The 72,089-nt window shown below is 38.5% G+C and overlaps 1 pseudogene; it reads left to right on the top strand.

The window, feature by feature from the left end:
* Positions 1 to 34,514: 34,514 nt before the first annotated feature.
* On the top strand, positions 34,515 to 62,112 carry LOC148128921 (E3 SUMO-protein ligase KIAA1586-like; annotated as a pseudogene).
* The last annotated feature ends 9,977 nt before the right edge of the window (positions 62,113 to 72,089 follow it).

Raw genomic sequence — 72,089 nt, 5'->3', positions numbered from 1 at the left:
CCATTAGTATTTTCTTTTGTTTTTCTCTCATATTCTTCACTAGAATCTTAGTTTTTCCTTATTTATTTTCAATCCTGCAACCTCTCCATATTCTTCTATCTTTTCTATTAATTTAGGGCCTGTTTCCAACAGTTCTTCCAGTATAAATACTAGATCATCTACAAATGCTTGTAATTTATACTCCTCCTTTTTTATTTTCATTCCATTTATTTCTTCATTTTTCCTAATATTTCTGTTCAATACTTCCAGGGTTAATACAAATAACAATGGCGACAACAGACATCCTTGTCTAGTTCCTTTTTGGATATTAATATTATCTGTCAGCTCCATTTATCTCCACTCTTGCTGTTTGCTTCTTGTATATTGCCTCAACTGCTTTAATGAATCTATCTCCAAATCCCATCTCTTCTAATTGTGACATCATAAATTGCCAATTAACATTGTCAAAAGCTTTCTGTGCATCTAAGAAAACCAATGCCATTTGTTTTTCTGGATGTGCTTCATAGTACTCCAACGTATTCAATACTATTCTCATGTTATTTTTTAATTGTCTCTTAGGTAAGAATCCATTTTGATCTGAATGTATAAAGCGATTCAGATATCTTTTAAGTCTTTCTGCCATTGTTGAAGCAAATTTTTTTTAATCAGCATTTAACAAGGATATTGGGTTATAATTTTTAATTTGTTATAGGTCAGTGTCTTCCTTTGGTATAAGTGCAATTTATGGCTCTGTCCATGAATCAGGAACTTTATTTTTTTGTCAATACTTCATTCATTACTTCAAGCATTGTAATACAAATTGGTTCCTGTAATATCTTATAAAATTCTGCTGGTAGCCCATCTGGACCCAGAGCTTTTCCAATATTTTGCCTATTTATTGCTTCTGTCAATTCCATCATTGTTATTCTATCTTCTAACATTAGTTTCATCAGGTATTTTTGGTAATACTGCTTCTTTCAGGTATTGCTGAATTTTCCCTTCTATGATTATCTCTTGCTCATATAATTTCTCATAGTATTTCTGCACTATTTTTTTCTTTTCTTCATTTCCATAACATAACATTCCATTTTCATCTGTTAATTGTGCTTTTCAATTCTCTCTCTTCTTTCAATTTATATGCTAGCTATCTACCTGGCTTATTGGCATTTTCAAAAAAGTTCTGTTTAGCTCTCTTAATTTTTTGTGCCAATTCTTCTTTTTCCATTAGCCCCATTTTATGTTTAATTATATCCATTTGGTTTTTAAGGTTTTTATGCTATGGATTTCATTGTAGTTACTTTTCCAATTTCTTATAGTTTTCTTCTAAGATCTGTTGTGTTTGTCTTTTTTTTATATTTCTTCTTCTTGTATAAGTTATAATCATGTCTTTGGCATAGGCCTCCATAGTATCCCATACATTTTGTAACGAAGTGTCCTCCTTTTTATTTTCTTTAAAAAAGAATGTCAATTCTTTCCCCATGACATTAATTCTTTTTCCTTCAGAATTGAATTATTCAAAGTCCATCTTAATGTTTTCCTTTGATCTCTCCATTTGACCCATATTGGATTATGGTCCACCCAAGTACTTGTTTCAATATTAACTTTTTGTATGTTTGAGATCAAATCCATTGACATCCAAATCATATCTATTCTTGACCGTGATAAGTGTCTATTGGAGTAAAATGTATATTGTCTATTCTTACTGTTCAATTGTCTCCATATGTCTTTAATGCTCAATTCCTCAGCCATCTGAAAGAAGGATTTCGGCAATGTCTTTGTATTTTTTTAAATTCACTTTCTGTGTGTTATAGTCCAATCCTGTGTCTACAATAGCATTAGTCTCCAAGAATGCATATCTTGTCGTATTCCAGTTCAGTTAACTTGTTATGTAATTTCTTGTAGAATTCATCTTGTTTATTGTTTGGTGCATATATTGCTATTAAGAGCATCATTGAGTTATTATCTGTTATTTCCACCATCAATATTCTCCCTTCTTCATCTGTAAAAATTAGTTCAGCTTTAATTGTATTCTTTATGTATAAAACTATTCCTCTCTTATTCTGTTGTGCCAAAGATGTATATAAATTGCCAATTCTAGGATAGTTTAAAAGACATGCATGGTTTTTTTTTAATATGCACTTTTTGTAAACAAATTATGTCCATCTTTAATTTTTCTAGTTTATGAAATGTCATTTTCCTTTTAATAGCTGAGTTCAATCCATTTATGTTTATGGAGATTAATTTCTTTTCTTCTTCCATTATTTATAATTTATATGTAGGGTTTATTCTTGTTGTTCTTTGTTGTCTTGGTTCTTTCAGTTCCACCCTACCACCTACTGTTCCTCCTTCTTGTCCTTTTTCTTCTCTTATTTCTTTGTCCAGTTCTTTGGCCATTTTTGCTCGTATTTTAAGTTCTCCCTCTCTTGCTCTCTTGTCTTCTTTCCCTCTGAAGGATTCATTATAAAATAATTCTGTTTTCTCAACTGAATCCAACCTATGCCTTTGTTCTTGCCAAATGAACATCAAGCCTTCAGGAATCAACCATCTATAGTTCACTTCTTTCTTGATTAAAATCTTTGTCAAGAATTGAAATTCTCTTCTCAAATCTCTCACTTTCCTTAGTACTTGTTTTAAGACCTTGATCTCCTTCTCCTTATACTTCAAGGGGTCATCTCTTGCTTTCTGTAGTATCTCTGTTCTAATTGTTTTCTTGGTAAATCTTACATGGACTTCTCTTGGTAATTTATTCCTCATAGCATATCTAGTATATACTCGGTATATTTCATCCATTCCATCCATTATCTTTTCTACTTCCAAGGCTCCTGCCAGGACTTCTGTCATAATTTCTGTAAGATTTTCTCCTTTTTCTTCCTCAATATTCTGAAATCTTAAGTAGAAATTAGCCTTGCCCATCTCCCAAGGTATCGTCTCTTTCCCCTTGTCGTGCTCAACTGCTATCAATCTGTTATCTATTTCTCCTACTTTCTTCTTTGTCTGTTCACCTTTTTCTTCCATCTTTTGCATTCTTCATTTTTCATCATCATTTGTTGCATGTTTTCCATTGTATCTTCTATCCTTCCCATCTTCTCTTCCATATTTCCAATTCTATCATCTGTATCCCTTGGTCTTGTATTGCTTGCTGCATTACTTTTATTTCTTGTATTGAGACCTCCTTTTCCTTCTCTCTATCCTGTTGCAACAAGGTTGTTATGGATCGTTGACCAGTTGGGCTCAGCAATGAGGAGGTGGTTGATGATCCAGTGGTAGTTGTCCTTCTCATCTCAGGCTGGTTTTCGCAAAAGATCAAAAATAGAATATTCAGGTTCTTCTCTACCTTAATCCAATGTTAAAAAGGAAGTAGGAATAAAAAAGTTTAAGAGAAAAAAGAAAAATTTAAAAATAAACAGGAAGAGAATATCTAAAAAGAATATAAAATCCAAAAATCCAATATAGCAAAGGAAAGGGGAAAAAGAAAAATAATTCAAAAGTACAAATCCACCAGCTTCAAATAAAAAAGAAAAAGGGAAAAAATAAAAACTTCCAAATATAATCCACTTGTTAATGAGAAATATAAGGGTAATCAGGAAAAATAAAAAAGCAATATTCCCAATTCAAACCAGGTCCAGATCTTTCAGGTTAAAAACAAAATTAAAGTTCTTCTAAAAAGTAACGTTACAAAATCTAGTCCAGTTAAGTAAAAAGAAATAGAGTAAAATAAAATAATCCAAATAAAGTTTGACAGCTAGCCATGTGTTTCACCGCTGTTCTCCACTTTTCTGTCTTCTTTCTTTTAAACAAGCTTTCCCCTTAGGGTACTCTTCTATCTTTTATTAGAAAAAAAAAAAAGAAATTTCTCACTCAAACTGACACACTTTCTCTTCAAGTCTACTTTCCTTCCAGGGCTGTCCCAGCTTCTTAGCAGCATTAATAGCCACTTCTCTCCACTGTCGGGCTTCAGGAGCTTTCCTGGATCAGCCAGGGTGTGCTACCTTCACTTACTGCCTCTCTGGGACAGTTCGGGTCCAATTGGACCGTCTGGCTGCAGGGATTTCAGTGACTTTCCCTGGAGCTCAGGAGATTGCCTCTTCTTGCTGCAATACCAGCCCCACCCTCAATTGTTCATTTTCTGAACTTCCAACCAATTAAAGCCCTTCCAAATAATACCACAATCACAAAATTGGACTTTCCTTTTAAACACAGGCAGTCTCTCTCTCAGCTTAAATTGCAATTAAGTCTTTTTGTGTGTTCTGGGCTAGGCCCATCACCTGTTAAATTTTGCAGCAGAAATTCAAATCCAGAAAGCACACACAGATGACTGATTCAGCAGCATTCATTAACTTCCATATATACATAATAACATTTCAAGTAAAGTTTACAATACCAATAGTAGATTTTTCCAACATGGAAAAATTACAAGTAAAACCACAACCAACAGCTTCAGAGTTCAGAGCAGAGACTAGATCCACACCCAGGCTACTTCTAGTTTCACTTTCCAATTCAGCTCCCATTGACTGGTCTGTTGCCATGACTATTCATTGGCTGACTTTGTTACTAAGCTCTATTCCAGTTCATGAATATACTCTGACACAGTTGTATTTATAAGAGTTTTTCACATGTTTCCTGGTTCATTTGTTGAGAACTGATTCCTTAGCTTTTCAGAGTAGCTTCTTTTTGCTGCTCTGATCTCCCTTGTTAATATGTTTCTGGCCTGATTGTACAGTATTCTGACACCTTTTGTGTAGGCTTCCTTTTTGGTACAAGATATATCAGTCAGCAATAGGGAGCCTGTTATATTTGTCACAGTGGTCCAAACCAGGCATAGATTGTGCAATAAATATCTTAAGTCACTTTACTGCTGCAGCAATGTGAATGGGTATAAAAAGAGTTATCAGTTATTTGAAGGGAACTGTGAATTTGGGTCTCCAAATACAGGTCTCCAAAGAATTAAAATTGAAATGCTATGTTGATAGTGATTATGCAAATGATGTAAAAACCAGAAAGTCTGAGATTGTGATATTGTTTGGAGGGGCTTTAATTAGTTGGAAGTCCTCACCCCTTTCCTAAGAGGTCTGTAGGGGGCGTGCATAAGCACACCAACGTGCCTACCGTTCCTGTCCTATTGTTTCTCTTATTCTTCTTTTATTTTTCTTATATGTACCCATGGAATATGTGCCTACTTCTTAAAAAAGCTATCCACTGCCATAGCCAAACCTCTAAGCATAATCTTTGAAAAATCTTTCAGGACCAGCTCCTTGCCTAACCTATGGTCACAAGCCACAGTCATCCCCATCTTCAAAAAGGGAGACCCAAGCCTAGTTGAAAATTACAGACCAATCTCCTTATGCTGCGTCACCTGTAAAGTCATGGAATCAATTATTAACCAATCCATCATCCTCCACTTAGAGACAAACAACCTACTCTCCAATAAACAATTTGGTTTCAGAAAAAAACTATCCTGTAATCTGCAACTCTTACACTGCAAAAACATATGGACGACACAACTCGACCAGGGCAAAGCAGTAGACGCAATCTACATAGACTTCTGTAAAGCCTTTGATTCAGTGGTACACGACAAACTACTCCTAAAAATAAAATCCTATGGTATCTCTGGACAACTGAATAACTGGATAGAAGCATTCCTGGCAAACAGACAAGAAATGGTCAAAATTGGGAGCGTCCTATCAAATTCTGTACCTGTCAATAGTGGTGTCCCCAAGGCAGTGTTCTAGGACCAACTCTCTTCATACTCTACATAAATGACCTCTGTGATCATATTAAGAGCAATTGCGTTCTTTTCGCTGATGATGTAAAGCTGTTCAATACCACAGATAATACTGCTACCCTACAAAAAGATCTTGACTATGTATCAGAATGGTCAAACAAATGGCAACTTCAAATCTCAACAAATAAATGCTCTGTCTTACATATTGGCAAAAAAATCAGAAAATAAAATACAAGCTGAATAGTCAAGATCTTGTTGATGACCCAAGCTCTGTAAAGGACCTTGGAATACTCACCTCTAATGATCTAAGTGCTAGAGCCCACTGCAACTACATAGCCAAAAAGGCATTAAGAGTTGTTAACCTAATCCTCACGTAGCTTTTTCTCTGGTAATATCACACTACTAACCAGAGCATACAAAACATTTGCTAGACCAATACTCGAATACAGTTCATCAGTCTGGAACCCACATTACATATCTGATATTAGCACAATTGAGAAAGTCCAGAAATATTTCACAAGAAGAGTTCTCCACTCCTCTACTCGTTGTAGAATACCTTATGCCACCAGACTTGAAATTCTAGAACTAGAAAACCTTGAATTACGCCGTCTTCGGTCTGATTTAAGCATGGTATATAAAATCATACATTGCAATGTCCTACCTGTCAATGAATACTTCAGCTTCAACCATAACAACACAAGAGCACACAATAGATACAAACTCAAAGTTAACCGCACCAAACTTGATTGCAGGAAATACGACTTCAGCAATAGAGTGGTCAATGTCTGGAATACTCTACCCGACTCTGTAGTTTCTTCCCCAAACCCCAAAAACTTCAACCTTAGACTGTCTACTATTGACCTCACCCCTTTCCTAAGAGGTCTGTAGGGGGCGTGCATAAGCGCACCAACGTGCCTACCGTCCCTGTCCTATTGTTTCTCTTATTCTTCTTTTATTTTTCTTATATGTACCCATTTCATGTATTCACAACTATGTATACACTTATACTTATTATCTTGTAAACAATTGGCAAATCAAATAAATAAATAAATAAATAAAAGTAAACAACTGTAGCATTTCTATTGTAGAGGCAGAATTTATTGCTTTGTCTGAACTCTGTTCAGAGATAACTTGATATGTACAGCTGTTACAAGATTTAAATGTAAAGGTAAATGAAGCTGTAATTGATTATGAAGATAATGCTGCCTACATTAAAATAGCAACAGGTGACAGTAACAACTAGAAGCAAGCATGTGGACATTACATATTGTAATGTAAGAAAAAACATCAAAGATAAATTGATTAGCTTGCTTCACTATGCGCCAGAAGACAATCTGGCTGACATAATGACCAAGCCAATGGGTGGAGTGCACCATGGGAAGAATATTAAGTTAATTGGATTTATTTCTATTCCAGTTATGAAGGGAGGAATGTCAGAGTATATTCATGAACTGGAATAAAGCTTAGTAACAAAGTCAGCCAATGAATTGGCATGGCAATAGATTTGAATTGGAAAGTGAAACTAGAAGTAGCCTGGGTGTGGATCTAGTCTCTGCTCTGAACTCTGAAGCTTCTGGTTGTGTTTTTGCTTGTAATCTTTACCACGTTGAAAGAATCTACTATTGGTATTGTAAACTTTACTTCAAATGTTATTATGTATATAAAGAAGTTAATGAATCCTGCTAAATCAGTCATCCGTGTGTGCTTTCTGGATTTGAATTTCTGCTTCAAAACCTTGTGCCACTAATCTTGCCTTATATTGGACCTTATTGTTGAGTAATACTTCCTTTTTGTATACCCATTTACATCCTAGGGCTTTGCAATTTTTTGGCAAAATCATAGATATGAACACTTTATGTTCACCCATAGATTTCGTGTCTTTGTCCATAGCTCCTTTCCACTTCACTTGTTCAATGTTAGATAATGCCAATACTTCCTTACAGTTCCTTGGCTCATACCACACATTACACACCTTTACTTCACTAGCAGTATCTGTTCAGGTGGAAGCCCCTTGTTCCATCACTCTGAATTGTGTGGCATTGACTACTCCTGTGTTTCAACCCTCTTTTGCTTCATATCTGAGTCATCATCTTCTCCTAACTTTTGTTCTTTTTTAGCTTCTCCTTCCTGAACACTGATACCATCACTAAGTGAGTTACTGTCACTAAGTGGATCACCATCACTAAGTGGATCATTCCAAAAATTGGCATCAATTCTGTTCCAATTTTGCTCTGCAAAACTAGCAGACTTGGAAATCACTATTCTTTTGCTCCCATTGCTAAAGCGATAGCTCTTTGAGCCAGGCTCATAGCCTGTAAACCTGAGCCTTTGTTTGACCTTTTCTCCTATTGCTTTTGGAATACGCACCCATGCCTTGCTTCCAAAAACCCTTAAATTGCCAGAGATGGCTTTCGCCCATATAACACTGCATATCATTAATAGCATTGATTAAATAATTAGCAGTCAACATGGCTTCACCCCAATATGACCTGTTCAGACCAGAATCCTTCAGCAGTGAATCCTTCATTGTTTGTAAGACTCAAACAATTCAAACCATCAGTTCCCCAGTACCATCAGTGAAGAACATTATTCTTCATGCAGTGAGCTGGGTGGAAGATATCTTTATTATTTCACTCCAGAGAAAGGCTCAAAAACAGGAAAAACTGCTCAAGTGTTTGCAGATAATCTGGTGTATGACTGGTCTGAAGGTATATATGACCCGCCTTTGACATGCAAACTGACTACAGCAGAAAAGAAATTCATTGACAAACCCATGCAAATACCATAATCACCCTGTCATAGCCAATCAATAGAGAGATTTGTGAAACAGGTCATAGAGGTAATAAGCAGAGCATACACACAGAAAAACATAAGGGTTATATCAAAGGCTAAGAAGCAAATCAGTGGCTGATGTCAAAGAATAAATCAAAACAAAGCTTAATGTAACTCGCTTAAAATTTTCGTAACTTAGATAATTGATTTCTGATGTTAGTTTATGATTGCATGGATTATTTTTTGCTTAGCTAGATAAGATTCATGAAGAAAAAAACTTAATTTTTGTAGCCGAAGGTGTAATTTTGAGAAGATAAAGTTAACAGTATTTGGATTACAAGAGACTTTTGTGGGGTATATGATCAGATATAGATTTACCATACCATACCAAGCTAAACATTGTGTAATTGCAAAAATAACAGCAGATTTGAATTCTTGGTGTAAAAACACATAATTTAGAACCCCTTACTGAAAAAAAAATCAAAAATTAATTTTCACCCCATTAAATGACATATTCTACACCCTGTGATTTGAATCTATGTACTACTAAAACTCTCATTGTGTTTACCTTTTTGTTCACTTGTACCCTCGAATTAAATTCCATATATCTACATTACATCACAACAATTTTTAAAGGAAGGTACCTAAAATACATTAATTTAAAGAATGCATCAAAAAATAATAATAATCCAGGACTCATTACTCCTCTGGGATTGAAAATTCCACAATGTTCAGACCAGTTTTATTTGTAAAGTTGCTGCTGTTGAAACATCCACAGAATCATGCAAAGTCAATTGGAAGCTGGCAGAAAGTTGTAAATTGCTCCTGCTTCAAGCACTTTCTTGCCTGCTTTGGATCATTCTGTTTATCTGTTTACTTTTTATCTGTTTCATTTTTTTATTTTTGATATATACTGTTCTTTGATTATCACAGACTTGGTCAGCAAAAACCTTGTCATTAAAACCCATTGCTGGAAAATTCTGAACTGAATATGATGCTGGAATTATGCTAAGTTCAACATCCTATAGTAAGCTTGAAATAAATATTTAGTTGAAAACTGATAATTTCAGATTTCTCTGCATTCTGTTCATACTTTCATTCTAAAAACCTTGAAAATAATTGAAGTAAGTTTAAAACAAAGTATATCTGCTTTGAGAACAAGTTTGAAAATCACTGAAAACAAGAAGAAAGAGCTCTATAGATGTTTCTGTCCTCCTGGCTTTTCATTTCAATACTGTTTACTTGACTGTTTCCTTGTTGATTGAAAGACAAGATTCATATCTTATGTTTTCTCCTGGAAATTAACACAGGAAACAGAATGGTTCCTCCTTTTATTTCCCCAAACAATTAACCCTAATCATTGGGCTGCAATAATGTATCTTGGCCAAAGTCACCCAATGAGTTTATTTTTATTTATTTATTTGTCAAAAACTTACAATACTACAGAAACAAGAACAAACATAAGTTTAAATGCAAGAAATGGGAACTAATAATTGGGGACAATAGGACAGGGACGGTAGTCACAATTGTGCATGCCCCTTACAGACCTCTTAGGAATGGGGTGAGGTCAATAGAGGTTAGTTTGAGGGTAAAGGAGTGGGGGTTAGAGTAGATCACAATGGAATCAGGTAGTGAGTTCCAGACATTGACCACTCTGTTGCTGAAATCGTACTTCCTGCAATCGAGTTTGGAGTGGTTTACATTTAGTTTATATCTGTTGTGTGTTCTTGTGTTGTTGTTGTTAAAGCTGAAATATTCATTAACTGGTAAGATGTTGTAACATATGATTTTATGTACTATACTTAAGTCCAATCGTAGTCGGCATAGTTCAAGGTTGTCTAAGCCTAGAATCTCAAGTCTGATGCTGTAGGGTATTTTGTTGCGAACAGAGGAATGTAGTATTCTTCTGGTAAAATACTTCTGGACTTGCTCAATTGTATTTATGTCTGATATACAGTGTGGATTCCAGAGAGGGATGTCTGCTTGCTCCATTATTATATATCTTATCAGCGGAAGTGTTGTTAACCCAGATAAGGAAAAATCAAAAGACCCAAGGGTTGACTATTAAACAGGAAACATACAAACTGCAAGTGTTCGCTGATGACATGATCTTCATAATGGAGGATCCAAAAGAGTCAAGCAAAAATTTAATGCAAGAGATAGAGGCATTTGGTAAAGTACTGTATATACTCGAGTATAAGCCTAGTTTTTCAGCCCATTTTTTGTGCTGAAAAAATCCCCCTCGGCTTATACTCGAGTCAGATTCCCCTCTGAAAAAAATGGTGTGGAGTCGCGGCCTCCGGCGGCAGCGACTCCCAACAGCCCCAGCCGGGAAGGGAAAGGCAAAAAGCGCTTTGCCTTTCCCTTCCCGAGGCGGCGGGACTGGGGCTGCGCCGGCGGTAGTGACTCCTGACTCAGGGGGCCTCCGAGGGAGGGGAAGAGAGTGACTCCTGCCTCCCGCTGTCATCATCATCTTCTTCTTTTGGGTTAGTGAATCAATTAAACCTTTCATGATAGTGAGATCGTTTCCCAAATTAATTATTTTTATTTTTGAAATTTACCAGTAGCTGCTGCATTTCCCACCCTCGGCTTATACTCGAGTCAATAAGTTTTCCCAGTTTTTTGTGTAAAATTAGGTGCCTCGGCTTATATTCGGGTCGACTTATACTCGAGTATATACGGTACTCAAAATCAACAGAGAAAGAACTCAAAATCAACAGAGAAAAGACTAAGATAATGACGAAAAACTGTACTAAAAAGCAAAATGAGGAACTGACAAAAGAATTAGGGATTCAGACAATGAAAAAAGTAAAATATTTAGGAATTTGGCTTACAGCAAAATGCTCTACAATAAAGGCTGATAATTACGACAAGTTGATAGACCAGATACAAAAAGATCTAGATAGATGGGTAAATTTACAACTCTCTTGGATGGGAAGGATAGCCACCATTAAAACAAATGTACTTCCAAAATTGCTGTATCTCTTTAAATTGTGCCAGTCAAACTAGGGAAAAATTTCTTCGAAGATCTGAACAAAAGAATTAGTAAATTTATTTGGCAAAAGAGAAAAGCTAGAGTAAAATACAAATTAATGCAAGATAGTAGAAGTAACGGAGGATTGGCACTCCCAGACTTTGAGTTATACTATCAAGCCGCAGCGAGTACCTGGATCAAAGATTGGTTTAACCTGGAGAACAAAAGAATACTGACACTAGAAGGCTTTGATTTACAGATTGGTTGGCACACATTTCTCTGGGATGGAAAAAATAAAACCCATAGCTGCTTTCAAAGACACTGGATAAGGGACGCTTTGTTTTATATATATGGGAAAGAATTAAAAGAAACCATTATGTGAAAATACCTATCTGGCTATCTCCAATGGAGGCACTAGTATATCCCAATGTTATGGATCTGAACAAAACAATAAAATACAAAAAATTAATAACAGATGAAGGCAAAATGTACAATTGTTTATTGAAATTCAAAATGGAAGAGGAAACAGTTAAGGAGAGCATGATAACATGGACTAAAAATTGTGTCCACGATATTGAATTAGAACAATGGGGACAAATTTGGCGAACTAACTATAAATTAATGTTATCAGTCTCATATAAAGAAAATATTTATAAAATGTTCTATCACTGGCACCTCCCACCAGCAAGACTTGCTAGGATGTTCCCTAATATGTCACCCAAATGTTGGAAGTGTAACTTTAGCCAGGGAACATATTTTCACATGTGGTGGACATGTCCTAAAGCCCCAAAATACTGGTCTAAGATACAGACATGGTTAGAAGAGATGACAAAACCAAAGATTAAATTCAACCCAGAGACCTTTCTACTTGGACTGACAGAACCAGCATCTGATATCACATATCATCACAGCGGCAAGGATAATCTTTGCCCAAAACTGGAAATCAGCAATGATACCCACGGACCTGGCAATAACTAATAACTAATCCACCAATGTGCAGAAATGGTTAGATTAACCATGTTACTAAAAATAAGGAAGAGGGAGAGTTTTTTACATTTTGGAATATGTGGTATAAATGGTTGTATAAAAAGGAAGTAAAGATGTCTAGTGAAACTGATCAAACAAACAACAAGGGAAGATGGAAATAAAGATAAATGTATACATAGCTATGTATATATGTAAAGTAATATAATTAAATAAATATTGTATTATAATTGTGATAACATAACAAAAAGTAAGGATTTAAGAAATAAGTTATAGATTTACTTGTAACAAATGACTTTAACTGACACTAATATAAATGTACACTACTATGAAAACGTTGCAAAAATGTGAGAACATGTTTCTCCTTTTTTTAATTTTTTCTTTTTTTTCTTTTTTGAAACTTTCAATAAACATTATTTAAAAAAACTTGTATTTATGTCTGATATACAGGGCAGATTCCAGACAGCAGAGCTAAATTCAAGTATTGGTCTAGCAAAGGTTTTGAATGCCCTAGTTTGTAAATCAGTATTACCAGAGGAGAAGCTTCGTAAAATTAAATTTACAACTCTTAAAGCTTTTTTGGCACTTAGGTCATTCGATATGAGAACTCCAAGGTCCTTGACAAAGTGAGGGTTATCAACAAGGTCATATCCACCTAGCTTGTATTTGGTATATAGATTTTTTTTAACCAATGTATAGGACAGAGCATTTGTTGGTAGAGATTTGGAGTTGACAACTGTTAGACCATTCAGACACATAATGAAGGTCTTTTTGAAGGATGGTAGCATTGATGGTGGTGTTGAATAGTTTTACATCATCAGCGAAGAGGACACAGTTGCTAATAAGGTGATTACAAAGGTCATTTATATGGAGTGTGGGTCCTAGAATGCTCCCTTGGGGGACACCGCTGATAACTGGTGCAGGGTTTGATAGGGCATTTCCTATTTTTACCATTTGTTGCCTGTTTGACAGGAAGGTAGTAATCCATTTGTGATGGGATCCGGAAATGCCGTAAGAATTTAATTTTAATAGTAGTGTGTCATGTACCACTGAGTCAAATGCTTTGCAGAAGTAAATGTAAATTACATCTATTGCTTTACCGTGGTCAAGAAGTGCAGTCCAAATGTTTTTGCAGTGTAGAAGTTGCAAATTGCAGGACAATTTTTTTCTGAAACCAAATTGTTTATTGGAGAGTAAGTTGTTTGACTCTAGGTGGAAGGTAATGCATCAATTAATAATTGATTCCATAACTTTGCACATGACATAATACAATGAGATTGGTCTGTAGTTTTCAACCAAGCAGGGGTCACCTTTTTTGAAAATAGGGATGACTGTTGCTAAAGACCATAGGTTAGGTAAGGAGCTGGTATATATATATTATGCTTAGTGGTTCTGCTATGGTAGTGGAGAGGGTTTTTTTTTTAAGAAGAATGCACGTAAGCCATCAGGGCTAATAGATAAGGATGGTTTAAGGTAGCATATTGCATTTTCTACATTATCTTCAGTAAAGTCAATTTGTAGATCATTGCAGTTAGTTATTGTACGATTAGGAAATGTTTAGGCATGAGCCATTACTGTTAACAAAGACTGAACTGAAGAATGTGTTGAAGAGGTTTGCCTGAACAGCTTCATCGCTATAGTCTTTCCCATCAGGACCTTTTAGGCGTGGGATGGTTTTTTAGTCTTTAAGTGTGGTGTTTACAAAGTTATAGAAGGCACGGGTGAATTTTGTGCATAGAAGATTTTCCTCTTACTTGCAGTGGTAATAGGTGCATTCTGCCTTTATCTGTCGGCATTAGGTGTTGTATCAGTTTTTAAAGTTAGTGACGTATTTAGTTTTGTTTTTACGCCATAAGGATTTTTTTTAGATTGAAGTTTTCTTATTACTTTGGATAAATTGGTTTTTTTGTTTTGTTTTTTTGGGTTACTAATGGAACATATAGTTTAATGACTCTTTCGAGTTCAAGCAAGAAAGTGTTATAATGTTCTGTAGTGTCACAGCCAGAAAACAGAATGTGCCAATCAAGAGATGATAAGTCGGCAGCTATGAGTTGGCTTTTATAAAATTGTATTTTGGAGACCCATCCTTATGATCCTCTTTGAGAGGGTGTAAATTTAGACAAAAGTCAATCATGCTATGGTCACTGTTTGAAAATGGTTCCTGTATTTGTAGGCCATAAATTGAGTTTGAGCTGTTGCAAAAGATGAGGTCAAGGCAGTTGTTTAGTCTGGTGTTGTTATATACTAATTTATCCAGTCCCAGTGTGGTAACGGCATTGTACAGGGTTGTATGAATGGGTTCAGATGTACATTCATTTAGTGTCCAATTTATAAGAGATAAGTTGAGGTCACCAAGAAAAGTAAGAAGGTGCAGGCAAGAGGCAGTCCTCATCAGTAGTGAAGTTAGCTTGTTTGCTTGAATTACATCATAGTCAGGGGCTCGATAGCAAAGTAAGAAGCGGATTGAGGTATTTAAGGACAATTCACAGACGATGGTCTCAGGAAGAGCAAGCTCTTGTATCATTTGAATCTTTTTTAGATTTAGAGACTTTTTATAGAATATAGCAACTCCACCTCTTCTACGGATTTTGCTATCAGACCGATAAACTTGATATTCTCTTACAGTGGTACTGGAATCTGGGAAAGATGCATTTAACCACATCTCACAGACAAATAGAATGTCGAATGTGGCTGTGCTTAGAAGGATGAGGAATTCATGCATTTTATTTGCGAGGCTTCTTGCATTGAATAGTTTGCATTTAAGATATGAAGTAGTGGATCTGGAGGTTGTAAGGGGCATGCATCCCTAATGTTGAACGTTTGGGTGATGGTTATTGTGATGTGGGTTGTGGCTCTTACTTTTGATACAATCTGCACGGTAATCAATGTATAGATTAGTATTACCTAATTAATATAGTCTTTTGAGCCCAGAACGTCGTTCCCGGGATTATACATATTGTTGTAAGGTTAGATCAGGGTGAAAATGAAAGTTCTTATGGTTATTGTTGCTCTTTGAGAGTTTAGCCTATTAACTTCTGATATACTTCATTTCTGGTTCTGAAGAAAGCATATACAATAATGCATTTTGATATTCCTACATAGTGGTGAGTTCCTGCCAGTTCGCATCTGTTCTCTTGAACCATATGTTAATTTTCTGAGCAGCTCAGAGAACCAGTTGTTGGAAGAAACCTTTTGCCACTTTACACGGCTAAACCTGCAAAGGTATGCAAGAAGGAAAGAATCTAGTGTGCCTGTATTTCTAGCCTAATCCTTATCTCAATTGCCACTTTAAGTGTTTTCAAAAATTGCCTCTTTGTTACATTGTGACAGCCTTAATGGTTCTTGGCAGTACACCCAGACTTTCTGTCTGTAGCTGAGCTTCTCTTGAGTCCCCGCCCCATGGAGTTTTTTGTGGTACTTTTATTCCTGGGGCTTGAACAGCTACTTACAGAAGGGTTGGCATAGCCATAGAAGAAATGGCTGAAAGGCAGAATGCAAGCTTAACATTCTGTCTGATTTTTTTACTGTCTTTCTGAGGGCATGTAATTTTTCCTTAAATCTGGATGACCTTAGGATATCTTGTGAGGTGAATGAAACCAGCTGGTATCTTTAACTGGTGCAAATGAATTTAATTATTGCTCTGGGTGCTTTATCAGTTCACTGAGCATAGGAGTTTCTTGTCTATGGATATTCTTCAGTCATCCAGGACATGGTTGTCCCAAAGGTGCTTTTTTCAAGAGGCAACTGGACTTTTTTGGTTTCCAGAAAGTCCAGTTGCTTCTTGAAAAAGCATCTTTGGGACAGGAGTCTTTTGCATTGCTTCCCAGTCTCCAAGGCACATGATTGCTCACTGATAATAAGTGAATCCTTCTTCCAAATTGTTATAATTTGCTCTCATGATAATATGGCATAGTAACATGGCACTAATTGTAGAAACTTAGCACCCACCCTTCTCTAGAAGAATGAAATATTTTGAGAAATATTTAAAAGGAAGAATATATTTCCCTGGATTAGAAATGGAGAAACATGTTTTCTAAGAAGAAAGCAGCCTCCATCTTCCTTAATAGCCCACAGTAGATGTCAGCACTTAAGAGATAAAGAGATAGATAGATATATTCATAGGCAAAAATTCCCTGCAGCTAGGTCTGAAAAAGAAAGAATTGGATTAACAATAAAGAAAGAAATATACAAAAATTATCACCATAGAAAAAATGAGATATACAAAAATTATCACCATGTCAGTTAATACTTAGTTGGGTAATCTTTAGCATGAATTACGGCCTTACAACGTCTTTCTATGGAATAAACCAAGTCTTTTAGTTCTGCAGCTGTTATAATGTGAAACCAAGATTGAATAATTGCTTCTATTAACTGGTTTTTATTGCTGGGTCACTCCTGACTAACAAATTTCTTTAGTCAGCTCCATAGATTTTCAATTGGGTTAAGATCTGAGCTATTCCCAGGCCATTTCATCAATGGAATATGATTATCTTGAAACCACTTTTTGCACACAGCAGCAACATGACATGGAGCTGAATCCTGTTGAAACATAAATTGTCTTGAAAAAGATAATGTGTGGAAGGCTTCAGTTTGGGCTTAAGTATTTCATTAATGTATTTTTTGGCCATTTATATTCCCATTGATTACACAAATTCTGCCCACACCTTTTGATGTCATACAAATCCAGATCATAACACTGACTGGGTGTTTCATGGTACATGTAATGTAAAAAGGATGCAAATCTTCTCTGATTCTTCTCCTTATATATTTTATGCCATCACTACCAAACAGGGAGATCTTGGTCTCATCACTCCAAATAACACTGTCCCATTGTTCCTTTGTCCAGGTAACATGGATTTCAGCCCAGTTTAGTCTTTTCAACCTTTGTTTGAGAGATAAAAGTGGTTTTTTTCATGGAATTTTAGGCCAAATTCCTGCAGTCTGTGCCTAACAGTCTTTGCACTCAACTTCATATTGCATTGTGCCATTTCATTTTGTATACACCCAGATGGTTTTCTTCTATCATGTAGGCACAGTCTCTTAATTCTTCTATCATCACTTGCTGTTGTGCACCTTTTCCTGCTTTTACCAGTGTGGTTTTGTAGTGACTGAGTCTCCTTATACCTGTTCAAAAATTTAGAAATGCCACCTTTGATTAAGTTTCTATCCATTTTTCTTCTAATTTATTTATAACTGTAGCCTTGTTCATTTAATAATACTATTTTACATCACTTTCTGGGCAACCAGTTAACTCTTTGCACCATTACTTTAATTTTATTACGTCTTACAAGTTCACTAAATGAAAGAACACAAAAAACCCCAACCAACTTGATAGCGATCACATAATACACTAACAAATGTTCTCCTTTCAGCTTCAATACACAACAGCAATAACTGAATCCTACTGTGATCGGATTGGCTCATTGCCAAAACAAGATGACACCTGATTAACTCATGCCCAATGGCTACAATCAGATGAAGGAGAGCTACCTAATATCAACCTAAGCAAGTTGTGCTTCCTTTTTCTGGTTATTTGGCTATAACTTTTCATAGAATACAGATAATTGAACAAACTTTGTTGCATAATTGAACAAACTTTGTTCAACAGCAGGCTCATAATCCTGCACTTCTGATTGGCCCGCGAATAGCGAGTCGTGATTGGTCATTTCTGGCTGATCTGTTTGGCTGGCAGCGGGTCGCCTCTGATTGGACGTTTCTTAGAGCGGTAAACTCAAATCATTGGTTGTTTTGACAGCAGCCAGCTCTATAAAAGAGCTGCTGCTGCCCAAGTATTTCGCTCTGTTCTGAAGTCACTAATAAAGAGTTGATGTCACAGTTCAATGCCTCGTCTCCGTTCCTTGCGCCCATGCTCAGGACATAACACTGGCGACGAAGGTGGGATGCGGAGACGATAGAGCTGACTGAGCACTCATTGAACAATACAGAGCACGTGGCTGAGAGCGCAAGCAACAAACGGCAGGATGACCAGTGGCGCCATATCACCCGCTCCATTTGACCCGGCAAACGAAGACTGGGACTCGTATATGGACCGGTTCCAGATGTTCCTGGAGACCAACAATCTGAAAGATGCTACGCCTGGCAAGAAACGAGCGGTATTCCTGACCCATTGTGGGCCCGCCGTTTAAAAATGGCTAAGGCGCTTGCAAAACCCGCGGAGGTGAAGACAATGGATTGGGATAACCTCGCCGATCCTCCGGGCCCATTATGCACCCGCAGTGCCAACACTCATCCGAAGACACAAGTTTTACCAGAGGGACCAACGGAAAACGAGAGCGTTGGAGACTTCATAGCGGACCTCCGGAACCTGGGAGGACTCTGTGGTTTCGCAAACCTCGAGGAAGCCATGAGAGACCGAATAGTTCTGGGATTAGATGACCACACAACACAGAGCAAGATAATGGAGAAAGGAGACATCAGCCTCACAGATGTCATCGCTGACGCTACTGCAGCAGAAGCAACCAGGAAGTCAGCCGCTCGAATGCGCCGAGCAAATGCACCGCACCGCCAACTCGCTAGGGACAGTACGCCTTCCTCTGAGAGGCACACTACTACCGCCCATCATGAAGACCTCGAATCCTCATCAGACAGCGAGGAAGAGGAGGTCAACTGACTCCGGTCCGAACGCGACCAATGAGACCAACGGAACCAAAGACTGCCACGCCAATGTGCTGGTTGCGGGGCAAACCACCCGCTATCAGACTGCAAATTCCTCGACGCACTCTGCCGCTCCTGTAGAAAGAGAGGCCACATCGCAAAGGTCTGTAGAAGCAAGCGAGGGTCCAGTCCAATCAGGAGGGAGAATAATCTCCGCCAGGCTATAGGCAACCCACCGGTAAATCGGGACCGCCTGAACCACCAATGGAACAACCACTACTACAGAAATCAAGCACCTGCCACTTCAACTAGACGAGAAGAGGCACACCAAACCATCACTATCGGCCACACTTCGTCCCTGGATGCAAGGAAGATCCAAGTAAAGGTCGCTATTGAGAATCGACCTTGCGTGATGGAAGTCGACTCAGGGTCGTCCCTATCAATGGTCTCCTGGAAAACCTCAAACAGCTGATCCCTGCCATCCATCGCCAGGACCTCAGCACTCAAAAAATCATACTAAAGGACTACCAAGGAAACAGAATTCGTTGTCGGCTCCAGCCATGTCCAAGTATCCTTCAAAGACCGCACCGCATCGCTACCTCTGACTGTCGTCGATCGTGACCGCCAGGTTTGCTAGGGTTGCAGTGGTTCGCCCCACTCGGAATTGAACTAGCTGGCATCCACCAAACCGGAAGCGATGACTGGGAAGAGGCCTCGTCCAGGAATTCCAGGACGCTTTCACGGAGAAGCTAGCAAGTACAAGGGATTCCTATATCATTTAATCTCAGCCCGATGTAGCTCCCATTTGCCTTAAGCCTCGTTAGGTGCCCTTGCACTCAAGCCAAAGATTGACGAGCAACTGGACAAATTAACAGCCCAGGGTGTGTTGGAACCGATTGACCACACCGATGGGAGACCCCAATAGTAACACCTATAAAGCCAGATGGATCGTTAAGAATTTGTGGGGATTACCAGGCCACTCCTAAATCACGCGCTTCAGCAGAGCGCTTACCCGGTACCTGTGGTTCAACACCTTCTTCACTCCCTGGGTGGCGGAAAAATATTTGCGAAATTGTACTTAGCTCAGGCGTACCAACAGCTACCCGTAGATGCGAAGACTGCAGAAGCCCAGACTATAGTCACACACAGAGGTGCCTTTATGCAATAGACTCCAATTCGGAGTAAGCGTGGCACCGGGCATTTTCCAAAGTCTGATGGAGAGACTATTACAAGGCATAAAAGGGTCGTGCCTTATTTTGATGATGTCTTAATAGCTGCCCCTACTAGAGAAGTATTAGAAAAACGACTCAGAATGGTTCTCCAAAAATTTAAAGACACTGGCCTGAAGGTAAAAAAAGACAAGTGTCAACTTTGTACGGACAGGGTGGAGTTCCTTGGATACCTTCTTGACAGACAGGGAATCCACTCCACCGGAAAAAAACTAACTGCAGTCAAAAATGCCCCAAGACCTAGGAATAAGACAGACCTCCAAGCCTTCCTGGGACTCATTAACTTTTATAACATCTTCTTGCCCCAGAAGGCGACTGTAGCTGAGCCCCTACACAGGCTACTCGACAAGAAGGCTTCCTGGGTCTGGGGACATCGGGAAGAATGAGCATTCCAACAAGTAAAAGACCTCTTAACCTCAGATGCTGTATTAATGCAGTATAATGAGACTTTGCCTTTAACTGTCACCTGCGACGCCTCACCATTTGGAGTGGGAGCCATCTTAAGCCACGTCCTGCCAAACGGCAATGAGACACCTATTGCGTTTTTCTCAAGGACCTTATCAAAGACCGAAAGAAACTATAGCCAACTCGATAAAGAGGCTCTCGCTATTGTGTCTGCCATTAAGCGCTTCCATGAGTATGTATATGGCAGACCATTTGCTATAATCACCGATCACAAACCATTGCTTGGCATTTTAGCGGGAGACAAACCAACTCCCCATATTTTATCGCCAAGAATGACACGTTGGTCAGAGTTCCTAGCCGCATACGATTATCAACTGCGACACCGCCCGGGGAAAGCCATTCCCCACGCTGACGCCTTGAGTCGTTCCCCGCTACCTGAAGCCATCGACGATCCGGCTCCAACCCTGACTGCACTCCAAATTGAAACTCTTCCCTCACCACCGCTGACTGCACGAGACATCGCCACAGAAACAAAACGGGATCCTGTCTTGGCACGAGTCCTCAGCTGGGTGGAACGAGGTTGGCCTGACAACGAGTTCAACGACACCTTTGCGCCTTTCAAACATCAGCAGACAGAACTATTCTCTCAAAAGAGCTGCATTTTGTGGGGAGACAGAGTCGTCATCCCAGAGAAGCTACAACATTTTAAAACTATTGCACGATGGTCATCCAGGCATCGTGCGAATGAAGGCACTGGCAAGAAGCTACGCGTGGTGGCCAGGTATAGATAAGCAGATAGAAGCCTGGGTGGCCACATGTAGTAAGTGCCAGGAAATTCGTGCTGCCCCACCAAAAGCAACTCCAACTGAGTGGGAAGCACTCGCGGTCCCTGGTCCCGCATCCACATCGATTTTATGGGACCCACAAAAGGGCACACTTTTCTTATAACAGTGGATGCCTATTCCAACTGGCTCGAGGTCCACAAAATGAAGAGCACCACCACAGAAGCAGTCATTAAAAATTGAATAAATTATTTGCTACGCACGGATTGCCGGACGCTTTAGTCTCAGATAACGGGCCCCAGTTCACTGCCCTGGCATTTGAACAGTATCTAGCAGACAGGGGCATCCGCCACGCTTTTAACATCGCGGCTCACCCTGCGGCCAACGGCAGGGCTGGAGCGAATGGTTCAATTCGTGAAGAAGACCTTACACAAATGGAACATGGGGACATTGACGACAAGATAACCAGAATGCTTCTCCTCCAGCACATCACCCCACACAGCACCACAAACAGAACTCCGGACGAACTCCTGATGGGCCGGAAACCGCTCACACCTTGATCGCCTACACCCTACCTACACGCCAGAAAAGCCTTTGGGATCCAGCAGCAAGTGTCGTGGCTCAAGGTAGGCGACTTAGTCTTTGCAAAAACTTCTCAGGTGACCCACTGTGGGTCCCTGCTACCATAACCCAACTCACCGGGCCCAGATCCTACCATTTGCAAACTGATGATGGAAAATTATGGAAGCGCCACATAGACCAGCTTCGCTCCAGACTGGCACCTACGCCATCTCGTCCCCGAATCTCAAACCGGGGGAGGGACATCGAGGAGGCCAAGAAGAAATAGCAGACGACCTAACAATTGGAACTCAGCAGCCTACACAAACAACCATGGGATACTCACCTCCAGAAGGAGAACCGAACCGGTGATTGCCTCACCACGTAGCAGCACCGCGATGCAAGCGAATCCAAGGAACCCGATGACAGCATTGGTGAGAGTGGTGAGGACAGCCCGAGTCACACAACGGAGCAGCGGGACCGTCTTCACCATCCAGCTCAGCAAGCAGCCCACCGGAACCAGAGAAACTGGTGGAACAGCGCAGGTCAAGCAGGCAGGTGAAGCAACCTGCCTACTTGCGGTAGAATACGCCACCCCACCCCTAAGACGGAACTTAGGGGGAGGGGGTGTTATGAACTAAGCTAACGCTGCTCATTAACAACCCTAATAGTTTTACTTCAACAGCAGGCTCGTAATCCTGCACTTCTGATTGGCCCGCGAATAGCGAGTCGTGATTGGTCGTTTCTGGCTGATCTGATTGGCTGGCAGCGGGTCGCCTCTGATTGGACGTTTCTTAGAGCGGTAAACTCAAATCATTGGTTGTTTTGACAGCAGCCAGCTCTATAAAATAGCGCTGCTGTCCAAGTATTTCGCTCTGTTCTGAAGTCACTAATAAAGAGTTGATGTCACAGTTCAATGCCTCGTCTCCGTTCCTTGCGCCCATGCTCAGGACTTAACAGTATGGAATGTGGAGGAGGATAGATAATAGATAGATAAAAATATATCCATGTTATAAAAAGTGCAGTAGAAGCAACAGTACTTATAAGCATATACTTGATTATAAAATGCATTTTCACGAACAAAACCAGAGGTCTCCCTCAATCTGTTCCCAGGATTCAGCTCCAATTTCTTCAATTTGAGCAGTTTAATTTTTAAAAAAACAGGGGTGTCTGTAGCATATGGAGATCTGTTAGAATGATAAAGCTATACTGCACCATTATGAAGCAAACTCCACTTCTTTGGAATACATATATGATGTCCTTATGCATATACCTAAGGGCAGCTTTTGTGGCATGACAGCATGATGCTGTTTGTATCTCTCTCAATTGCTCCCCAACTATCTCCATAAATGCCTCTGAGAGAAAGCCATTGACAATGGTACCATAGAGCTGAATTCTGGAAACAGACTGAGGGGGTCCTCATACTTTTGGTAAAAAAAATAGTGGAAAGCTGCAATTTGACAAGAGGCAGCCAAAAAGGAGAGGGATGGAGAGCACATGCATAGGCAGAGAAAATGATAGGTCACAATTACGAAACTGGATTTGATTCCTTTCATGTCTAAAAGGACCCATCAATTGCTGTAGTTAATAATAGAAATTAGAAACATTTAATTGTTTATTATGTTATCTAATATTACAAATAAGTCCCAATATAACTCCGGCTTCCTTTCAATGGTGTCTCGTCTACAAATTTGTAAATTCTGCTTCAATTACTGTAGTCATTATTAGAGACATCACAGTTTGGTGGTCCCATTATTTACATATTATTCATTTTTCAAGTTCTCTTCAAGTCAACATGTAATTCACATCTCAGAATTGAGTAGAAATAATTCCTCCTAATTCGTGCTGCTCCTAAAATCCTGCCACTGGTTATTCCCAATCTGAGATTCTATTTTCCCAGTTTCATGGGTTAATATAGCTGGTGAGAATTTTTGATTAAAAAAACAAAACAGTTCCAGTCTTTATTTTGGCAGAAAGTAATATTCTGCAAACAAATTGATGGGAATCCTAGGACACAGTTTGAATTTGTCTCATTAGTCATCCTACATACATTGCACATTTTCATGTTAAAGTTTAGATACTTTTTTAAAAAAAATTTTATTGGTTTTTAAAACAAACATAAACAAACAAAACATAAAAACATCAAGCCATCTTCCATATATATATACATACAGTGTGCCGGTTGGTTTACAAATTGTTTTGTGCTTCCATTTCGTAGTCTTCAGTTACAATTACATTGTATATAATCTTGTATTTTAAATCAAATATTAAATACATTAATATCATTATGAATCAATCATTTGACTATACTTTTATTCATTCATGTTTTACGAAATAATCATATTTTACTTAATTTGTTTTATGACAGTTCATGTTATCATCCCAAATCTATCCTACAATCATTTTGTAGATATAATAAGAAAAGAATACGTCTTTATATATTTATTATTTTCTAATAGTCTACATATTTCATTACTATATTTTATTGTCTAACCATTGATAGAATAGATCCCAAATTTTATAAAATTGTTTATCATCTTGTTCTCTAATTTCAAATGTCAATCTACTCATTTCAGCACATTCCAATATTTTCTTAATGATTTCCTCCTGTGATGGTGTTTTTTAATTTTTCCAGTTTTTAGCAAATACAAACCTAGTCGCTGTTAATACATTTACAATCAGGTATTTTAAGTCTTTACTATATATTTCAGGTAAAATTCCCAATAAAAATATCTCTGGTTTCAAATCTATATGTTTTTTTGTCATTTTTTCCAACCACGTGTGGATTTTAGTCCAGTATTTTTTTAGCATCCGCACAAGTCCACCACATATGGTAATATGAGCCAGTTGTCTGATGACATTTCCAACATTTTTCGGATTTATTCTTGAACATTCTTGCTATTCTTGTCAGGGGAACATGCCACCTGTAAAACATCTTATACAAATTTTCTTTATATGCTGTTGACATTGTCATTTTAGTTTTGAGACCACAATTTTTGCCATTTCTCTAAATCAATCCCATATCCAAAATTATTCCCCCAAGCAATCATAGTTTCTTTAACTTGTTCTTCTTTTAGTTTAATTTCTAATAAATATCCATACAATTTTTTAATCACCTTTTCATCAGTACCTGTCAAAATCTTATCTAAGTCAGTCAGTTTATCATAGAAACCTTCTGTTTTAGAATCTTTATCATACCTAGAATGTATTTGCAAGCATATGAAAACCAATTCATCTTTATACCTTGTTCCTCTAGTTTTTGTATAGATTTAAGTTCACCCTTTTCATTCAATATTTCACCATATCTAACTGTTTGTTCCTTTTTGTATATTATAGGATAAGAAAATGCTTCAATAGTCGATAGCCAGACTGGAATTTTCAAATAACATTGTCTTTTAATCTTCTCCCAGTTTAACCACAGAGACTCCCGTATATAATGTCTTCTAAAATACCCCTGTGTTTTAGTTCCTTTATACCATAAAAAAGCATGCCACCCCAAAAGTTTAGATACTTTTTTATGTAAGAAAAAGTTAATATACTGAGGCATGGGAAAAATGTGGTCAGAAATATTTTATGTTGTTTCTTTTTTCAGATATAACATGTTGACTTTAACTTCCAAGGATACTAAAGTTGCCAAAAGGTACAAATAAATACAAAAGCAACAATGGATAAGAAAAAATAAAAAAAGTGGACTTTATACAAGTATTTTTATACTGAATTATATTTATACTGAATTATTTACATAATTCATTCCTCAAAGGAGCCTCAACTCTCTTGCAGAGCCTTTCTTTTGCTTTACAACAATTATACAGAACTGTAGCTTCAGAAATTATGAAGAAAGAAGGAGAGAAGTTTTGAATCTGGATGTACTTATCACATCATGCTGATTGTACAAATGTTACAGATATATCTCTAGTAGACGCATTGCTAAGTTTCAAATTGTTTTAGGGCACCACTGAAGAGACAACAATATTGCAGTATCTTGAATATCTATAGGTAGTCCTTGATTTATTACAACCATTGGGACAAGATTTCCTGTTGTAAGTTGAGACACGCACATGACCAGACCTAATTTTACAATTTTTTTTGTAGAAGTCATTAAGTATATGTTCTGAATGGATGTTTTCAGCACTAATTCACAAAGTTGCAAAGTACCCAAATTTAGGTCTGGAAGGGAAGGGTAATTTATAATAGCCAAAAGTGCTTTACATGCACTCATTTCAGGTCCATCACAATTTTAAACAATTGTTTGACAATTGTTTCTTTCACTGTTCTATGATTATCTGAACTTAAAACATAATATGTAATAATTTAGCACTTGTTAATTTAAAAATAATTCAACATGTATGATAAAATAACTTTCTTTTATGGTCACTCCAAATACCATTCTCAAGTACTTTTAGCCAGTGGAGGTAACTGATTGTTGGTTGGTTAGTTGGTTGGTTGGTTGAATGAATGGATGGACAGAAAGGCAGATAGACAGCAATTGATTTTTCACTCACTGAGAAATTGAAAATTATATCCTGTTTCATTCAGGAATTCAGGACACTGAACCAGCACAACCAATCTCTATATAGAGTGGAATAATGTTTAGGTTGCAGGATAGCTCTGTTTCAATCCCGTATTTTTAAGAAAGACTTCTAAATGACATGTTATTCCAAATGCAGTACTCTGCTTAGAATCAGGCTTATTGTTATTGAAACTGGGAATCCAGTTCCTAGTGTATGAGAATATTTAATATTTGATTGAATCTGATGTGGCCTCATCTTTTAATACTGGAGATCTTTTACATACATAGGGAAACTGAAGGTAGAAAGGAAAATGCTATATATTGCAGCAATAAAAATGAATATTCTACCAAAAATACTTTTTCTTTTCCAAAACATACCAATAAAATTAGAGAAAAAATATTCTGAAGATTTGAACAAAACAATATTGAAATTTATTTGGCAGGGAAGGAAACTGAGAATTAAATTAAAACTATTACAAGATGCTAAAGAAAGAGGGGGGGTTGGTTTGCCCGACTGGGAGTTGTATTACCAAGCCGCTACACTAAATTGGGTGCGAGAGGGGATAAAATTAAAAAAATAGGAGGTTATTAACATTGGAAGGCCATCTACAATTAGGATGACACACCTTTTTATACAAAAGATATAAAGCTCACCAGTACTTCCAGAGGCATTAAGCAAGACATGCTTTACTTAAGGTATAGATAAAAAATTAAAAATCAGAATTACATAAAGACCTCGGCATGAGTGCACCCAAATTTTATGAACCTGGGGAATGTTACTACATACACAGAACTATTAAATGAAAAAGGGGAACTAAAATCCAGACAGGAACTGAAAGAAGAAGGGATACAACTTGAATGGTTGTATCTGCAAATCCAATCACGATATAAGAAAGATAAGAACAAATGGGATATACAGAGAGAATTTATGACATTAGATGAAATATTATTAGGAACAGAGGAAAAAGCAATTAAGAGAATCTATAAATACCTACTAGAATATAAAATGGAGGAGGAGCAAGTTAAAGAAGTAATGAGTTACAATATTGAATTAGACAATTGGCAAAAGTTATGGGAAAGAAATAGAAAATTAACACTTGCAACTTCATATAAAGAAAACCAATACAAAATGTTTTACAGATGGCACCTCCCTCCAAGAAGATTGGCTAAAATAAATAAAAATGTATCACTGCAATGTTGGAAATGCAGCATGGCGATAGGGATCTACTATCACATGTGGTGGAAATATGTAAAAGCAAAAGAGTATTGGTGGCAGATAAAGGTATGGATGGAAGAGATGATTAGTCAAAAAATAGAGTTTAGACCAGAAGTGTTCTTATTGGGAATTATAGATGAGAAATATAGTAAAGGAATAATATATTTAATGTTGCACATAATAACAGCTGCGAGATTGGTTTATGCCCAAAACTGGAAGAATGAAGACACCCCTATCGAAAGCAAAATAATAAGGAAAATATTAGTCTGTGCAGAAATGGGCAGACTAATTCTAGAAATTAAGGATAAGGGTGAGACAGAAAATTATGAAGTCTGGAGCAAAATATATCAATGGTTGGAGTCAAGGAAAAGAAGAAATTGTTGATGCTTTATAGGAATGAAAGTTAAAGTTTTGTAAGCTAAGGAAAATGAAATTAATGGACAAATATGATATAAATATAAAGACTATAAGGAAAAAGGAGATGGAAAAGAAGCTAGGTTGTAAATATGTATATAAATATAAATAGAATCAAATATGTAACTAGCATTAAATTAACAATGTAGGAAAAAGGAAAAATTAACTTTTATGTTATAGTATGTATAGCCAAAATGATGGCCAAGAAAGTCGCACTATGTTCAACTGTTTTTAATGTTTATTTAATAAAAATTTTTTTAAAAAAGAATTCAGCATTTAAGAACTGAAAATAATTTTAATGAAAACTTTAAGTGTCCATGCTTCTTTCATGCTTCAATAATTAATACAACATTTGTGCTACCAAATGAAGAAAAAAGCAACTCCTCTTCATACTCTGTAAACCACTTAGAGAGGGCTGTAAAGCACTATAAATCTAAGTGCTACTTAGAAAATTAAAGTATGTCTTCCATGGGTATAGCATTGCTATTGCTATACCCATGGAAGACATACTTTATTTTCTAAGTAGCACTTTTCAAAACTTTTTCAAGTTTTACAAGTTTAGGCCAGTGGTGGGATTCAAATTTTGGTTCTGTAGGCATGGTTTGGTGGGCATGGCCATGTGACTGAGTTGGCATGGCTTTTTTGTTGCTTTTTTGCAGCCACCCACCACCCATTTTTGGGCCTTCTGAGCCTCAGGCAAGCTTCCTGGGGAGGCATTTTAGCCCCCAGAAGGCTCCCCTGGGACTCAGGAACAAAAAAAATGGAGTCTGGAGGGGATGCACAGCACCCCCTTGCTCCGTTTTGGAACTTTCCTGGCTTCAGAGGAGCCTCTAGGGAGGCATTTTTGCTCCCAGAAGACTCCCCTGGGGCTCAGGAACAAAAATGGAGTATAGGAGGGGCTCACAGCACCCTTCCATGCTCTGTTTTGGGGCCTTCCTGGTCTCAGAGGAGCCTCCAGGGGGGCGTTTCTGCTCCCAGAAGGTCCCCTGGGGCTCAGGAAGGCAAAAAATGGAGGGGGAGCTGCACCTTTCTGCACCTCAGCAAGGGGAATCCTGGCACGGCTGTTAGTATGAACAGCTGATTGTCAGGAGGAGAAAAAAAAGAAGTACCTTAAGGGGCGAGTGTCAGGTAGGCATGGTGAGCGAGCATTGGGCAGGTGGGGCAAGTGAACCAGTGGCGACCAGGTGATCGGGGAGGCGTGGGCAGCCAGAACTTACTACCTTTGGTGACCGATGCCAAATCCTTGCTACCGGTTTGTTTGAACCGGTGCGAACTGGCTGAATACCACCACTGGTTTAGGCAAATAAAAAGTTAGGATCTGGATTCACATGCAATACTAAAAAGTGACTTTCTGCAGGGGTAGCTAATTACAAAGGATTAATTCTGTTATTTATTCCTTCTCTAGCAATTTAATATGTGCAAAAAATGTTTTTAAAAGTTAGAAAAAGTATTAAGAAAAAATAATCTTGGGCAGCGTTCATTTTACATTCATTCTAGATCTATCTTTAGATCTATTTACCTATCATTGGTAATTTCAAATAACTCCAGTTTAATGGTATGTCTGAATCTAACCTATGTTTAATTTGAATTATGGTTTGCTAAAACAAACCAGTTTCTTAAACTACAACATCAAATTGATTAAGCTTAATCATCATTTACTCATACAGATGTTACATGACTAGAAAAAGATTGTACATATAAGGGGATTACACAATGTATGAACAAAATGAATTTTTTGCATTGAAATTCTACTATATAGAAATAAGCCAGGCTTACCCTAGACTAGTATAAAATGGGGCTGGACAGTTTGTGGTATAATGTGTTTGGAAACAAGGTCTCTAGGAACTTTTGGGAGTCCATAACATTATGCAATAACATGGTTCATTTGCTGTGGATTGCAGGAAATGTGAATATAATAGTTGTATTTTTCTAATTCAGGTTTAGCATTTACTGTGTTGAATAAATCTAATAAGACTTAGAAGAGGAAAAGGTTGAGATATATCATTTCTTGGCCTGATGGTATTACATCGTCTGTAAGGACTCTTCCATAACAATTTGCACATGTTTATTTTGTTATATTAAATACTAATAATAGAACTCAGTCATGAAAGTGCACAAAGAGCACAGGGTATATATGCATTTATGAAATTCCATTTAAACATATCAATCCTTGAAATAATATTAAGATCATGAAAAATCATGAAGAGTTAGTGAGAGAGCAAAATAAAAATGATACTAAACATGACATTAAGCCTCATTTGTTGTTAGAAACCAGCACAGGATTTACTCTATGCATGCTTTCATCTTGTGCTGAATCCTGAATTAGGATGTTTTAAATATGAGTTTTGCTGGTAAAGAAAAAAAAAGATATTTTAAAAATGTGTTTAACATCATGTCAAGTTGGCCTGGTATGCAGAAAAGCAGCAAATACAAATATGACCACACAAAGGATGATTACAGGGCTTAGAGTGCAAATTTCAGGGTAGGGCGCAGAGGTGGTATTCAGCCGGTTTGCACCGGTTCAGGTGAACCAGTAGTAAGTTCTGGCTGGCCATGCCCCCAACCCAGTTGCATGGTCATCACTGGCTTGCTTGCCTCACTTGCCCTATGCTCACTCACACTCCCCACCTGACGCTAGCCCCCTAAGGTATTTCTTTTTTCCCTCCCGACAATCAGCTGTTCACCTGATCAGCTGTGCTGAGATTCCCCTTGCTGAGACTCAGGAAGGCAAAAAAGGAGGGAGAGGCACAGCCACTTCTGCCTTCCTAAGCCTCAGGGGAGCCTTCTGGGAGCAAAAACGCTCTCCCAAGGTAGGCCTCAAAATGGAGCAAAGGGGGTTCTGTGTGTCCTCTCCTATGCCCCGTTTTTTTCTTCCTGAGACTCAGGAGAGGCTTCTGGAACAAAAATCCCCCCCCAGAGGCTCTTCTGAGGCCAGGAAGGCCCCAAAACAAAGCTGGGGTGCTGTATGCCCCCTCTGGGCTTCATTTTTTGTTGTTCCTGAGTCTGAGGGGAGCCATCTGGGAGCAAAAATGCCCCCCACCAGGAGGCTTGCCTGAATCCCAGAAGGCCCAAAAACGGGCGGGGCTGGCTGCAAAAAAGCAAAATAAAAAGCCACGCCAACCCAGTCACATGGCCATGGCCACCTAACCACACCCACCAAGCTATGCCCACAAAACTGATAGTAAATTTTTTTTGAATCCCACCACTGGTAGGGCAGTCATTTGCAGAGATTAGATAAAGCTAGGCAAACTGCAAGTTAAATCAACAGGTGGTTTATGACTGCTTCTATTGTTGATCTTCTAAATTTTAGGTTCCCTAAGATACAAAGGAAAGAGAGGGAGTTGAATGTGTTACTTTCAAAATTCCCAGGGGAAGCAATGTCAGAAAATGCTACCTTAATATCTTCCTAGATGTTTATCTGATCACTATCAGGTAACCCAATGTAATTCTGAACTAAACAATTTGGTCTACTGCTTAAAAAAATTAAGTTGGTCTCAGGGATGGGATTCTACCTGTTTGCACTGGCTCAGTAGAACTGGTTGTTAACATTCCCGGTAGTTCGAAGAACCGGTAAAATGGGCCTCTGGTTGGTCCTGCCCATCTCCGCCTGCTCCCCTGCTCCTGGAACAGTTTTTCATTACTGCACATGCACAACATTTGCGCTCATGCATGACAATCACTGACGCATTCTCCCCTGCCTGCCCCTCCGTTCCCAGCCCAGTAATTCATTATTGCACATGCGTGACATTGCGCACATGAGCAATATTCTCCCCTGCTGCCAGCCCCACTCTGGCCGCTCCTCAGTTCCCGGCTGAGTCAGCCATTATTGCACATGTGAGACATCACACGCATGCATGACAATTGCTAACTGCATTCTCCCTCGCCTGCACCATTCCGCCCCGTCCAGTCACTAGTACTTATAACACATGTGTGCTACGCTTCCTACATTTTACTGCCCAGTGCCATCACTCCCAGCAGCAGCAGCAGCAGCAGCAGAGTCAGTCAGCCAGCCAGCCAGCCATCACTGCCTGCCTCTTGCCGCCCTGCTTGATCTGGGTGAGTGAGGGCAAGCCCCAGTCGCCACCTCCGTTAGCCGCTGCTAGCCACCACTAGCCACCACCAGTCACCACCACCACCAGCCACCACTAGCCACCACCACTGCTAGCCACCATCACCACTAGCCACCCTCGCCGGCCTGGACTGCCTTGCCCGGACTGCCTCCCCAGGCCTGCCTCCCAGCCTGCCTGCCTGCCTTGCCTGGACTGCCTGCTTTGCACAGACTGCCTCCTCCGGCCACTGTTACCGAAGATGCAGATCAGTGAATGAACTACAAGCAAAACTTGATCACCTACCTACCCCCGCCAGCCCCAGTTGAGTCCCAACAATGACTCCTGGACTTCACCCACCCTCGCCAACACTGCCTGCCTCGCCCACCACCATCTTCCTTCGCCCGTGGCCCTCCATTATTGCTGCCTCACCTTCCACTACCGATTGGTGAGTGAGGAGGCAAAGGCAGCAAGCCCTGCCGGTCGTCTACCTCCTCCTGCCGATGCTGACACCAGCCCCGGTCGAGTGCCAACTCCCAGGCTGCCCAGCCGCCCTCGAACCTGCCTCGCCCAGCCAGTAGCCATCATTTTTGCTTGGCCAGCACCATCTTCTCCCACCTGCGGCCTACCGCACCGTTGTTTCTGCCTTGCCTTCCAGCATTGATTGGTGAGTGAGGAGGCAAAAGCAGCAAGCCCTGCCAATCACCTTCCTTCTTCTGCTGCCGCTGCCACCAGCCCCGGTCGAGTGCCAACTCTCGGACCAGCTGCCCAGCCATCGTCGCCGCAGCAAGCTCCAAGAAGACCGAGGAGGACCCCGGCTAGCCAAGTTGCCTGCCTAATTTTTGGTAAGTTGCTTTTTTTTATTTCTTTATGTATTTATTTTTTTTAGTATCTGTTTTGTTTTTATGAATAAGTATTGTCAGGCAAGGCATATATCATTTAGGAAAAGACAAAGGAAAAACAAGTATCAACATATAACAATAGTAGTGTAACAAAAAAATTAACTAAATTTATTTGTATTGGCTTATTTCTAATTCTGTTAATTATATCAACATGTTTATAATTATCAATCTGTATTTAATTCATACATAGTATTGATCATTCTCCGCCTAATTTCTATCTCTTTATCTCTATCCATTTCTGCACATTGTAATTTTTTAATTTCATTTTCATCTATAGGGATCTCTTCATTTTTCCACTGTTGTGCAAACATAATTCTAGCTGCTGTTAATACGTATAAAATTAAATATGTGATGTATTCCCTTTATTTATGTGGGTACCAACAAAAATATTTCTGGTTTTAAAATTTAAATCTATATGTTGCTTTACCATTTTTGCTAACTTTGACACTACATCCTCTTGAATAGCTGTTTGAGTACTAGCAGAGCCCAATACTGAACTTAATTCATATATTCCAGTTTTTTAAACTGAGGAATTAATTTCAGGAAAAAAAATCAGTATTGCTCTGTGAATGTGCCTATCAATTCCATTCTTAATCTAATTTCTTAGATGATTTTGCACTATTATTTTTTTGTACTATATATATCTGCATAAAGCTGTAAAAAGCTTCAGTCATTTTTAAGCTGCATTCTAAAAAGGTTAGGTGACCAAACATGGGTTCCCCTGTCTTCTCTTTCTCTGCAATAGAGAGAGCATTCCATTAGGGACTGTTGGTCCAGGTAAGTAATCTTGGCTAGGAAAGATTTTTGTGCCACTACTGGTACAAAATAACAAACTCCTTCGGTTTGTTAATAATATTTCCATGTTAAGTGTTTTTCAATTAATGAATTGTAATTATGAAAATATCAGCCATTCTTTTATATACAGAGTGCAACATCTTTTTTATAGACTGTCGCTTTCAAATCCACTTTCAGTTCCGTCTCAGTCTTGTCTGGTGAAACTTGCTAGCTATAGTGTCAGGGACTCTTAAAAGTAACTGAATATTACTGATCTTTGCTTCTCACCTGCTTTCTTTGCTTGCCACTGCCTTCACCACTCAACTTACAATAACAATTGAGTCCAAACCACTACATTGTTGAAATTTTTTTTTGCAGTATATTACCCAGATGAAAAGGCAAATGAGTTTGGCTGCTTTCTTCAGCAAGAAAAAAAAAGGAGATCCAAAACAGTAACAACCACAACCATTGGAGTCTGAGGAAAGTAGTACCAGCACATCATCCATACTGCAACCAAGGGAAAGCAGCGCCAGCACATCATCAGGTACTGGAAGAACTGAGTCAGACATTGAAAGGAATCTTCCTGACTTCTGGACACTGCAGCAGTACAACAACTTTAGGGAAAAATATGATGGACTGGAAGTTTCCCAGAAAAAAATAGGTTGCAACATTGCAGAAGATTTGAAATTTCGACCAAAGAAAAAAGTGTCCACGGAACTAAGGAATGGAAGAATTTCCAAATTGAACCAGCAGGAAAGAGTAAAGAAGTGCAGCAAGCTTCTCTCAGAAAGAAATTGAAGGAACACTTCTCATCTAAGGCTCTGTACATTTGTACAGAGAAGTTGAAGCAATGTGAGCAGGATGTGATAAGCAAAGGACTGGAGAGGATGACTTAGAAATATTTGGGTAGTACATGTAGAGTGTTTACTACGGTGTATAGTCTGGCACAAACGTGCAAACCATTTTCATATATAGAAGATCTGATTGAATTACAAATAAAAAATGGTTTAGATTTGGGAACAGGGTTGCATTCACGTAAAACTTCAGTTGCAATAGTAGATTTCATTACAAAAGACATTAGGAAACATTTATTTACTAAAATTATTGAAAAAACTCACAAAATCTGTTTGATAATTGATGAAGCCTCAATGATATCTTCCAAACCAGTTCTTATACTGTACTTAAAAGTTGAGGATCCATTTTTCTCACCAACAATTTTTGTTGAACTAGTAAAATTAGATAAACAAAATGCAGAGACAATATGTTGTTCAGTTACAGAAAGTTTGAATAAAGTTGGGTTTAATAAGAACTATCTGGAGAAACATTTAATTGGGTTTTGCTCTGATGGTGCCAGTATTAGGCTTGGGAGAAAATCTGGGGTAAGCACTAGGATAACCAAAGAGTTTCCAAACATTATAATATGGCACTGCTTAAACCATCGTCTGCAACTTGTTTTAGATTATTCTATTAGGGAAATAAAGCAAAACAATCATTTTCAAATTTTTATTGATAAAATATATTCTATTTTCCATCAATCAAATAAGAACCTAATTGAACTTAACAAAATTTCTGAACAAATTGAGATTGAAATTATAAAAATTGGTAGAGTTTTTGGACCAAGATGGTCAGCCTGTAGTTTAAGATCAACCCTGGCTGTGTGGCGTACTTATCCAGTGCTACATCAGTTTTTCTGTTCAAATAAAAAATACTCCGGTATGGCTGCCCATCTTGAAAACACATATTTTCTCACTGCTTTGGCCTTGATGATTGATGTCCTAACTGAAATATTTCTTCTTTCTAATGCATTGCAAGAGAGAAACATTATAAAGGCTGAAAAACTTATGGTAAGATCAATTAAATAATTTGAAATGTTTATAAAGGAAAAGGGTGCATATGAAAAAAAAAGGTTGATGAATTAATTACTTCAGAAACCTTTAAAAATATAAATTTTATACAAAATCATCAATTTGTGGGACTTCCTCATGAAAGACTTATAGAAAGCATTATAACTAATTTGAAGAAAAGATTGATGGATTGTAAACATTTAAAAACAGGCTGCCAATTTAAAGACATGAGAGCAGCTGAAAAACATTTAGTTGCATTTGGTGAAATTTTCAGTTATAAAATTAATATTAATGATTATCGTGATTTCATAGAAAATGTATTAAAAGATTCAGAAAAATATTCAATTCCTTGCAGCATTAAAAAGGCTAGAGATATTATTAGAACTATTGCAGTCAGTTCAGCAGAGGCAGAAAGGGGCTTCTCGCAGATGAACATAATATGTTCAGAGGGCAGAAGTCACCTTACAGTTTTCAATATAACAAACCTCCTGATGATCAATCTAATTGGCTTACCTCTGCAAGAATGGGACCCTGTTCTTATAGTAAAGAAGTGGTTATGGGCACATCACACAGCTGATAATGCTCATGTTAAACAAAAAAAAATCTGTAGCTCAGGACGCTAATAAAAAAGTATTTTAAATAAGTTTTATTGCTTTTGTAAAGTTTTGTTATATAATAGTTTTTGATTAATATTTTAAAATGTTGCAACAATATAGTTTTGTGTACCTTTTTTATTATTTATTTAACATTTATATGAAGCAAGATCATCCATCACCATGGACTGAGGTATCACCAATATGCTGATGATATTCAGCTGTATGTCTCGGCCCATGGTGAGTTAAGTGTTGCTGTGTCCTCCCTCTTGCAGTGCCTGGAGGCTGCTAGGGGCTGGGTGGGGAGCAATGGGTTGAAATTAAACCCTTGCAAGACTGAGTGGCTCTGGGTTTTGGGTTCAGGGAGAATTGCCATCTTTGGTCTTGGATGGGGTGGCACTACACCAAACATTCATTTATGCATGGGCTAAATGGTGTATGCATGGAGAATGTGTGCCAACTACTGCTAATGAAGGACATGCTGACCCATCTAGCTAAGAGCAAGATCTTCACCAAATTGGATTTACAAGAACCCTATTAACCTGTCAGGATTAAGAAGAGGAACAAATGGAAAATGGCATTTAATTGTCCCCTGGGGTGCTTCCAGTTCAGGGTGCTCCCATTTGGCTTACAAAAGGCACCTGCCATGTTCATACAGCTAATAAATGAAGTTTGGCATGAGCACTTGTACAAGGGTTTTTGGTATACCTGAACAACATTCTAATTTATACCGAAACTAAGTATGAGCATATGAAGCTCGTACAGGCAGTGTTGGAAAAATTGCAAGCCACAGAACTATAAACTGAACTTGCAAAATGCGAGTTCCATCAGGACAAAATTGACTATTTGGGTTATTGAATCTTGCATGACAGGGAAATGGACCCAGAGGAAGTGAAAGTGGTATTGAGGTGTTCCCCTGACACTAGGAAGCAAGTCCAAAGCTTCCTAGGTTTGTGAATTTCTACTGGCAATTCATCCCTCTTTCACCCAGATAATCCTACCCATTACTAATTTGCTAAAGACTAAGAGGAATGATAAACTCTAGCCAATCACTAAGATGGATTATGGAATGCCAAGTGGCATTTGATAAATTCAAATGGCTGTTTGCAACAGAACTCTGACCCAAATGCCAATTTTGTGATTCAGGCAGATGTGAACAATATGGCAGTAGGAGCAGTGCTGCTGCAAGAAAAAACTCAGGAAGTCCTTCTACTCTGTATCTACACTTCTAAAAATTTGACCAAAACCAAACAGAGGTGGGCAGTGTGGGAGAAGAAGGCTTATGCAGTCCAGTGGGCACTACTAACTTGACAGCTTTTCTTAGAGGAGTCAAAAACCCTTTTGAAGTCTGGAAGGACCATAAGAACTTAGAAGCCCTAAAAAGTTGTCTCCCAAACAGGTTCACTGAATGCAATATTTCAATCATTTTAATTTTACCCTGGAATATTGGGGTGGGGGGGAAATTTCTGGTAGAGTTTTTGTCCAGAGTGCTACAATATAATAGTGCTAGATCCAAAATAATCTGACTAGTCATTCCTCTGAAGCAACTGGCTGCTATGGTAAAGATGAGAGCCCAGGGGAAAACAACATCAAGTGTTCCCAATGAAATACTCAATAATTGAAAGCTGCCCTGAAAGATGATAAATAGCTAGAAACCCACCAAGAGGAATGCACCATGAGGTATGGACTAGCCTAGGTAAAACTATATGCTCTTCCCGGTTTGCGCAGCACCATCCTACAAAACTGCCATGATCTAAGCAGCAGGACATTTTGGCTTTGTCAAAACGTTGGTATTTGGTCAAGTGGCAATTCTGGTGGCCTGGTCTTTAAAAAGACATTGAAAATTATGTGGCCAGCTGCTCCATCTGTGCCTCAGCGCAACAGGGACCATGGAAACCCATGGGGTTATTGCAACCAGCAGCAAATCTTAAAATACCGTGGAAGGAGATTTCCATGGACTTTAGTGGAGCTGCCGGAAAGCTCAGGGAACACTGTAATTTGGATGGTTACAGATTTATTTTCCAAATAGGTGTATTTCATTCCCTTCACAAAGATTCCATCAGCATGAACCCTATCCAAACAATTTGTTCAGCATGGTTAGCAACTCCATGAAGTTCCTGACTGCATCATCTCAGATAGGTGAATGCAATTCACCTTGCAGTTTTGGCACAAATTTTTGAAACTCATGCAAATTGCCAAAAGCTAAACTCCTCCCATCACCCACAAAAAAAAAGAGAGTATGAGAGAACTAATTATGTGCTAGGACAATATCTAAGATGTTACATTAACTATCAATAACTGGACAGATCTCCTACCATTTGCAGAAGTAGCATATAATAACTCAGTGCATAGCAGCACCAAATATACCCCATTTAAGATAGCCTCGGGCCAGGACTTTGTGGAAATAGCAGAGCTACTTCAAGAACAACACCAAACACTATCTTTAGTAGGCCCAATACATTAATTACAAAATACATGATCAGTAGCCCATAAAGCCCTGGATGGTGCACACAAAGCCCATAAACGGCAAGCAGATAAAAAAAAACACTAAACCAAAATACTTCAAAGTAGGTGATAAAGTATTTCTCTCTACCAAATACCTGCAATCTACCCAACATTCCAAAAAATAGGACCTTAAATATGTGGGCCCTTTCCATATTATCAGAATCATAAATCCAGTCACAATGCAGTTGGAACTTCCAAAATTTTTTGAAAGATCCACCTTGTGTTTCACTATAGTTTGTTAAAACCAAAAATCACATCTTCCCTCCATCCAGTCCCTTCAGCACCACCTAGGCTTATGATCATAGATAGGGAGTAGCATTTTGAAATAAAAGAGATAAAATAAAAGAGATTGAAATAAATCTCTTTTGAAATAAAAGAGATTAGAAAGCACAAGGGGAAAGTGTAATATCTGATTACTTGCAAACATTTCCATCATCCTAGTCCGAATGGGTAGGTGGCATTCAGACAGCTAAATTACTTTGAGCCTTCCACCACAAATACCTCCCCAAAACCTGAATGTCTAAACTTCCCTGACCAATAACTACTTTTACTAATCCATTTTCTTTCTCCCCATTTTAGGGCTAACACCTCTGTCACTGGGGGCCAAATGCCAGGTGCCTATCATCATTTTCTTTGAAGCTCACTAGCAATTGCCATAACCAGGGAAAGTGGAAAAGAGCTGGAAGTATGAAGGAATGTTGTGGGAATTGAGGGAGTATGGACACTAACAGGAACCAGAGGTGCCAAACTAAGCTATCTTCCCACATTCAAGGACACTGACAGTGGGAAGGGAATTTACAATCACACAAAGGGGCCCTGATTTCCAAAACACCAGAATGGGGCCTGATTGGACTGCTCCCAAAGAGGGGAGGGATTTGGACATTGGGAATTGCTTTCAATATATAATTTTCAAGTGGATTTTCCTCAGAGGTTGCTTTGCTTCTGCTGCATCCAGTTCCCTAGTAAAAGTACTTTTTTCCTAACACCGATGGAGTCAACGGTCATTCTTTCCTAGCAGCAAAGCTGGGATGGCCAGTCTGACAAAATTTAATACACACACACACACACACACACACACACACACACACAGACTGTGTTTCCCTGAAAATAAGATCTGGTTTTATATATATATTTTTGCCACCAAAAAAGGTACCAGGTCTGATTTGGGGGGAATGTCTTTCACTGACTCAACCCATGGCAGTGGCACCAACAGCACTTACTCAGCAGGAGCCTGCTACCAGCTTACTTCTTCTGCAGCTGCTTGTCAACTCTTGCGCGCATTACCCCCTGCTTCTGTTTTGCTGTCAGAAGCCTTCAGGAAAGGCCTCTGACAGTGAAACAGAAGCCGGGGGCAATGATTGCCTTTCCTGAAGGTCTCTGATGGTGAAATGAGGCCGGGGGTGCCACGCATGTCAATCCAGAGCCCATTCCTCAGTTGCAGAGGTTTTCCTGAAGGCCTCTGATAGTGAAACGGAGGCCGGGGCAATGTGCGCAAGCAGCGGCAAGCAGCTGCAGAAGAAGTGGACAAGCAAGGTGAGGCAGGTGTCAGGTATGTGAGGCCTGGTTGCAACTATTCAAATGTAAGTACTAGTAGGGAAATTCCACAATCCCATCCCCACTCTAGCTTGATTTTTACCCATGTGCCTTGCCCCACCTATGCACCCCAGGGTGGGTGGGGTCTTAACTAGGGCTTATTTTGGGCGCACGTACAAATCAAGCTAGGTCTTATTTTCAGGATACATTTTATTTGGGGGAGAAATGCATGCATACATACATACATACATACATACATACATACATACATACATACATAGTAAAATCCAAATCCTTAACATAAAATTTAGATATAATCACAATTAAAACATGAAAAAAACCTATAGGTTAGGACAAAATTACAAATCTGATAGATAATAGATAGATAGATAGATAGATAGATAGATAGATAGATAGATAGATAGATAGATAGATGATAGATAAATAGATAGATAGATAGATAGATAGATAGATAGATAGATAGATAGATAGATAGATAGATAGATAGGCAGGCAGGCAGGCAGGCTGGCAGGCAGGCAGAACAGACTTTATAACACACGAGACAAAAGATGAAAAGTAGGAAAATAGCATTGATTTCCATTGTTATTTTGCTGTCATAAATTTGGAAAAGGTAAACTGAAAAACTCATTTCTAATTTCTGTGGCAAGTGAAGAAAATTGTTTTCTAAAGTTCTGATGTTCTGGTACATTTCTTTCCAATTCACACTTGGAATTGAGAACAGTTGTCTGTCACTTGATCATGTTTCATTTAAAGTCTATGGATAAAGAAAAAGAGAAAGCTATGGATCTAACATTGAAACACACAATGTCTTTTGAAAGCTTAATTTCTGCTTATATACAACAAGGTCACATATACCAGAACTCTTCTTTTTCTTACTGATAGCTGGAAAACAACATTTCAGATTGTTGGCTTTTATTTACTGTTGTAAAAATGACTATAATGAAAAAATAAATTTCACTGTGCAAGTGCTGAAATTCCTCACTGTGTTTTACATATTATAAAATTCCTTTATAATTAAAGTAAGAGCTGTACATGACAGACATCTATAACATCATACTGTAATTTTATAACCACTACATGAGTAAAAGTAGACACTGTTTAACTAATAACTTCTTCAGGGTGAATAAAATTGTTTGATTTTTCCTAAGTGAAAAAAAGTTTGTCTTCAATTTTACACTTAAGCATCCAATTCATTTGTGTTCTCATATAAACATAGATTAATTTTTATTTTCAGATTTAAAAGAAAGGATTGAAAATAACTCATTGAATGCCTAAAATTGAATCTGTGGGACTCATCTTATAAGAATGAACATTGATTTATGTGAAGATAGTTATCTACTGTGTTTGAGAGGTTATTTGTGTCATGTGGTAACTTAATGTCTGGATAATAATTCTCAGCCAATCTGTACATAATCAATTTACTCTTAGGATGAGGAAGGAAAACCACATTCTGCTAGAACAATATGCTGAAATTGCACTTAAATCTATCAGATACCTGCATCCACCTGTTCGCATCTACAGCTGACTAATATTCATTTTCAGGTAAAGAGAAATCTTAGTTGGGTAGAGCCATAGGAAAATTAAAATTCGTTGTAACATCCTTTTCTTTCCTTTTTAAAATAAGTTTTTATTCTTTTAAATGAAAAATACAAAACTCTCATTTCTATTAACAGTAAATGTGTCATTGTATATACACATTTCTCATTTTGTGACTATACATCATTTTTATCTTTCTTCTTCACCCACTCATACCACCTATCCCATATCTCATAATAATCATGGTCATCCTTGCCTTTTAGTTCTATCGTGAATTTGTCTAGCTCAGCACAGTCCATTATTTTTTGAACTAAAGCCTCTTCTGGTGGTATTTTATCATTCTTCCAACCTTGTGCAAAGATAGTTCTTGCTGCAATTAGGATGTGTACAATGAGGTAACATCCTTTTCATTGGGCACACATTGTGTTAATATTATTTAAGGGTGTTTCTGCCTTTGTTCTTTTATTTCCTTTTAAAAGATTGATTGCTTTGTTTATAATGCTTTCCCAATGGATAACTGTCTACTCAGGCCCAGCTGGTCCTCTGTTACACCAGAAAACAAACCAAAGCAACAAAATCTATTTTAAATATTATTTATGTATGAACACCATTCTCCTTGCATATCTTTAGTCAGAAAAATGTGTACAAACAAAGCCAATTAAGAACTTTTTGAATTTGAATGATTGGCATGGGGTACCGAAGCACTAAGTGAATGTCATGCAAACACCTTCATTATTATTCCTACAAAGTTTTGTGCTTTAATCTTACCTATGCAGTGTACTTCACAGTTCACCCACTTTTTTTGATATAAGCCACCATTTTTACATCATTAATTCATCCCAGACACTGAAGAGAGGATGACTAAAAATTATATGGTTACTTACTAGGAGTGAAATTAGAGGAAGAACAAGTTAAAGAATCAATGATTGCATGGGGGGAAAACTTTGGATATAGAATAGACTTGGATAAAATGGCAGATACTATGGTCTAGAAACTATAAATTAACTATGTCAACAGCTTATAAAGAGAATTTGTATAAGATGTTTTACAGGTGGTACTTACCCCCAATGAGAATTGCCAAGATGTTTAAAGATAAGTCAGCGAAGTGCTGGAAATGTCAGAAGTCACCAGGATCATACTATCATATGTGGTGGATATACACAGAAGATAAAAAGTATTGGATTAGAATACATATGTGGCTGGAGAAAATGATAAAACAATCTATAGATTTTAAAACCAGAAACATTTTTATTGGGAATTTTGCCTGAGGGTTATAATAAAGAGTTAACCTATTTGTTTATCAATGTATTAACAGCAGCCAGGATTGTATTTGCACAACATTGGAAAAATGAGAAAATTCCAATGGATGAGGAAAGAGCTGATTTTAATAAACTCAGAGCGAACTGACTAGACTTATCCATACTGCAAAGAATCTGCTCCCATGAACTCAGCGCAGAACTCAAAAACCGTCTAGACAATGGAGAAAAGGACTTCTACATGCTGACTGTATCAAAAGTAAGTCACACTGACTTCCGGTTTGCAAGGTTTCGGCGGCGGCAGGGATTCGCGATACTGCGCGATCCCTGCTGTGTTCGCCGCCAAGGTTCCCCCGATCCGTTTGGATCTGGGGGATATAGCTGCCCCGTAGAGGCAGCTGAAGACAGGGGGGATCCGGACAGGGGCTTGGGGGTGTCGCAAACCCCCTCCCCAGCTGGCAAAACCCCCTTCTCCCAAGGCGGAGGAACGGCGGTCAGCAATGGCCACCACGAAGAAATCTGCAGCCGGACAAGCAGGTGCAGGAGGGAGAAAGCTGGAAGAAATATGAAAGCTGCTTTTAACCGGGACAAGGCAAGAGAAAGTGACCTGGAACCCTGAAGGCTGCTAAATATACATTGTTTCTAGTGAGAGTTATAAGCTGCGAATATCCTAAAAGGGAAAGTTTTTTTTTCCCTCGTTTCACTCTCCTTCCTAACGTGACAGCAGATGGGAAAATTTTTTTTGGCTGTGAGTGGGAAGGGAGAGGGAAAAAAATTGGAGCAAAATTTGAAAATAAGGAGAAGATTGCCTAGAACTTTAAAGAGTTACTAAACATCAATAAGGCTTCTAAAAGATATATTTTAAAGAGAACTTTGTAATTAAACTTTAACCCCAGAAAGAGAAAGTGAAGAAAGAGAAGGTATTTAAAAGAAACAGCTTGTTTGGAATGTTTGGTGATTTTGGAACTTTTGAGAATTATTTCTGATTAAAAGCACTTGGGTGGTTGTTTGGAAAAACTTTTTCTCTACACAATGGCATCACTTGTGGATGGACTGAAACTTATATATCAAAAATATGAAAAAGAAAAGCAAGAAGGAAAGATGTCCTTGGCACTCTTTTTCAATTTTTAGAAATGGCGGTTTATACTTATGTAAAGCTGAATGAGCAACAGGATGGTGGGGACAAAGAAGAAGCCATCTTTGATGAACAAATAACTTTGGTTGGAGAAGGGAAGAAGAAAGAAAAAGGAAAGAAGACTTTAAGATCTGGAAAAACAACCCAAAAAGAGAAGAATAAGGTGAAAAGGGGACATTATGTTAGGAAACAACAGAAAGGGGAAAGCAGGATAAAAGGGAGGTGGAGAGACAAAGGAGGTAAAGAGGACAAGGAGAAGAAGAAGCAAGGGAGAAAGGAAGGGATGAGAAACCTTAATGGTGGGGAGCAAGATGAAGAAGCAAAAGTTTTTAGAGATAATGGATAAATTTTATTGAAAAAGGGATTCTAGAAGGTACATAAGATTGCATTTTTATATTTGTATTTAGAAATAACCATAAAAATTGGAAATAATATGTAATTTAAAATGTGATAAAATATTTAGTATAACCTAGTGAAATTTTTGTTAAGAAAAGGGAGTACTGTAATGAAATATGATTTAAGTATGTGATGTGGGGGAAAAATAATTTTGGAAAGTATAAGAAGTGTTCCCATAAAGGTATGATAATTAATTGAAATGTGTAAAATGTCTAAAGATATAAATGATTGTTAATACCAATGATTAGGCCATGTTATATTAGTGAAACTATTCGTGAAATGAGAGATTTGAAGTAGAAGAAGGAGGAACATGTAATGTAATAATGATTTATAATATGTGATGTGGGGGGATGGAACTAATATGGCAAATAGATGCTCCCATAGAAATATGTGATTTAATTGATAAAAATGTGCTAAATGTTTAAGATATGAATAAATATTAATATTAATGAATAGATTTGTATTGGTTTTGATGATATTGTATAATGTTAGAATGTACCAGACAGAATCCCAACGAAAGTTATGTACTTTAAATTAAGTATTATAAATATAGGGGAAAGAGACAAAGGCATCATACTCCAATCAGTGTACAGGAGAAGGTTTTTTTTTTTTTCCTTTTAAGAAGAAAGATAAACGGATAGTTGGAAATAGAACAGACAAAGAATAATAAATATTATGATTTGAATTGAGAGGAGATAAATAAAATAAAATTGAGAAAATTTAAAAGAAAGGAGAAGCTATATAGAAAAATGAAAATGTAATAAGATATGGAATGATATGTAAAATGAATATGAATTTGAATTTGTGTCTGTACCAAAGTTTTAACCCGGGATCAAGCAACTTTCAGAAAAGAGATTTTTTATGTTTTTATGTCTCGAATTTTTGTATGTTTTGTATGTCTTTAAAAGTTAATAAAAATTTGTTTAAAAAAAAAAAGGAGGCTGGAGGCTGATTGGAAAGAGGGTCCATTTATTGATGAAGCAGAACCACCAAGCACATATGATTCTGGGCAGTTGACAAAATGGAGTTGACAGTGGGTTTTTTAATACTTTCTTTGGGCTTTGTATTTGAGCTTCCTATTCCTGTGCAATAACATGCCTTCTACTGGCTGCTGTCAGATTCCTATGGGGTCATGTGGGGTTATGTAGGGGTCATAGTTGGATCTATAGGCAAAAGAGGAAATGCAAATTCTAGGTATCTGAGCTAATTTGGTTAAAGTCTTGACTGCTCTGGGGTGATGCAATGAAGGGGCTTGTCTTCTGAAAGGGTGTTGGGCAATTCCTATTGTGGCTTAATGGCTTTTTTCTGTTTTGGATCTTGAGTGAGGGCTAATCTCACCATTCTGCATTTGTTCAGACTTTGCTGTACGGAGTTTCAAAATATCCTGTCTTAAATGGACCGGATGGAATATGTGCCTACTTCTTAAGAAAGCTATCCACTGTCATAGCCAAACCTCTAAGCATAATCTTTGAAAAATCTTTCAGAACCAGCTCCTTGCCTAACCTATGGTCACAAGCCACAGTCATCCCCATCTTCAAAAAGGGAGACCCAAGCCTAGTTGAAAATTACAGGCCAATCTCCTTATGCTGCGTCACCTGTAAAGTCATGGAATCAATTATTAACCAATCCATCATCCTCCACTTAGAGACAAATAACCTACTCTCAATAAACAATTTGGTTTCAGAAAAAAACTATCCTGTAATCTGCAACTCTTACACTGCAAAAACATATGGACGACACAACTCGACCAGGGCAAAGCAATAGACGCAATCTACATAGACTTCTGTAAAGCCTTTGATTCAGTGGTACACGACAAACTACTCCTAAAAATAAAATCCTATGGTAGCTCTGGACAACTGAATAACTGGATAGAAGCATTCCTGTCAAACAGACAACAAATGGTCAAAATCGGGAGCGTCCTATCAAATCCAGTACCTGTCAATAGTGGTGTTCCCCAAGGCAGTGTTCTAGGACCAACTCTCTTCATACTCTACATAAACGACCTCTGTGATCATATTAAGAGCAATTGCGTTCTCTTCGCTGATGATGTAAAGCTGTTCAATACCACAGACAATACTGCTACCCTACAAAAAGATCTTGACTATGTATCAGAATGGTCAAACAAATGGCAACTTCAAATCTCAACAAATAAATGCTCTGTCTTACATATTGGCAAAAAAATCAGAAAATAAAATACAAGCTGAATAGTCAAGATCTTGTTGATGACCCATGCTCTGTAAAGGACCTTGGAATACTCACCTCTAATGATCTAAGTGCTAGAGCCCACTGCAACTACATAGCCAAAAAGGCATTAAGAGTTGTTAACCTAATCCTACGTAGCTTTTTCTCTGGTAATATCACACTACTAACCAGAGCATACAAAACATTTGCTAGACCAATACTCGAATACAGTTCATCAGTCTGGAACCCACATTATGTATCTGATATTAGCACAATTGAGAAAGTCCAGAAATATTTCACAAGAAGAGTTCTCCACTCTTCTACTCGTTGTAGAATACCTTATGCTACCAGACTTGAAATTCTAGAACTAGAAAACCTTGAATTACGCCGTCTTCGGTCTGACTTAAGCATGGTATATAAAATCATACATTGCAATGTCCTACCTGTCAATGAATACTTCAGCTTCAACCATAACAACACAAGAGCACACAATAGATACAAACTCAAAGTAAACCGCACCAAACTTGCTTGCAGGAAATACGACTTCAGCAATAGAGTGGTCAATGTCTGGAATACTCTACCCGACTCTGTAGTTTCTTCCCCAAACCCCAAAAACTTTAACCTTAGACTGTCTACTATTGACCTCACCCCTTTCCTAAGAGGCCTGTAGGAGGCATGCATAAGTGCACCAACGTGCCTACCGTCCCTGTCCTATTGTTTCTCTTATTCTTTTATTTTTCTTATATGTACCCATTTCATGTATTCACAACTATGTATACGCTTATACTTATTATCTTGTAAACAATTGGCAAATCAAATAAATAAATAAATAAATAAAAAATGGATTACCAAGTCTGCATTTCTAAAAGCTGCCTCCTCAATTTCTGCTTGGGGGCAGTGAGATTGGTGCTGCTTCCTGCCTCTAAAAAAACATGTTTCTCCATTTCTCCCTTTCATTTATTTTTTAAATGGACTCTGGGCTGTGAACAAAAACTAGAGAAAACACAAAAACAACTTATGAGCCTATGTGAGTCCTGGAGCAAATGAGAGCTCTCCTTCTGGCTGGGTGTTTCTCTTGTTAAGAATTTGGTCTATTAAATAATGGCCTTTTGTTAATGAAATGAATCTTTGTGTTCAAGAGATGAAAGGGAACTTCATATTCACTGTGCTGTGGTGGTGTGGTGGTTAGAATGCAGTATTGCAGGCTAATTCTGCTGACTGCCAGCAGTTCGATCCTGGCTGGCTCAAGGTTGACTCAGCCTTCCATCCTTCCAAAGTCCAGATTGTTGGGGGCAATATGTTGACTCTGTAAATTGCTTAGAGAGGGCTATAAACAGAAGTGGGCTGCTGCCAATTTTCACCTATTCTGATGGACTGGTAGTTAAGATTAGGCACAGTTCGATGAACCGGCAAATCCTACCACTGGCTGGCTCCACCACTGCCCATTCTTTGGCCTGGTTTGGGGGTCATTTTCAGGCCATTTTTGGCCATTTTCCAGGGCAAAAACAGCCTGAAAAATGGCCTGAAAATGGCCCAAAAAACGGTCTGAAAATGGCCTGAAAATGTTTGTAACATCTCCTTTTGGGTTGTGTGATCCTCTGTGAGACAGCTGCTGTTTACTTCCTCAGGAAGAAGGCTGCAACCCGAAGGAAATTTTTTCATTGTTAACTAGCTTTTAGACATCAAGAAGCCTATTTGTGGACACGCAAAGACTTCAGCGGAAGCAGACTGAAAATGAGTTTGTTCTGAATTGTGTTCATTTCCAGCTCCTGATGTGTTTTGCCACTGGCAGAAATTTATTTTTAATTACAGGAGTAAAGTGAGATGATGAAGAGACATTAGCCAATAACAAGCAATTCTCTTTCATCTTTTGGAGAATCCACAAACTTCTTGTTGTTGGCTCTACCTTTGCCTTGATAAGGTGACTACTCTCTGTTAAAGCAGGTGATGTTCTGTTGCCTTTCTAGTTTAAAGGGAATAATTTGCTTGGCACAGAGTTGTTGTAAGCACGCTGTCACCCAACTGCTTTTATCTGGAGTTTATGTTAGAGAACGAAAGGGTGAAGCCATACATCTTAAAACAAACTGTGTTCTAAATCTGCCAGAGAAGTTTAGTCTTGGAACAGAAGCTGAAAAGAGCTTGGATTTAACTGATCACTAAAACAACTTGGATGAATTACAGATTTTTTGTCCTATTTTTTTCCCATTTTTGCAGGCCCTCTACTAACTTCAGAATTGCCAACAAACTATGCCACTCCAACACCATGTAGAATCATTTGATATTTAGGATACTTGACCAGTCCAGTGCATGTGAATCACAGTATAGTCCTGAGGTGTGTGTGTATGTGCTTTTCAGTCATTGTTCCAACTCCTCACAATTTCCTGGACAAATCCCTGCAGGTTTTTTGGGCAAGATTTTAGAAGTGGTTTGCCATTGCCACCTTCCTAGGGTTGAGAAAAATGGCTCAAGGTCACCTAACTTTGTGTCTAAGGTGGGACTAGAATTCATGGTCTCCTGATTTCTAGCCCAGTGCTTTAACCATTACCCCAGACTGGCTTTCACTGTCGTGTATACAATCGTATTGTCTGTCTGTCTGTCTGTCTGTCTGTCTGTCTGTCTGTCTGTCTGTCTGTCTGTCTGTCTTTATCTCCCATTTTCACCTCATTCTCCATCTCTGTCTCTCAATATCTCTGTTTTTATCTCTCCTTGAAAATATGCCTCTTAGGGTTCAGTTTACTCTTTTGTAAATAAGCCGAGATGTATAAATAATTTAGAAATATGCTTTTCTAAAAACCCTTATGTGAAAACAGAAGCTTAGTATACACAAATGATCAAAACAGGTATAAAGATAGCAATTGATTATGAACATTGGTTTGTTCTCTATCCCCAAATCAGCATAATATGCACTCATAAACCTGGCCAGGTACATTATATACCTAATGGTTAACTGGAAACACATTCTTTGGCTCAGTATTTGTAAACAGCAATGGATCATGCCCAATATTTCCTAGTCAAACCACAGACAACTTCAATGATCTAATACATATCGATTTTACAGAACACAATGTTGAAAAAGCACTACACAATCTAAAACCATCTCTATCTATTGGACGGGATGGAATATGTGCCTACTTCTTAAAAAAGCTATCCACTGCCATAGCAGAACCTCTAAGCATAATCTTTTAAAAATCTTTCAGGACCAGCTCCTTGCCAAAGATATGGTCACAAGCCATGGTCATCCCCATCTTCAAAAAGGGAGACCTCAGCCTAGTTGAAAATTACAGACCAATCTCTTTATGCTGTATCACCTATAAAGTCATGGAATCAATTATTAACCAGTCCATTATCCTCCACTTAGAGACAAACAACCTACTCTCTAATAAACAATTTGGTTTCAGAAAAAAACTATCCTGCAATCTGCAACTCTTACACTGCAAAAACATATGGACTACACAACTCGATCAGGGCAAAGCAATAGACGCAATTTACATAGACTTCTGTAAAGCCTTTGATTCAGTGGTAAACGACAAACTACTCCTAAAACTAAAATCTTATGGTATCTCTGGACAACTGCATAACTGGATAGAAGCATTCCTGTCAAACAGACAACAAAATGGTCAAAATTGGGAGCGTCCTATCAAATCCTGTACCTGTCAACAGTGGTGTACCCCAAGGCAGTGTTCTAGGACCAACTCTCTTCATACTCTACATAAATGACCTCTGTGATCATATTAAGAGCAACTGCATTTTCTTTGCTTATGATGTAAAGCTATTGAACACCACCGACAAAGCTGCTACCCTTCAAAAAGACCTCTACTATGTATCAGAATGGTCAAACAAATGGCAACTTCAAATCTCAATAAATAAATGCTCAGTCTTACATATTGGCAAAAAAAAATCAGAAAATAAAATACAAGCTGAATTGTCAAGACCTTGTTGATGATCCAAACTCTGTCAAGGATCTTGGAGTACTCATCTCTAATGATCTAAGTGCTAGAGCCCACTGTAATTACATAGCCAAAAAGGCATTAAGAGTTGTTAACCTAATCCTGTGTAGCTTTTTCTCTGGTAATATCACACTACTAACTAGAGCATACAAAACATTTGCTAGACCAATACCTGAATACAGCTCATCAGTCTGGAACCCGCATTATGTATCTGATATTAATACAGTTGAGAAAGTCCAGAAATATTTCACAAGAAGAGTTCTCCACTCCTCTACTCGTTGCAGAATACCTTATGCCACCAGACTTGAAATTCTAGACCTAGAAAATCTAGAACTATGCCGCCTTCAGTCTGATCTTAGTATAGTACATAAAATTATATATTGCAATGTCCTACCTGTCAATGAATACTTCATCTTAAACTCTGAAAAGTATGATCATAGAAGCCCAGACCAGCACAATACCACTGAGAAAGAAAAACAAGAAATCCATGATGAAATCAGCATGGCTGCACAAATATCTCTCTGGCAAATTGAAAGAAAAAAAGGACAAGTACAAAAAATGAAAAGAAGGACATACAACTAAGGCAGAATATCAACAGATAGCCAGAATCTGCAAAGACGAAGTCAGGATAGCAAAGGCTCAGAACGAACAAAGGCTTGCAACAAAAGTCAAAGATAATTTAAAAAGTTTCTTCCAACATATAAATAACAAGGAAACAGTCGGTCCACTACAGAGAGAAGATGGCAAGGAAGTAACAGGCAACAGAAAGAAAGCAGAACTGCTTAACTCATTCTTTGCATCGGTCTTCACACAAAAATAAAGTATAGCTCAACCAACCAAAAACATAACTGTAAAAGACAGACCAGAAATAAAATTTAAAAAAATAGTGAGCACGTGTCTGATCTTGATGAACACAAATCACCGGGGCCTGATGGATTACATCCCAGAGTTTTAAAGGAGCTGGTAGAGGTCATCTCAGAACTACTGCACCATATCTTTCAAAAATCTTGAGCACCGGAGAACTACCAGAGGACTGGAAAAGAGCTGATGTGGTTCCCATCTTCAAAAAGGAAAAAAAAAACAGACCCAGGAAACTATAGACCAATCAGCCTAACATCAATATCTGGGAAGATACTAGAAAGATAATAAAAAAAACAGATCTGCCAACATCTAAAAACAAGTAAAGTAATCACTAGCAGTCAGCATGGGTTTGTTAAGAACAGATCATGCCAAACCAGTCTTATTTCATTCTTCAACACAGTGACTAAATTAGTAGACCAGCAAAATACTGTGGACATAATATATTTAGATTTCAGCAAGGCATTTGACAAAGTAGACCACAACCTACTTCTTAGTAAGCTAGAAAAAAGTGGAATAGATACACCACCACTAGATGGACTCGCAACTGGCTCAATGAGTAGTCCTTAATGGGTCTGAGTCTGCATGGAGGAAGTAAGCAGTGGAGTGCCACAAGGTTCTGTCTTAGGCCCAGTACTCTTCAATATCTTCATTAACGACTTGGATGAGGGAATAGAAGGAGAACTTACCAAATTTGCAGATGATACTAAGCTGGCAGGAATAGCTAACACCCAAGAAGATAGGTTCAAGATCCAGATGGATCTTGACAGACTAGAACACTGGGCCATATCTAACAAAATGAAATTCAATGTAGAGAAAAGTAAAGTCCTACACTTAGGCAAGAAAAACCAAAAGTACACATATGGACTGGGTGAAACCAGGCTCAATAACAGTAACTGTGAGAGGGATCTTGGAGTCTTAGTGGACAACCAGCTAAATATGAGCCAGCAGTGTGCAGCAGCTGCCAAAAGCTAATGCAATCATAAGTTGCATTAACAGAGGGATACAATCGAGATCAAGTGAGGTACTAATACTACTCTATAAAACCTTAGTAAGACACACCTAGAGTACTACATCCAGTTTTGGTCACCACACTATAAAAAAGATGTTGAGACTCTAGAAAAAGTACAGAGAAGAACAACCAGGATGATTAGGGGACTGGAGGCTAAAACATATGAAGAACGGTTATAGGAACTGGGCTTGGCTAGTCTAATAAAGAGAAGGACCAGGGGAGACATGATAGCAGTCTTCCAATATTTGAGGGCTGCCACAGAGAGGAAGGGATCAAGCTATTTTCTAAAGCACCTGTAGGCCAGACAAGGAATAATGGATGGAAACTGAACAAGGAGAGATTTAACCTGGAAAGGAGAAACTTTCTGATAGTGAGAACAATCAACCAATGAAACACCTTGCCCTCAGAAGTTGTGGGAGCGCCATCACTTGAGACTTTCAAGAAGAGATTGGACTGCCATCTGTCAGAAATGGTGTAGGGTCTGCCGCTTGGGTGGAGGGTTGGACTAGAGGACCTACAAGGTCCTTCCAACTCTGATTATCTGTTATCTGAGGAAATAATTAAGAAAATAATGGAATGTGCAGAAATGAGTAGATTGATAATGACAATTAGAGAACCAGAGGAAAAAGATTATTATAAAATTTGGAATTTATGTTATGAATGGCTAGATAGAAGAATAAGAAATTGAAATATGTAAGTATAGTATAATATCTATTACTGATAATTGAGTTAAACAGAGTAAGAAAATGAATGTGAAATATATTATTGAAAGTCAATAAATATAATGTTAAAGCTAATATAATAAGTGAGATATGCGATATAAAATACTGATTAGAATGATTATAAACATATATAAGTAAAATATGTATGATAATGTTATTATGTGCACAAACAAATGTGTACCCAACTGACACTGATGAACAGAAAAAACGTTTTGTTTGTTTTTTGTTGTTATAAAAATAAAAATGTTATTAAAAAAAGAAAAAGAAAAGGAGATAGGTGGTAATCTTACCACAAATAATTTTTTAAAAGCTAAAAAGTATAAAAATGTGAATTGTGTCTATGTGTGTATGTGTCCATACAAAAACATAAGGAGGGTGAGGAATATAGGATTAAAAAGCATAAAAGAAAAGGCACAAAAGTGTAATACCTGAAAATAGACAAAGTATATATAAAAACAAAAGTATGTCTAAAATTTGAAGGGAACAGTAGAAATCTCAGATGGATGTAGGAGAACATAAAAGTTAATATATAGCAAACTAATCTATTATAATACAAAGGCTCTTAGGTAACAAACTAAATGCTCACTAATGGTAGTTTAAGGAACAGGTCATTATCTGATAGATTTTAAGTGTAGCTGCACAAACTTGACAACATTATATACTGTAGCAGGATTAGTATCTTCAAGCAGCAAAGAAGTGTAAAATTGTCTTGTGATGCCTAGGCATTTATACAATAATGGTGAGATGAGACTACTAAAATGTCTGTCTAATACAGGCACTGGATGAGTACATGGTAAGGTGACCAAACGTCCTCCTTTAGGGAGGACAGTCCTCCTTTTGTAAGTTCTGTCCTCCCTCGAAAAGTGCCCTCCTACATGTCCTCCTTTTTTATATTTGAAGACTAATCTGTAAATCTCCGTATTTGATCGATGCATGCTAGCACTTCCCCCACTGTCCCCGTGCCTCACCTAACCATTTCTGGGGCTCCCCAAGCTCACCCAGGCTACCTACCTGCCCCCCAATCCCCAGGCTCAGATGGCTGGCTTCCCCACCAGCGCAGCCCCATCCCGCCAGTGGCACTGGCTGGGGTCTACCTACCTGCCCCCCCATCCCTGGGCTTGGCTGGCTGGCTAAGCCACCACGCAGTGCTCTCCCAGCTCTCCTTATCATGTGGTGGCTGCGGCTCAGTGAACTGTGATGCTCCAACTGGTAGGGCAGTGGACCCAGCTGCTTCCCATAAGCAAGGCCATAATCGCAGCACCCCCACCTCCTCTGACCGCTTCTCCCAGGGGCAAAATGAAAGGAAGCGGGCAGAGGTGGTGGAGGCACTGCAGCAACAGCCCTGCCTATGGGAGGCAGCCAGAGCGAAGTCCATTGCCTCTGCCACCTGCAGAGGTATTTATGGAGGGCTGGAGCCGGGGGGGTGCTCAAAGCACCATTGCCACTGCTTATGGGAGGCTGCTGCTTACAGGAGGCAGCCAAAGCGAGGTCCACTGCCTCTGCCACTCGCGGAGGTGTTTTGTGAAATCCAGGGTCTGGGGGTGCTCAAAGCACCGCTGCAGCCACTGCCGGCACCACGCTTGGAGGTGTTTTTTTTCCTTTTTCCGCCACATGCTGCTGACTTGAGCTCGCTGGATCATTCAGTTCATCCCAGACCAGGTGTGTGTGTGTGTGTGAAAAAGAGAGAGAGAGAGATGGAGGGCAAGAAAAGAAAAAAAGAAAGAGGAAGGAAAGAGAGAGAGAGAGAGAGAGAGAGAGAGAGAGAGAGAGAGAGAGAGAGAGAGAGAGAGAGAGAGAGAAAGAAAGAAAGAAAGAAAGAAAGAAAGAAAGAAAGAAAGAAAGAAAGAAAGAAAGAAAGAAAGAAAGAAAGAGGGAGAGAAAGAAAGAGAGAGAGAGAGAAAGAAAGAGAGAGAGAGAAGAAAGAAAGAAAGAAAGAAAGAAAGAAAGAAAGAAAGAAAGAAAGAAAGAAAAGAAAGAAAGAAAGAAAGAGCAAGAGAGAAAGAAAAAGGGAGAGAAGGAAAGTAAGAGAAAGAGAGAAAGAAAGAACAAGAAAGAAAGGAAGGAGAGAAAGAAAAAGAGAGAAAGAAAGAGCAAGAAAGAAAGAGGAAGGGAGAAAAAAAGAAAGAGAAAGAAAGAGAAAAGAAAAGAGGAAAAAGAACGAAAGAGCAAGAAAGAAAAAGGGAGAGAAAGAGAGAGACAAAGAAAAGAAAGAAACAGAAAGAAAGAGAAAGATAGAAAAAGAAATAGGAAGGAAGGGGGGAGAGAGAGAACTCTGTGCTAGTATTTTTAATTGTTCCATTATTTATCGTATATTAATATTTTACACTGCCCCTACACCTAGAGTGATTTTACTGCAGAGAAATGGCTGTCCAGTCTTTTCTTTAAAACCTCCAGTGTTGGCGCACCCAATGTAGTAGCAATTGAGATCCTGTAGATGGTGCAAGCAGCAAACTGTTGTGTCTAATACAGGGACCTCTTTGCATGATCTCACTCCCTACTATCTTGGGCTGGAAAGTCCTGGACTTGTACATGACCTCACCTTACTAACATCACCGCTATTCTTAAGGATTGTTTGGGAGGTTTCACCAATGCTGCATCTATTCTCCAATCCAAATGCTGTATCTATGTTACTCTTCCTTGCTTGTAAAAATAGTATAAAAGTAATAAACACTACATGGTAGTCAGTCATCTTTTCACACTGAAATGACTGGTTATTGAACTCCCACAAGTGGCATCGAACCAGGGACATTAATCAACCCTAAGGGGCAGCAGCTATCAACATGCTTACCATTGTCTGGAACAAATCCCCAGGTGCGCACCTTGTCCCATGGGACCTATCAGTGGTAAGTATGGGCTGCATTCTATCTCAGCACCAGCAGAAACATGTTCAGGAACTCAGATTCCTGCTGCATAAATCAGGTGCAAAAGTACCTGAGACTGATATAAAAAGGCTGGTTGAGGAGATAGGAAAGCTTTGTCCCTGGAACCCTGAGCGCGGGACGCTCAGGTTACAGGATTGGATAAAGATAGGGCATACTTTACATCTTGAACCCAGGGCTCCGGTTCAAATATTACATTGATGGTATCAATGCCATCAAGCAGTGCAACAATTTGGCTCTGATGTCTCAATGGGGCAACGATTAACTACCAGCCCCACTCCTGATTATGATCAGGTAAAAATTGTCATCCCCAAATAATTTCCAATTGGACCTACAGCTCCTTCTGAAAAGATTAAATCTTTTGCTTGTCCACAGCCAGTTTACACCCCATAAGAAAAATATTGGAAGAACAATTAGACAAAGGGGGTGGGATATAGAAGAAATAGCAGATATGCTTTCTGTGTGTCCAATGCATGCCACGGGACAAGTAGATCAGAATGGAGTTCAAATAGTGGAATATCGCCCTCTGTCGTATGCAATTTTAACAGAACTTAGAAAAGGAAATAGAGATATGGGATTGGGAAGTACTTATGTGCAGGGAATGTTAGAAGCTACTATGAGAAATCATATCTTAGTACCTGAATATTGGAAAACTACTTTTTGCATGTTGCTTACTCCAGCATAATATGTAGTTTGGGACAGCGAATTTAGACACCAGTGTGCTGTGCGTGCCCAGCATTCGGGGGGGCATTTACTCCTGAGCAATTGTATGGATCTGGTAATTTTGCTCCAGTTGATGCTCAGATTGTTTTACCAGCTGCCACTTTAAAAATTTCTCCTGAATTGAGCATTTTCAAAGGTGCCTGTTTCTGGCAAGCTTCATCAAGCCTTCTCTAATATTAGGCAGAAGGCTACTGAGCCATATCCTGATTTTATTAACAGATTACAGGATGCTTTACGACGGCAGATAGACAACCCTGAGGTTCAGCATGAGTTATTGATGAAGTTGGCAAAGGAAAATGCCACTTCTGAATGTCAAAGGACAATTTTTGGTCTAGGAACTAACCCTGATTTGGCAGAAATGATTAAAGCATGTCAGGATGTAGGAACAGCTTCTTATCAAACTAATTTGTTGGCGGCTGCTTTATCTCAAGGCAGCTTGTTTACGGCTGCTTTGTCTCAAGACGGCAAGTCTAAAGGAAAGTGTTACAACTGTGGTAAACCTGGTCATTATAAATGGGAATGTCATAATTCAGGAAGAGGTATGTCTACAGCTCACCCCCCTATTCATCAGGGGTTGAAAATAAGACCAAAAACAAAGTGTTCAAAGTGTCAGAAGAGTTCTCATTGGCTAAAAGAATGTTGGTCGGGAAACAGCTGACTGGGCTGGTCTCTGGCCCCAGTCCAAATAGAGACAATAAACCAACAATAGAAAATACTCCTGCAGCTACAAAAAGTAGTGCTGGTATTGATTTGATACTGCAGGAGGAAGTGAATTTTAAATTTCCTGGATAGGTTCAAGTAATTCCATCACAATTATCAGGCCCCCTACCACAAAATTATGTAGGGCTTGTCCTCCCCAATTCAAGTATGGGTAAAAAAGGTATTTTTGTTGATAGATTTGGATTATTCTGGAATCATTTATGTCCAATTGTGGACTAATTTTCCTCAAATTTTGCCCATTTACTCTAGCCCTGCTCAACTCCTTCATTTGCCTTATTTTGTCCTGGCAGGAGGAAAGCCAAAAGAGAGAGGGGAAGGAAGTTTCGGTTCTACTGATCCAGCCACTTCCATCATAGCTGCCATCACTACCCCGATCACATTTCAACGGCCCCGTCAAATCATTTTGTTACAGGGTAAGCCCTTTGAGGGAATTTTGGACACTGGAGTGGATGTTTCAGTGATTTCTGCCAGGCAGTGGCCTGACGCCTGGCCAACTGAGCCCTGTCCAAGTGTGTGGGGTGTGGGGGATCGTCAACATGCACATCAAAGTGTGCAGTTTATTTCAGCCCATTTGCCGAATTCAGATTTGGTCATTCAGGTCCGTCCTTTTATATTAGATATTCATGTCAGCCTTTGGGGACTTGACCTGCTCAGTAAATTGGGAGCCACCCTCATTCTGGAAGACTGAGGCTACTGCCCTTCCATTGAATTGGCTGGTTAAAGAGCTGGTATGGATTGATCAATGGCCTATGTCACATGAAAAATTGATGGCTCTCCATCAATTAGTAAGTGATTAGCTGCTTGCTGGTCATATTGTTCCTTCTAATAGTCCATGGAATAGCCCTGTTTTTGTCATTAAAAAAGTGGCAAGTGGCATTTCCTTCATGATCTTCGTGCCATTAATTTATGTATTCAACCTATGGGACCTTTGCAGTGTGGAATGCCTAACCCTAATTTGATTCCTCAAGATCACGAAGTAATAGTAATTGATTTACAGGATTGTTTTTTCTCTATTCCTTTATGCCCCTCTGATCAAGAAGAGTTTGCATTTACTGTGCCTGCAGTGAATCATTCAGAACCTAATAAACGTTATCACTGGACAGTTTTGCCACAATGAATGTTAAACAGTCCCACATTATGCCAGCTTTATGTCACTGCAGCATTAGCTCCTTTTTGCAAAGGTCATCCATTGGTTTTGATATATCATTATATGGATGATATTTTAATTGGAGCCCCAAAGATACAACCAAATTGGCTTTCAGAACTAAAAAATGATTTAAGTATTCATGGATTGCAGATTGCTCCAGGAAAAGTGCAGCTGCACTCTCCTTATCTTTATTTAGGGCATAAAATGTTACAATCTTATTCTGTTCCAGCTTTTCCTCATTTGAATTTACCTAAAGTTATTTCTTTAGTTAATTTGCAACAGTTGTTAGGCAACCTTAATTGGGTTCATCCATATTTTTCTTTACCTGCACATTTACTTAGTCCATTATTTGATTTACTGACAAAAGGAAAACAACCTGCAGATCTTATTGCAGTTCCACCTGCTGCTCTTGCTACAGTAGAGCAGATTAATGATATTCTAAATACTCAGTTTGTAGATCGCATTCCTCATAGAAATTGTCAATTAACTCTTTTAATCTTTCCTACTAAAAATTACCTACAGGAGTATTAGCTGTTTTAGAAGAAAAAAGGGTATATTGTATTGGATGGGTTTATTTACCTCATACCCCATCCCAAAATGTTTTATCATTTATCCAAACTACTGCTAAAATAATAATTTTGGGACGAACTCAAGCTTGTCGAAGAATTGGGACCGATCTAATGAATATTATTCTTCCTATCCCAAATTCTGATTTTCAATTTTATTTTCAGAATAACTTATCTCTTCAATGTGCTTTAACTGAATATGTAGGCTGTATTGCATATCATTTGCCTAAAGATCCCCGGCTTGCTTGCTTAATGACTTCTTCCTTTCCTGTTCGTCCATTACTTTCTCCTTCTTCCTTGCCTCGAGCTCCTACTGTTTTTTCAGATGGTGGATGAACAAGAGGAGCGATTGCTTACAAGGATGATGATACCTGGAAGGTGTCCTACACTGCTATACAATCCTCGCCTCAACGTTCAGAATTATCTGCTGATATTTTAACTTTCCAAACTTTTTCTCAACAGCCTTTCACTTTAATCCCTGACTCTCATTATGTGTGTTATTTTTAATCTTCCAGGTGTTTATATCACGGCCAAGATTGATCCTAATCTCATGGCCTTGTTTTTAACTTTGCAGCAACTGTTACAGAATCAAAAGCAGTTCTACTATGTGACTCACATACGTAGTCACTTCCCCCTTCCTGGACCTCTTTCTGAAGGCAATAATTATGTTGACGCTGCTATTCATATTTTACCTACTTTATTTTCAGATCCTTTCTTCAGTCTCTCTTTTTTCCATCAAAATGCTAGAGGCCTGGCACAAGCTTGTCATATTCCACTTGACCAAGCTAAACAAATTGTTTTATCTTGTCCCCAATGCTCTGGGGCATCCCCCTTCGGGGACATGGGAGTTAATCCTTGTGGGTTTGCCTCTAATCAACTTTGGCAAATGGATGTTACCCATGTTCCTTCTTTGGCTCCCTGGAAATATATTCATTTATCTATTGATACTTATTCAGGAGCCATTTGGGCTACACCTCAGCGAGGGGAAACAGCTAATCATGTTATTTCACATCTCTTTTCAGCTATTACAGCCCTGGGCAAGCCCTCTTCTTTAAAAACTAATAAAAGGCCAGCCTATTCTTCATCAGTTTTTTTGCAATTTTGTACAACCTGGAATATTGTTCTGACTCATGGTCTTCCTTATAATTCTCAAGGTCAAGCCATCGTGAAACGTAACAACAGGTCCTTTAAGGACTGCTTCCAAAAACAAGTAAAAAAGGAGGGATGTAGCAGGGTCCCCAATTTCTCATGGGTAACGCAACAGGTTCAAAACATCTTATTTACTTAAACCAATTGAGTGTCTCTATTCAAAATTTGACCGCTTATCAGAGACACTTTCAACAGAAAACAAGCTTGCCTCCCCCTCTGGTGTATTATCGGGCCTTGCCAGATAAAACATGGCTGGGGCCAGTTCCTCTAATTACTTGGGGGTGAGGATATGCTGATGTGCTTACTTCTACAGGACCTTTTTGGGTTCTAGCTTGTTGCGTTCATTCTGCCAAGGATGTCGTGGCACTAGTCCCCGAATCCAATCCCAGAGATGGCAAAGATGATGCTACAGACAGCACAGCGTCCAATTCAATCCTGCCGTGCCAGTCATCCAGTGACGTGGGGAGATGTGAAGAACTTGACTGCCAAAGCGCAGGCAGTGTTACAACAGCAGCAAGTAGGAAAAACTCCACAGAATTTATGCGCTGCCGTTTTTGTGGTTTTAACTGCAAATTCCTTAGCCATCATTTGCTTATGTTTGATTGTTCACAGCTGTCCTTTGGCATCAGTGGCTGTTATTCCACCCAAACACTCACTTGAACAACAAATAAAGCAAAACCTATGGGTGCAATTGGCTAACATCACACAAAATGATGCCTTTTGATTATCTGAAGCTTATAATATGGAAAATTTGCTCTCTACATGTTTAGTTCCTGTTTGTACTCTTTCTGCAGTAATTCAAAATTTCACTGGCTTAAGCACATATTTACTAAATGGAAGTTTTAACTATGGGACTATAGCTAGTTGGGGATTTGCTGCCTATTATCCAACCCCTGATGCAATTGCTTTGCACACCCCAGTGGTAGCCATTCCTGCAAATATAACTTGCGCAAAAGTAGTTAATTGAACATCTTCAAGAAAAAAGCCTCACTGTCATCGCATCAGTTCACCTACTTTGAACTGCACAGCTTTTGAAGAGGCTTCCTTTCACTTTGCCCATGTTTGGTTACCGCAAGGATGTTTTTTTACATGTGGCCAAGAAACTTTTAATTATATTCTTGCTAATATTAGTGAAGCACAATGCTGCCTCAGCCGGCTATTTCCTGTTTTTCTCTCTAAACAACAACTTTATCATTCAAATCGTTCTAGACATGGGGTCACACTAGATAGTACTTGTGACTCTGAAGCAACCTTACTTAATAAAGCAGAATATGTAGCTCTAGCTATATCTATGGTAGGCGTGCCAGCACTTGCCGCTCATGCTCACCTTAACATTAACTCTGTTGCATGTAATTTAGCAAAAACAATTAATGCTACTTCTTCAGCTATTTCATCAATCAACCATGAGATGCAAGAATTTAGAAAAGCTATTTTACAAAACCGTGCTGCTATTGATTATTTGCTTCTATGCCAACATTTGGGTTGTGAAAGTTTCCAGGGATTGTGATGTTGTAATCTTTCTGATGAGTCACAAAACATCCAGCATCAGCTCAATATTTTACACAATTTGGCCTTGGATTTAAAAATGGATAATGTAGAATCTTGGTGGGAAGGCTTTTGGGCTTGGTTACCCAGAGGCTTAATGGGAAATATTCTACGCTATTTAGTTATTATTATTGTTATTTTAATTGGTGGGTGCTGCCTTGTTCAATGTCTCTCTTCTCTTTGCAACATGTGTATCACAGCTTTTAGCCCTAAACCCTCGCCTACATTGCCTCAGGGTCAAGTATATGCCCTATATAAACAACTGCAAACATGCTCTTCTACTGATTATTATAATCCCCTTAGTAACCTTTTATATGACTATGCTTTGTCTAACAAAATAAAAAAGAGTGAGATGTAGTAGCAATTGAGATCCTGTAGATGGCGCAAGCAGCAAACTGCTGTGTCTAATACAGGGGCCTCTTTGCATGATCTCACTCCCTACTATCTTGGGCTGGAAAGTCCCGGACTTGTACGTGACCTCACCTTACTAACATCACCGCTATTCTTAAGGATTGTTTGGGAGGTTTCACCAATGCTGCATCTATTCTCCAATCCAAATGCTGTATCTATGTTACTCTTCCTTATTTATAAAAATAGTATAAAAGTAATAAACATTATGTGGTAGTCAGACATCTTTTCACATTGAAATGACTGGTTATTGAACTCCCACAACCCAGAATATCTGGTGGCAAGCAGTTCCACTGGTTAATTGTTCTCACTGTCAGGAAGTTTCTCCTTAGTCTTAGTTTGCTTCTCTCTTTGTTCAGTTTTCATCCATTACTTCTTGTTTGCCTTCTGGTCCTTTGGAAAATAAGTTGACCCCCCTTCTTTCTGGCAGCCCCTTAAAAGCCTGTTGCTTATCACACTCTTGAGCAAAGCATGTGAGCCATTTCCTCCTTTCAGTGGTCCATGAAAGTACATCTATAGTACGTAGATAATAAAGTCAAAAAAAGATGAACAACATTTTTACAGAACTATAGATAAGTTGAGGCTGGGTGTGACAAGGAATGGCTGCGAGAGGAGGGGCCAGGCGAGGTACCCCTTGACATGAGTGACATTGAATGGTCACGCCCTCACAATCCCATGACCACCAAGCCACACCCAGCCAGTCACATGACCACACCCAACCAGCAAGCCACACCCACCCAGCCACATGACCACCAAGCCACGCCCACAAATTAGGCCATGCCCATGGAACCGGTTGTAAAGAAATTTGAATCCCACCCCTACCCCAACTCCATGGAAGACTGCAAGAAACTCCCATTGCAGCTTCTCTTATTTTGTGTTTTTTTTCTTCCCCAATGTCACAGCATGGGGCTACAAGGGGGAAGACCCCACGCACACATGCCCTCAACACACACACATGCCCTCAACAAACCTTCTGAGATGGCAGGATACAAACACATGCACAGACACACACACACACACACACAAATGCAAACAAACAAATACATGTGCATGTCTGGGAGAGGTGAGTTAAGAGATATTAAGAGAGAGGCCCATCAGGCACAGAGGTAACTACAGGGGGAGGGGTCAAAATGGAAAGCCTCAAGGATGTCTGAAAATCTAAAAATATGGCTTTTCCAAAATATTTACTGAATCTTCCTCCCATAGAATAGTAGGCATCATAATAATCTTTGTGTGGTCTCTGAGCAGATATTAATAGGTTTTCCTGACTCACCAACGCCATCTCTCATTTCAGTATATTCCAGTATAATCTAGAACCATAATGGCAAACCTATGGCGCATGTGCCAGGGGTGGCACACAGAGACTTCTTCATGGGCACGCGCACCATCACCAGCTGCTCTTCTGGTGATAGAACAAGGCCTGACACAGCATTTTTTAATTTTGAGACCACAATTTTTGCCATTTTTCTAAATCAATCCCATATCCAAAAATTTTCTCCCAAGCAATCATCATTCCTTTAACTTGTTCCTCCTCCAATTTAAATTCTAATAGATGTCCATAAAGTTTTTAAATTATCTTTTCATCAGTACCCATCAAAATTTTATCTAAATCAGTCAACTTATCATAAATACCTTCTGCTTTAGAGTCTTTATCAAACCTAGATTGTATTTGCAAATATGAAAACCAATTCATTTTTACACTTTTTTCTTCCAACGCTTGCATAGATTTAAGTTCACCCTTTTCATTCAATATCTCACCATATCTAACTGTTTGTTCCTTTTTATATATTATTGGATAAGAAAAAGTTTCAATAGTTGATATCCATGTTGGAATTTTTAAGTAATATTGTTTTTTTATCTTCTCCCAGTTCAAAAACAATGCCTCTCAAATATAATGTCTTCTAAAATACCCCTGTGTTTTAGTTCCCTTATACCATAGAAAGGCATGCCATCCAAATAGCAAGTCATGGCCTTCTAAAGTCAATAATCTACTGTTCCTTAGTGTTAACCATTCTGTTACCCACATCAAACTTGTCACCTGGTAATATAGTTCTCAATTGCTCAAGGCAAACCCTCCTCTTACTCTTGCATCTTGTAACAGTTTTAATTTTATTCTTGCTTTTTTACCCTGCCAAATATATTTCAACACAATTCTATTTAAATCTTCAAAAAACTCTTTCCCTAGTTGAATAGGAATTGTCTGGAATAAATATAAAACTCTCAGCAATATATTCATCTTAACTGGGATATTCTCCCAATCAATGATAGTTGCAGTTTTTCCCATTTTATCAAATCTGTCACAATCTGCTGTTTGAGTTTAACATAGTTATCTTCCTTCAGTGTACTACATCTTGGTGTAATATATATCTCTAAATATTTAACCTTGTTCATGACCTGTATTTCTAAAATTTCTTCCAACTCTTTCTTTCATCTTGCTAACATATTCTTTGTTAATATCTTTGTTTTGTCTTTATTTATTCTCAAACCTGCTACTTTTCCATATTCTTCTATTTTTTTCTATTAATTTGGGTGCTGTTTCCAATGGGTCTTCTAATATAAATACCAGGTCATCTGCAAAAGCTTGCAATTTATGCTCCTCCTTTTTAATTTTCATTCCTTTTATTTCTTTTTCTTCTCTAATATTCCTGTTTAACACTTCCAATGTTAACACAAACAGCAGAGGCGACAATGGACAGCCTTGCCTTGTCCCTTTTCTTATATCTATAGATTCTGTTAATTCCCCATTCACCATCACCTTTGCAGTTTGTTCATAGTATATTGTTTCAGTGGCTTGGATAAATTTTTTACCAAAGCCCATTTGTATCAATTGCAGTAAAATAAATTGCCAACTCACATTGTCAAAGGCTTTTTGTGCATCTAGAAACATCAAAGCCATTTGCTTCTCAGGGTGTGCTTCATAATATTCCAGAGTATCCAGAATAATTCTCACATTGTCTTTGATTTGTCTCTGGCAGAAATCCATTTTGATCAGTATGGATAAAATTATTTAAGTATCTTTTTAGTCTTTCTGCCAAAATTGAAGCAAAGATTTTATAGTCTGAGTTCAATAGTGATATAGGTCTATAATTTTTAACTTGCTGCAGGTCTGTACCTTCCTTCGGTATAAGTGTAATGTATGCTTCTGACCATGTTTTTGGTATTCTTTCTTTGACATAACTTCATTCATAACTTCTAAAAGATGAAAATTCAATATTTCCTGAAAAGTCTTGTAAAATTCCGCTGGCAAACCATCTGGACCTGGTGCTTTCCCAACATTCTGTTTTTTTAAGGCTTCTGTTAATTCCATCATTGTTATATTTCCTTCTAACATTGTTTCAATATTTTTAGGTATCTGAGGTAGGTTCACTTTCTGTAGATATTGCTTAACTTTTTCTTCTCGAATATTCTCTTGAAAGTAAAGTTTTCCATAGTAGTCTTGTATACTTTTTTTCTTCTCCTCATTTCCATAGCAAACCTGTCCTTTTTATTTATTAATTGACTAATCCTTCTTGCTTCTCTTTCCTTTCTCAGTTTATAAGCTAGCCATCTGCCTGGTTTGTTTGCATCTTCAAAGTAATTCTGTTTGACATTTTTAATTTTTTGTGCTAATTCCTCTTTTTCCATTTGTCCCATTTTATGTTTAATTATATCCATTTTATTTTTAATGTCTTTTTTTGTGGGAACATCTGTAAATCTTTTTCCAGTCTTTTATAGTCATCCTCTAATGTCTTGAATGTCTTTTTCTGTTTTATGTTTCTTCTCCTAGTATAATCTATTATCAAGCCTCTTGTGTAGGCCTTCATCGTGTCCCAGAGATTCTGTAAAGATGTATCCTTTTTTCTATTTGAGCAAGAAAACAAGTTCTTTCTCTATTCTCTGTTTAAAGTCTTTTTCTTTTAATATCGTATTATTTAAAGTCCATCTAGATCTCCTCTTGTATCCTTTCCAAATAATTGAAATTGGATTATGATCTGCCCAAGTGCTTGTTTCTATTTCAATCTCTCGTACATTAGTCAATCATTCTGCTGACATCCATATCCTATCTATTCTAGACCAGGATGTATGCCTGTTTGAATAAAAAGTATATTGCTTACTTTCCACATTTCTCTCTCTCCATGCATCTTTTAAATTAAATTCTTCTGTTATTCGAAGGAAGGATTTTGGTAGTATCTTTCTAACTTTCTTTGTTGTTTTCTGTGTTTTATACTCCAACCGGTCATTAATTATTCCATTAAAATATCCCATCATACAAATATTAACATAGTCCAATTCAATTATTTTCATATGTAATTTTCTGTAGAATTCTTCTTGTTTATTATTCAGGGCATAAATTGCAATTAAAAGTGTTTTAACATTGTTATCCGTTATTTCCACCATCAGAATCCTTCCATCATCATCTGTGTAGATTAGATCTACCAAAATTGTTTCTTTAATATATAATACCACACCTCTTTTTTTGGATTGTGCCAGCGACATAAATAATTTCCCTAGTTTTCCTTGTTTTAGTATGTATTCGTGTTGTTTTTTTAATATGTACCTCTTGTTGTTCTCTGGGTTCACCGCCTACTGCACCTTCTTCTTTTTCTTTTTCAATTACTGCTATACACTCCTCTTGGAATTCAATTAGTGACTCTTCCTTTCTTTCTTCTTTCTCCTTTCCTCTAAAGTATTCTAAGTAGAATAGCTCAGCTTTTTCAACTGTGTCAATTCTGTGTCTTTGTTCCTGCCAAGTGAACAAGAGGCCTTCTGGCATCAACCATCTGTAGTTTACTCCTCTTTTAAGTAACTCTTTAGTCAAGAATAAATATTCTCTTCTCATCTCTCTTACTCTTCTTGGTATCTGTTTCAGCACCACAATTTCATTGTCTTTATATTTTAGTGTTTTCTCTCTCGCCACCTGGAGTATCTGTGTCTTAATAATCTTCTTAGTAAATGTAATGTGAACTTCTCTTGGTAGTCTATTCCTCATTGCATATCTTGTATAGACACAAAACGCTTCATCCATTGTAGAGTTGTAATTGCAGGAATGTTCCAATCTCGGATGGCAAACCTCAGATAAAGAATGTTTCCAAGCAAATACAATTCAGGCAAACAAAGTCACTTATTTATGGATAAAGGAGGATTAGAGAGGGGAAGTAGACATATGTTAGACTTTAACTAGAGATAATTAATTGTATGAATTACTGTACTAAACAGTAACAAAAGTTAAGCAGTAACCAAAGTTAACCAATGATGGAGGATAACTAAAAATGTATATAAATGCAAGACTATACTCCAATAAAGATCATCATCATAATTCAGTTGTTCATGATCAAACAACTCGACTGCCTCGTCATTACAACAAGTGGCGCCCGAACTGGGACCCTCTTACTTCGTCTGGCAAGGATTTGGTGCACCTTCAACCCTTTGTGGTTTCTTCAACCTTTTGGTTTCTGTAAGTATGGGGTCTTTGCTTTCTGATGAACAAAGGAAGCATGTAGATGAATTAGGCTATTTGTTGAAGAAAAATAATACTGAGGTACCACAGAGAAATCTCTTAAGACTGGTCCAGGAGATTGCAGCTCAGTGCCTATGGTACCCAGAAAAGCGATGAAGGGAAAGGCAGTGCTCATTGCAGAACCAAATTATTTGTTTATTTTTTTAAAAATCACATGGTTAGGGTTAGGGTTAGGGTTAGTCTTTAAAATTAACTGATTGGGAACGTATTGGGAAAACATTGCATACTGAACCTCGAGCAAAAATAGAAGTTTTGCATGTGTGGCATTTATGTAGGCATGCAATTGAAACATTTGGTCACAATGAACTTTTTCTTTTAACACCTCCACCTTCACATTATACTAATGCTGTCATTTGTCCCCCCTTTTCACCGGAATATATGTCTTCAATTCCCTCAGCTCCTGCAGATACAGGGCAAAAGCCTCCTGACTCTATTGTTCAGTCTTCTTTTCAGAAAATGGTAGAGACTTGTAAAAGGGATGCCTCTGTCTCGGGAACAGAACTTGCAGAATCAATGTCTTTTTGTCCAGTACAATATTGTCCTGGTCAGGGGCCACAGCTTGGACTGCAAGTAGCAGAATGGGAGGGTTTGCCTTATCAGATCTTAAGAGAGTTTTAAAAAAGCAGTTACAGACTATGGGATTAGTGGTAATTTTACAAGAGGACTTGTAGAAGGAATAAAAAATGGTTATACAATGATCCCTGAAGATTGGAAGCAAATATTTCGCATGATTTTAACATTCATGCAATATATGGTTTGGGAGAGTGAATATATGAGACATGCTCAAGCTGCTGCTTTAGGAGGAGGAGGAGCATCTACAGTTGAGCAGCTATTTGGTTCTGGACCGTTTGGTACAATTCCTACTCAAGTTGTTCTTCCTCCAGCTATGTTAACTATTGTTTCTGAATGTGCCTTTTATGCTTTTCTTAAGGTACCCCAAGCTGGAGAACCTAGAGCAAATTTTTCAAACGTTCGACAGAATGCCAATGAGCCTTATGCTGACTTTGTTGAGCGTCTGTCCAAAGCAATTAGACAACAGTTTGATCATCAGGAAGCTGCTGGTGAACTTCTCCGCCAGTTAGCTATTGAAAATACTAATGCAGATTGTAAAAGAGCTTTACAGCCGTTAAAGGCTACTGCTCATTACACTCTGGCAGATATGCTGCGAGTCTGCCAGGATATTGGATCACAAACTTATAAAATGCATATGTTAGCAGCTGCTATTCAGAAAGGACAGTGACCAATTGGTAACTGTTTTAAGTGTAAGAAGCCTGGCCACTTTCAGAAGGACTGTCGCTCTACACCTTCTATGCCTCAGAATCATCCTTCTAAGAAGTGCCCTATTTGCAAAAAGGGATTTCATTGGGCCAATCAATGTTGGTTTCGGTCAGGAAACTTGCCAATGGGTGTGGCACCCACCCAGAATTCAAAGCGTGCCTTTCCCATCACTCTGACTCCTCCAGCAGTCTCTCTCACTCCTCCCCAGCCACAGCCGGTAGTGCTGGGATCAATTTAATCACTCAAGAGGAAATTGAGTTTAAATTTCCCATGGAAGTTAAAATAGTTCCATCTCAATTTAAAGATCCTCTTCCTTCAGGATTAGTTGGCTTAATTTTGCCTTGTTCTTCTGCACACAAAAAGGGCTATTTTGTTGTGCCTGGGGTAATAGATTCAGATTACACTGGTATCCTCATGATTCAGATTTGGGTGAATCTTCCTCAAGTTCTTCCTTGTAATTCTTCTGTTGCTCAATTGCTTCTTCTTCCATGTGAAATTCCATCTCCTGGTATAGGTAATCGTGGGGATGCAGGATTTGGATCAACTTCTTTATCTGTAGGCTTACTTCATCAGCTGAACTCCTCTCGTCCTTTGTTAACGCTCTTCCTTAATAAACAACCATTTCAAGGGTTATTGGATACTGGAGCCGATGTTACTGTCATCTTCTCTTTTACAGTGGCCAGTACAGTGGCCAAAAATGACAGTTCCTTCATTGTGGGGAATAGGAGGTTCTACAGCTGCTTGGCAGAGTGTTCAAGAAATTAATTTTACATCTGCTGGTAAGTCCTTTTTCCTACAACCATACATTCTAGATATTCATACTAATATTTGGGGCCATGATATCCTCTTCTTAATGCCCATTTGATTCTTGATGATGGCTCTTCCTCTTAAATGGCTCTGTTCTACGCCGATTTGGGTGGAACAATGGCCATTATCAAGGGAAACTTGTTATATTCTTTACCCAAGGATCCTAGAATAGTGGTTACTACTACTTTAAATCCGGACTTTTCTTCCATTTTTGTGCAAAATCCTATTTCTAAAGCTCTTACAATCTTTACTGATGGATCACCTACAAGGGGTGTGATTGTCTGGCAGATTCAACAATGGTATTCTAAATTTACTGCCATGCAGACTTCACCTCAATGTGCTGAGCTGGCTGCTGTGATTTTGGCTTTACGATTGTTCAATGACCAACCTATTATCTTGATTGTTGATACTCAATATGTGTATTTAGCTATGCAATCTCTTCCCTTTTCTTATTGTGCTCTCTCTTTGGATAAGAATTTGTTATCCTTGTTTTTATCTTTAAAGAATAGTTTGGAAACTTGCTTGTATTCTTTGTATGTAGAACACATTCGAAGTCATACTCCCTTTACTAATGCCTTGACTGAAGGAAATTGGAAGGCAGATGAATCCTTAAAAGATGTTGCGTCTTTGTTTGCTGATCCTGTTGCGAGTCATTCTTATTTTCATCAAAATGCCAAATCGCTTGCAAAGCAATTTAAAATTTCATCATCTCAAGCCCAGGATATTGTCCGTGCTTGTCCAGCTTGTCAGCAACTGGCAGTTCCCTTTCCAGTGGGTGTCAACCCACGAGGAACCCAAGCTAATCAAATTTGGCAAATGGATGTAACTCAATTTTCAACCTTTAAGCCATACTGTTATCTTCATACGTCTATTGACACTCATTCACACTTCCTTTGGGTTACTGCTTCAAAACATGAACGTACTTCAGATGTTATTTCTCATTGCCTATCCTCTTTTGCTGTCATGGGTCGGCCTTCTCAGTTTAAAACTGACAATTGCCCCGCTTATATTAGTAAGGAACTTCAAACCTTTTGTCAGAAATGGAATATTTCTTTAGTGCACAGAATTCCTTATAACTCTCAAGGTCAAGCTATAGTTGAGCGAACTCATCGTACTTTTGAGGCATTGCTTCAGAAACAATTACAAACTGAGTCTGGCCCTTACCATCTGCGAAAGATTCAAAATCTCATTGCTGTAGCATTATATACTTGGAATTATTTAACCTTTTTAGATTCTCTTGCAGACTCACCTGTTAATTTGCATTTTCGAACTACTGAATCTTTAGCAAGGCCTTTGGTAAAGTATCGTCAAGCTCCAGATCCAACCTGGAAAGGCCCTACACTGCTGATCACCTGGAGTCATGGTTACGCCGCCATGGAAGATCCTTCTACTCGACAAGCAGTGTGGGTTCCAGCGCGCTGTGTTCGTCTGTATCATGGCATGGCATCAGGGCCTTCACAACCCGATTCCGGATTTCAATCTTCATCTGAACACAGAAGTCCATCTTCCAAGATCGATGCCCCCGCAACCTGTCACTTGGGGCCATGTTAAATCTACTACATATCAAGCTCAACAACAACTGCAACAGGCCTCATTACCTCAGAGTCCTGAAAATCTTGTTGCTGCTGTTTTTGCTATTATTACTGCTAACTCTGTTACAATTTTACTTTGTATTTTCTTGTTTATGGTTAATGGTGTTTCAGCTCAAAATGACACTTCTGTGGTTCGTCTTAACCCTAATTTATGGGTTCGTCATGCCCAATACATGTTTATGACCCATGGCACAAATATTACTTTATACTATGAGCCCCCAATGGCATTTGGTCAAATTTCTTTTACCCCTAACTTAATCATGTCTTCTACATTTATTGTCTCACAACTACAATCTATTTCACACTCCTGGCTATTTTCTACACCCCCTATGCAATTGAATTCTGTCTGTTGGCGTT

This window comes from Notechis scutatus, chromosome Z (assembly GCF_049901735.1).
Source record: "Notechis scutatus isolate UNSWTSFEM ecotype Mainland chromosome Z, rNotScu1.2, whole genome shotgun sequence".
In the NCBI taxonomy this organism is placed as follows: domain Eukaryota; kingdom Metazoa; phylum Chordata; class Lepidosauria; order Squamata; family Elapidae; genus Notechis; species Notechis scutatus.
Note: the sequence above shows the minus strand (reverse complement) of the source record. Positions and strands in the feature narration are given on the sequence as shown.